The sequence below is a fragment of the Candoia aspera genome, chromosome 1, assembly GCF_035149785.1.
Source record: "Candoia aspera isolate rCanAsp1 chromosome 1, rCanAsp1.hap2, whole genome shotgun sequence".
Taxonomy (NCBI): domain Eukaryota; kingdom Metazoa; phylum Chordata; class Lepidosauria; order Squamata; family Boidae; genus Candoia; species Candoia aspera.
This window is the reverse complement of record NC_086153.1, coordinates 112,155,377-112,227,465: the sequence shown is the minus strand read 5'-3', so window position 1 is coordinate 112,227,465 and position 72,089 is coordinate 112,155,377. Positions and strand designations below refer to the sequence as shown.

Sequence of the window (72,089 nt, the reverse complement as noted above, 5' to 3'; positions counted from 1 at the left end):
AGTCTTGCTAGTACTCTACAATCAAGTACTTCAGTATTGTGTTGGTTATGTAAGAGAAAATAGTCTTCAAAAACTGCATAACTTAATACGCAAATTTTCTGGCAAGAACTCAATATGCTCTGGAGTTGCTACCAGAATTTAATCTGAATTTAAAATAGCAACAGATTATTTATTATTTATTTAATTTTTATCCCACCTTTATTATTTTATAAATAACTCAAGGTGGCCAACATACCTAATACTCCTTCCTCCTCCTATTTTCCCCACAACAACCACCCTGTGAGGCGAGTTGGGCTGAGAGAGAGGGACTGGCCCAAGGTCACCCGGCCGGCTTTCATGCCTCAGGCAGGACTAGAACTCTCAGTCTCCTGGTTTCTAGCCCATTGCCTTAACCACTAGACCAGACTGGCTCTCCAGATTAAGTATTTCTGTACGGATTAGGGTATTTCTAAATGTTCTGCTTTCATCACAAGATTTTAGTGATGCCTAATAAAACCTGAAGATAAGCACATTTGCCCAATCAGGCATTAAACAATAAATACCCATGGGTGTTCCACTGTGGATTGTGGCTGTAGTTTCTCTCCATCTCTTCTCCTTCAAGATGAGAAGGTGCCAATGGAAGCATTCAGAAGCAGTGAGTAAGTCTTTGTGCTCCTTTTTGGTTTGAATTTCTCAACATTAGGATATGGCTTATGTTTGCAGCAGTCAGTAGTGTCTGAAGATATTTCCTTAAACCAGGTTTGTGCACATACTCAACTAAACTGAGTAGAGATCACCTGCCAAGATGTGTGGGCTGTCACTGCTTACTTGATAACACATCTGTTTTTCACTCAGACAGAAAAAAATATAGGAAGCTTGTAAAGATATTTTAATACATGATTTATGGCAAATGGGCTGCTTTTAGCTTGTTGAGTCCCATGGGCAGATCTATTTTTATATGTCATGAAGATTTCACCAAGTTTCTGGGGACTGAAATATCTGTTATGACATCCTTAACATTATGCTTGAAATTTAAAAGTGTGGGATGGTTTTGAGATGTCCTTCTGCTATACCACATTACTGATAATGATAATGTTCCCAATAAACACATGGTTCAGTTTGCACAGGATAATAACACCTCCAAATACAAATTCAAAGTGGATTTTTTAATGATTCTTCATATCACACATCTCTGTGGAATAAGCACAATAAGGTCGTTTCTTAACTGATGTGATAAATTCACACAGAATAAAATTTTGAGATTGGAGAACACATCTGTATTTCTGGCAAAACACCATCCAGGCGGTATCTCTTGCCAACTATGAATATTTTAATCACTTTATGATCCTGGGAGAAGCATTTGATTCAAGGAGTCACAGAGAGGTGCTACATAACTCACATGTGCTGTAAAGCACCTTGGCTCTTCAAATCCAAATGCGTAGCCTGTTATGCTTGGTACCTCACAACAAACATAGAAATAAAAATGAACCACATTTACTGTTGTCTGCTGTCCAGAGTCATCTGGAGTTGGGCAGCCTTATAAATATGATTTATAAATAAATACAATAATAAACGCAAACCAGATACCCATTCTGGTATCTTTTACTACCACATTCTAGGCTTGCATTAAGAGTAGGAAGCCACCAGGCTGCATACACCTCTGGTCTACTATTCCCATGACAATTTCCTAAGAGGTACAACTGATAACTCTAATAGGTAATTCTGAATCAGGGTAATGTGGAACCCTTTAGATTTGTTGACCTCTAGCCTAGCCAGTATTGCCAAAGATGTGGGGTTGTGGGAATTACAATCCAGCAAATTTTTCCAATCCTGGTTTAAAGAAGAAGAAGAGGAGTTGACTGCATGTTGACTGAGCATTTTCAGAAACCCAGGATATAACTGCCCCTTAGATTTGTTGGGTTTGGTGATACCATCTCAGCCCAGCTACTTTGGCACCTTCTTTTAAAGAGCCTCAAGCAAAATGTTGCACCGAATGAGAGGGGAGTACAGAGGTTATAGTTATTTAATATTTATAGTACAAAGTGCTACTGTTTAATTGTTTGGAGTGGGCTTTTAAAACTGAATTGTTTTTTTCCCCCTCCCTCTGTCCTTTTTCAGAACAATATGCACTGACAACCGGCGAAATAAGTTTATTAAACAAAGACAGTTTTCCAGTCTGATGACAATTATTTTTTTTAGAACAACATGCATTATTTATGAGGGAAATCTTTTTCCCATATAAGTGATGGCTGCTGAATGACCTCCACAGATTTTGCTATCTAAAATTACATAGCTATGTCAAAATATATTTGAATGATAAATGAAAGAAGTCAAAGTGCAATTTTCCTTGCACTGGTCTCATGCAACAACTCTTATCATCCTAAACTATGGTCTGATGGGAAAAGTAACTCAAAGTATTTAAGGAGAAATCCATTAAATGCCCTATAAGCAAGGAAGGAAGGAAGGAAGGAAAGACAGATGCGCGCATGCACACACACACACACACACACACGTGTCTTTTTCCCTCAGAGAAACCCCCACTGAACTCAGCAGGGCTTTCTTCTAAGTAGATTTGCATGGGACTATGCCTGAATGCAAAGAAATGATTACAAACATAATACAATCCAGTTTATAGTTCAGAGATTTCCATGTGCTTAGGCAATTGCTCCAGGCCTGTTTTATTGTTTTAGATAAGATTGTTGAAATATGGGGGCTTCTCACAGATGATGGTTTCCAGCTTTCTCTGGAGGACAGAAATCAATATGAAATCAGCCTGAGTCAAAGCGTTAAGCTTTGTTACCAAGGGATGCACTCCATTTTATTCACTGGGGCCTGCTTCTGATATAAACTTGTAGGGTGCTAGGAAGAAAAAAAAAATCTGCAGCCATGGCATAATTTATTCCCAGAGATCACTAGTTTTCTTGTTCATCCCTCTCTGTTTTTAATTTTATTTCAGGGGTGTGAGATCACTAAGATTTTTTGGGATGGTAAGGGGACAGAATTTTTCTAAATCACAGGGATCACTTAGATCCAAAACATGAAGCATACAATATTCCTTTAAATCAAGGACAGTTGTTGCACATACAGATTGAGTAACCTTGAGGTTGAAGACCCCAGTTGGTAGCTTAAGGGCTCAGGCTTAGCTCCCTGGTTAGACAAGGCTATTATATGAATATTTCAGTTGCCCCCAAGACTACAAACACCTCACCAAATAGCTGTGATACCATTTTGAAAATACTCCATCTTAATTAGAGTAATCTGCAGGCCTCTTTTTCTGTGATAAACAGAACAAGTATTCATTCATTCATTCATTCATTCATTCATTCATTCAACAAGTGGCAACACTTCAGGAAGATATTAGATCAGCATAGTACCAACCTACAGCAATTAACACATAATAGAAAATAAAAACAGTAATGAATTTTGTAACACTTAAAAAACAGGACATCTTATTATGAAATAAGTTTATTTAGAGAATCAGCAGAGTTAGAACAAAAACTCAAACTTCAGCAAAACAGGTAACTTTTCACCTGATGCCTCATTCTGATGTCTGGAGAATGTTCTGTTTGACAGCTCTTGACCTATCTGGATCAAGCTGCACACAGATAGCTCATATTACATGTAGTACTTTAAAAGTGGTGTCACTACGGTAGTGCCTTCTAAAATGGTATTTATTGGTTTATCTACCCTGCCTGGTTGCCCTGTTGCCAGAATGGGCCAGGAACCATTTTGGAAGGCAGGAATGAACTCCGTGGCCAACCTGCTCGCATTACAAATGCACCCTCTGTGTGTATGGTCCTCTTGGGGTTTAAAACTATTCTTTTTCTCCATATGTCACCTCAAACATTCTTTTCTTACAGGCTCACCTCAGCAATCCCTTGGCTACTTCAGAGAGGCAAAACTACCCCCTCAGCTGCCTCAGTCATGTCTCTAATGTCTTCTGGAGTTATCTCCACCTATAATGCTACAATAGGACAATGATCTTGCAATGGCACTTGCATTGTAAATAGAAGATTACTGGTTTCACATGTGGCAGATTTTTTTTTAAGTTATATTTCCCCTTCCTTAATCTATCTACTTTTCTCTATTTTTCTTTTAAACATTAAGTCTAGCAATGCACTATTTCATCATCTCTCAAGTCATTTGAGTCTCCAGTCCCTTAAGGTAAAAGGGTTTCATCCTTTTACCTCAAGCGACTGCAGAAAACATGAAACAATACACCGTTGGACTTTGTTTTTTTTAAGCCCAAAGAAAAGTAGGTAGCACACAGAAAGAAAAACTTGTGTTTCTATGTGTGTGGAGAGAGAAAGAGAGAAAGAGTGAGTCAGGTTTTAAAACAGCAACCTCCTATTTGCAAGGCAAGTATTATATCCATTGAGCTACTGTAGCCTTACTGATAAATGTGAGTAGAACGGGGGTTCTTAACCTTGGGTCCATGGAGAGATTTTGGGGAGAAAAAACAAAAAGAAGGGAGCCTACTTAACCAAAAACAAAGTGAAATAACAACAAGGTCAAGTAAATATAAATACGGTGGGCCACAAGTTAAAATATACAATATGCAGACTGTATTGGACTCAACCAATGCACTTACTTGAATCTTGATTATCTTGGTATTAACTTGTCCATAACTACATTCAGTCTGTTAGTTATGCTTTTGACTACTGATGAAGGCTAATAAGCCAAAACGCATATAGTCAGCATTATATCTGTTAGTGAGCATTCCAGTTTAAATATTTGTGTCCGTTTATTGGTCTATACATGTTGGCTGTTGTGGGCTTTTTTATTGTTTTTGTTGTATTTTATATATACTTTTATTATTCCATACAAAATATTAGGAAATAGCATTGTATATTTTAACTTGTGGCCCACCATATTTATATTTACTAGATTTTGGGAAGTTCATAAACTTGGATGAGAAAAAAACCACTACAACTTTATTTTCACTAACCTCTGATTGAAATTTAGCTTGATTTGCTATTGATTTAGTGGATTAAAGCAGCACATATGTTACTAGAGTATATAACATTTTTGTTAGTTTATAATATTTTGATACCTGAATTTAAGCATAATTGGTTTCCTTTGTAATGCAATCTCTGTATGTAATTTACTTTAAACATTTAAATACATTTCTCTGAGAAGGAATCTGTAAGTGTCACCAGACTCTCAAAGGGATCCATGGTACAAAAAGGTTAAGAACCACCGCTCCAGAAAGTATTAGAGACAAAGAGGGCAGTTAGAAAGGTATTTTTATTTTAAAAGGGGTTGTTTTACCTCTATGTGTGTACATTTTAATGCTCTTAAATCTTAAATATACACTCTGTGTGTATGTGTGTGTATATTTAACTGCATATTAAATCACACACACACATTATCCAGTAAGGAACTGGCAATTGCTTCCCTGAATAGAAATATGGGTCAGCACCACAATATGGGAATCATCCAATGGGAGGATGAGGTAAACCACTATCTAGACAGGAATTTCTTAAACCAGCATAGAGTCATCAGCACAGGGCAGGGGCAATTTAAGGGTGTCATGCAGATATGGCCTATGTCTCAATATCCTCACTGAGAATGCCTCAAATGATGTTTAAAGTATGAAATGCTTTACAGTTATATCTGCAAAGTTCATAGATACGGTTTTTATTTATCAAGATTGCTTATTCTTTTCACCCCATAGAAAGGATTCAGAATCCTTTATCTTGCTACTGCATGTCTCAGCAAAACAAATTGTGCCTTAGCAAGTAAGTTAAAGAAACCCTGTCCCCCTGCTGAATATCTTTCTCCCATATATTATTTGCTGTATCCCCACTTACAGTAAAAAATAGTGAATTTTATTATTACATCATAAGTTAAGTTCAAGAATTTATAATAGATTGTCTCCTATAAATTGGAATCTCTGTTCTCCTCCTTTCTGTTTTCTCTGTATATCTGTATATGTATGAAAGGGGTACATGCTTAAGTCTTCAGGAGTGCTCCCCTTATACCGATGTGCATAAATCCACCTCATTTGATGAACATTAGCCTCCTGCCTTACGTGATTAATTTTATTTTTTTAGGGAAAAAAAGGAAGCTAATATACTGCAAAGCAAAGCAGCAGCCTCAAGTTTAATCTGTTTTTTCCAACAATGTCTATGCCCCATGTAGACTGCAGACATTCTCAGAAATTTAAACTGTGGGTGAGTACAGCTCAGAGGTTTGCTTGGAGGTGTGGCTTGCAAAAACATGAAGTGACATGACAGACTGCAATGGATAGTAAGAAGCAACCAAATCCATTTTTCGGTTGATAAAAATGTGGCCTAGCCCAATATGGCATCTATTTTGTGAGGGTGCCCATAACCAGCCATTACATCAATTACAATGGGTGCATTGTCTTGCACCGGCATTTTCTTCCCCAGTTATATAACTCTGGTCTCAAGATGAAGTCACTTTGTGTAATGGTATGTGGGAATGACCTTGGGAGATGGCGGGAGAAGAGTTGCTGCCTAGGGAACGATCAGATGAAAGCGGGGGAGAGCCTGCAGCTGCATAACAGGCAGAGAGAGGAACTCAGACAGGCATCTCCCTAACTTATCAGGCTGTAAAAAGACACAGTGGAAGATTTGTACTTACAGACTTGCAAGATTCTGATAATGTAGCCTTACAACAAAGTAGAATTAGCTCATCTGGTCATGTTTCCTGTCTGGTCTACCTGGGAAGGCTGACATCAATCTTGCAAGTCTGAAAGTACAAATCTCCTGCCACATCTTTTTACAGCCTGATAAATTAGGGAGCATCCTTTCTGAATTTCCTTCTCTGTCCATTATGCAGCTGTGGACTCCCCGCCCCCTTAACTGAACATTCCCTAGGCAGCATCTCTTCCCCCTCTCTCCCAAGGTCTTTCCCACATACTATTACACTTTTGTAAGTGCTGCTTTTATGGAAAGAAGGAAAGGCATCCCAGTAGAAGGGGCCTTTAAGCAATGACTGGTAGGGCATCATCACTGACTACTCCATGCCTCTCCAAACGGCAAAAGTTTAGGTTGGTAGTGCAAAGGATAGAGCTGCTCTTGTAAGTGTTCCCTCTGGACTATGGGCAAATCTTACACTCCCCACTAGTAGCAAGAGTTGTGATTGAAGAAGATAAAGGCCATGCTTGGGTGGCAGGTTGGATTAGACTCATGAGTCAGAAGATTCCCATTTCTCATATGGATGCTTCACAATATAATATACATCTACATGTTATATCCTGGCAAGGAACTGTACGTTGTACCAGATCAGGAGTCCAAAGACAGAGTCCATCATGTTCTGCTGCACTAGATAGGAAGACGTCCCATTCAGTTCTAAGGTTACTAGAAGTCACTTCTGCCTAAACTCAGCAAAGCAACTGCAACTGTCATTGTTCCCTTGATCTAAATTCCATTTCTTATGCATATCCACATGCATTTTTCTAAGAGATCATGGACTGCTGTTATATAACAAATTGAATACACCATCTTGCATCCTGGTACCTTGGTTTTGGAAGCCTCAGGTACTTTATGCAGCAGCACAATATTAATGTTAATATAATAAGTGTGGGGGGTTGCATGTGTGTGTATATATGCATACGTTTGTATATAGGATATAGTCTTTGTGAGATAGCTTACAAATTCAAACCTAACATATAAATTACAAAAGCAGATTCATTTTAAACAAATTTAAAACTAGCCATAAAATAAAAGACAGTAGCAAGTCTTTAACAAAAAACAAAACACATTTTCAGTTGAAAAGCCAGAAAGACCAAATATGTTTTCAAAGTCTTCTTAAAAGCAGTCACAGATGGAATAAGTTATAGAGAGAGATAGCAGCAAGAAATGTTAGGTGGTAATGCTATTGCTAAGGATGCCATCTCTCTGATCCCTGTTACGTTTCCTAATCCCCTAATTAACACAAGGTATGCATTAGATAGGGCAGTTCCATTTAGATGCATATCTAGTGGTCCACTTAGTAGGGGTATGAGCAGTTATGGTGTACCTCAGCATGCCCATGTAACACCTCTGCCACACAAGTCAGAGAATCCTAGATCATGCCACACAAAACATCAGGAGATACTGTACTATAAAACATCCTTCTTAACCTGATATTCTCTAGGTATTTTGAACAACATCCCCCCAAATTTCTGACCTCTGACGCTTTGCCCAGCTCTAACACCTCCAGAGCTCCAGTATGAAGAAAGCAACTATAAAATATATAAAACAACATGTTTCCCATTCAGTTTGGAGAGATCCCTAGTAAAACCCATAGCAGTAATAAAAACAGAAAGGTTAGATCAGGCTTTCAAAAATTACCAAACTCTCTGTGCTAGAGTATCGTTGCTCACATAACTCAGGTTCTCTTTTATATAGTCTGTCAAACTTGGCCATCAAGATCAAAGACCTTGGCAGCTCACTGCCATATGCTATGAAGTGACAGAAAAGTTCAGGGTGAAAATATTGGATTCCCTTCTCAGATGCAAAAGAGTACAGTGTTCTGTAATACCAGTACTATACCCCAGTCTTCTCCTTTCACATAGTCTTCTGGTGCCTCAAATGAAACTTCAAGAAAAGGAAGTAGTGTAATCCCCAATGAGTACAGCTACTGACACCTGATAATCTCACTGTCTCAAGAAAAAAATTGGCAAAAGTGGGAGAGAATTAACTCCATGACAAATCTGGGATTTGTGCCAACAGTTAAATATTTTTCATCTCCTTTTTTGCATAGCAGGCTTACAAAACTGGTGAAAGCCAACTACATCAATGTTTTGTTGATGCCTAACTGGAATCTTAGCTGATAGCTCTTGAGAAGCTGTTTTTGTTGAACTGCATTTAGGTAGGAAAAATCAGATGTACAGGTCCAAGATAGGTAGTATCTGGCTGAGCAGTAGATCTCATGAGAAGGATTTGGATGTCCTGGTAGACCACAAATTAAGTATGAGTGAGCAATATGCAATATGCTGCAGCTGCCAAAACAGCCAATGCAATCTTGGGTCACATCAACAGAGATATAATGTTGAGATCCCAGGAAGTGATAACTCTGCCTATGCTGCACTGATCAAACCACATCTGGAATACAGTATCTGGTTTTGGTCACCACAATACAACAAGAATTCTGAGGGACTGAAAAGAATACAGAGAAGAGAAACAAAGATAGTGCGGGGCTTGGAGGCTAAATCCTATGAAGAACATTTTACAAAACTGGGTTATGTTTAGTCTAAAAAAGAGATGGCTAACAGAGGCATAACAAAAGCCTTCCATTACTTGAAGGGGTGTCACAGGGAAGAGGGTGTGGATTCATTCTCCATCATGCCCAAGGGTAGGACAAGAACCGATGAATGAAAGCTTTGCAGGGAGAAATCCAAACCAAAATGAGGAATTTCCTGATCATGAGAGCTACTAAGCAGTGGAACAAGCTGCCTCTTAAGAGTCATGGGTGCTGTATCACTGGAGATTTTCAAACAAAAATTGGACAGCCATTTGTCTGGGATGGTCCAGACAGGGGATTGGACTAGAAAACCTCCAAGGTCCCTTCCAAGCTTATGATTCTAAGGCACATAAAGTATATGGTTCCAAAGTATACTCATATGTTGCAAAAGAAAAAAGGACCAAGCTGAACTGCAGAGTGATTGTTGGATACTCATAATACTGCAAGAGCCACAGAATCTTAGATCATGCCACACAAAACATTAAGAATGCAGCATTACTTATGTTCCTCATGTTCAGATAAGGAGTGAGCAGAAGAATGTCTTCATTTCATATTTGGAACTTAAGTGCATGGAAGAACCAGAAGAGGAACATGAGGAACCTCCACTCAGAAGTCCAAGAGGCTCACTGTAGAAGCTGTCCCACAGCATTATGGGTCACTCAATCCTGCTTTGCAGAACATTGAGACAAGGATGTTCAGGCTCAATGAGCAATCTCACTTTTAAAAAAAAGGTTGTTCATGCTCAGGAGCCACTTTCTACATGCAAAATGAAGGTCTGCTCTGCTGCTTTGAAGTGACAAAGGGCACATTGCTTTGAGGTTTTGCTCCTGTTGAGTGCTTCATTTGAAGCTTCATCAAAACAAAGCATCTGTTCCAACCACAACATGTTCCTATAAATAGTCTCGTTATATTCTCTTCAGTGTGATGGATAAAATGGGAACATGCACCCTGAATAAAGTAAATCAGGACATGTAAGCTTGACTTTAAAGCTTTTAGGGACAGATGAAATTGAACTCTAGCCCTGTTCAGAAATAGTTCAGAATGTTAATAGTATAGCTAAGCTTTTGTCACTTTTTGCCTCTCAGATTAGTGATAATGAATAAATAAAATAAATCTGCAGTGAGATGAAATAATTAATTGTTATAATTTGCAATACACTGTAAGAAACACACAAGGAGTGGGACTTCATGAAGATCAGATTTCAAAGAGCAAATTCAGATTTATCCACAGGTAAGTAATCCCACTTTGCTTCACAACTCAGGCTTCAATCAAATCCAGTGGGCATTATCTATCTTCTGAGAATTGACCTTCCCTATTGAAACTTTTTTTTTTGCTAAAGAATGTAAAATGCCTTAAGTAAATCATAAATAAATGTCCCAGTCCCAAACTTTCTTCTCTTTATTTGTAAAATAGATGTTTAAGGAAACACTGTGAATTGAGATTATCTATAATAAAGATTATATAGTTAATGGTGATCTTTTCTTTTAGACAGAATGACCCAGTAGGTTCACATCAAATGCAAAACTCTATTTGGCATCCTGGTTACAGTTTTGTTTATCTGTCAGATCTTATTCTCCAGCTACTCTTCCCACAAATCAGCTTACTGTTGCTTTGATGGTCAGCTTTCATCAGAATAATCATAATGGAATATATTAAAACAATTAAGTGCATTATTAGTACAACTTACAAGTCAGTTACATATGCATATCAGACCCAATCATTTTGACATGATGCTGGTTTTCATTCCATAAAGTTTAATCAAATTCTAGCAGCCAAATGTTCATATGAAATCCAGAATATATATAAGAAGCATGTGTTTACCACTTCACAAAATATTTGAGATGCTTAATTATGATGGACAGCCATATTTACTTCAATTTAGAAGTTAATATTCTATTGTCACACTTCATCTTCCTTCTTCACACACAAAGAACAATCTTCTATCACTTCAGTTGTCATATTTTATATTCCAGACACTCAAAGTACTATACAGTCCTTCTTTATAACAACCTTCATAAACAAAACATGCTATTAAATAAACAAGAGTGTGGAATTACTTATTTATTTGAAGTTTGTGGATTTATTGATCTTTTCAGATTCCATTTTTTTCCATGAGATCTCTATGTCAACTGCCTTAAGAGCACATTTCAAACTGAGAATGAGAAGAAGACAAACATTGCTATCCAACCAGATGTCCACACAAGTTGTTCTTCCACTTCTGAAGTTATAGACACAGCAGTGGTGTTGGAGAAAAAAGAAACTATTGCAGTTATTCCTGTTCCAGCTACTAAAGGAACCAGAAGCTGCAATTACCAGTTAGGGTTTGGTGGTTTAAAATCTCATGATGTTGAGTGGATATATCAGAGAGGGGGGTTTATTTCTTACAATTTGCCACTTGTATTCATAACTGCCCAGTTCTGTCTAGTGTCAACTCTTTGCACATCAGGGATTTCAGCAGTCACTTCTGAAACTTGCCCCCTTAATCATTCACTTATTATTTCCCAATTCTCAAGGTCTGGTCTACTTTCCTTCATACCAACTCTCACCTGGAGGATCTTACTGATCTCTAAGGGTGATCTGCATGACCAGGCTGTCCCAGCATGAAACAGGGCACTGACTATTTCTCAAAGGCAGGAACATCTATTATCCTCTATGTGCATCCTACCCACAAGGAAGACAACCTCTGCCTGTTTTTTTCCTGCTATGCACCACAAGTATGCCAGCACAAGTGGTGCCGTCCTGTTTGCCTGCTGCACTTCATCTTACTGTAGGCAAGCATCTCTGGTCCAACTGGCTACAGTGGCACAAATGCCCCTTCCCTACTGTCAATGGTTGCTGGCCTCCATGGCCTGCTAGGCTACCTTCTGAAGGGGGCTTTCCATATTGATTGGTAACTTCTGGTTAGTTTTTTTTCCCCCCCCTTCACTTCACTGGTGGGTTGATAAAACAGTCAATGATTGATTATTTCTTTGCATATTTGCATGGGAAAGGAACAGAATAGAGCATTAACAGTTGCAGTGGGCTGTATCTCTCTCTCTCCTTCCTTCCTTCCTTCCTTCCTCAGATTTAGCAGCAGAACTGTGAAACATTCCACCATTTTTTAAAAACAAAGTGTAATTGCCAGAGTCCTGCCCATTTCCCCTTCTAGACTAACTGACAGGAAGAAATGGACCTCTGTGGTGTTTTGTTTTTCACCCATCCAAGTAGGAAAGGGAATCGTCGGAGGAACTTCTTAATTTTTATTTTTTTAAAAAATAGTACATCAGTGAAGCAGTGAAGTGGTGAAACAGCCACCTTTTCTCAAATATACACTCTCTCTGTCTCTCTCACACACAGACACAAACATTTAAGGAATAAAACAAATGACTACTTAAAAGAAGAAAGTGAAAAAGGATATGGTGGATGGAAAATAAAACATCAATAAACGAGAATTTACAATTGTCATAAAAAATAAAATTCATTATTTCATCATTTTATTGATTAAATAATTAATTGAATATATAAAGCTAGATTCATTATATTATCTTAAGAAATAATTGAAAATCACTACAAAACTCTAAACATTAACATTTGTATTGATGTCACAACTATTTATCATTATTCCTAAAATAAATGCACATGATCTTGTAAAAGAAAAGAAAAAGAAAAACATAAAAAAAATGAAAAAGAAAGAAAAGAAAACCAGAAAGAAACACACAGAATTATGCAAACATTTTAAAAAGAAAGCTTGAATTGTAACCTCAGTTTTTTTCTACCAGAAATCTTTCCACAACAAATGAAAAAAAAATCACAATTTATTAAGATATATGCTAACAGGTACAAAGACAAATTTGGCCCAACATTGGAAAAGAGATATTTTGCCAATAATATCAGACTGGGAAACCAAAGCTGGGGAATATGCAGCAATGGAAAAATTAACAGCATACATCCAGAATAGAAGTCTGACTAAATTTAAGCAAGAATGGCTTATCTGTACTGTGTATCACATGTCACACAAGAAGGCAAACTCAGATACTTAGAGTATGGTTTTTAAGGGGAAAATAATGGATAAAGATAGTAACCAGGAGCCATTTTAATATTTGTAAATATTTTGAGGCAATCAAAAGTTGGGTACATTGGGATGGGATTTAGAAATTTAGAACTTTAATTTCTCTATTTCACTGCTAGACAGGTGGCCCACTGTATGTGTATTTCCCTGCCCACTGGCCCACATGTAAACTGATGTGGTTTTTATCAGAGGGGCAAACAGAAGCTGTTGTCCCTCTCATTTCACTGCTCCTGGATTTACTTTGTGAGCATGACAGGAAAAACATATATGCACATGCACTTACTATGCAAATAGTAAGAATAACTTGACATGTGTTCAGCAAAAGGGAGTCAGCAACCTGGGATTCATACACATGCTCTGTGCTAACTAGAAGTGCCAAGCACAGCCTGGACAGACCACCACACCATCACCGTAGCCTAAGCAGAGGAAGCGGCTGAAATCCTGAACAGAATTTGTTAACCAGGCTTCATTTCAAGCTAGTTTATACACAAGTGTCAAGCAGTTTAAGTCAGCAGTGTTGCAAGAGCCAATCTGATCTAGTGGTTAAGGTGGTGGACTAGAATCCAGGAGACTGAGAGTTCTAGTCCCGCCTTAGGCATGAAAGCCGGCTGGGTGACCTTGGGCCAGTCCCTCTCTCTCAGCCCAGCTCACCTCACAGGGTTGCTGTTGTGGGAAAATAGGAGGAGGAAGGAGTGTTAGGTATGTTCGTCGCCTTGAGTTATTTATAAAAATAATAAAGGTGGGATAGTAAATAAATAAATAAATCCCCTAAGACCCCAGTTGGTCTAAAGGAAGCCCTCTGTAGCTTGATTATTTATTTTATTTATTTATTAGTTAAAATTATATAGCTGCCCATCTCTGGGAAATGACTCTGGGCAGCATACAAAAACTACATGATTAGTTTAGGATGAGAAGAAAATCAAAAGGCTTGGCTCTCACATAATCATAACATTGTAGCAGCTAACCCCCCCCCCCACATTTTCCAATTTCTTCCTTCAATATAGCCATTAAAGGGATCTACATTAGTTGAGCATCTTAATTGTACTGTATAAATAAGGTCACACACAAAAGAAAATGTATAGCTCCTATCAGACATCATCTAAAATAGGGCAAGGTTTCAAATCTCTGTCTATACACCTTGTGAAATAACTTTCCTTTGTATTTCCATTGTTTTCCTTATTATACTTTCTTCTTTAGGGCCTGGTTACTTGAGGGACTGCCTGTCTCCCATATTATCTGTCCTACTGGTTCAATCTGGCAGGGTCGGTGCACTCTGGATTCCATCGATTAAACAATGCCACCTAACGGGACCCAGGAATTGCACCTTCTCTGTAGCAGTGCCTGCCCTCTGCAATGAGGTTCCCCCCAAAATTCGAACAGCTTCCACCCTACTGGAATTTCGAAGGGCCTTAAATACCTGGCTCTTCACCCAGGCCTTTGGAGAGGACGATTGATGCCCCTTTCTTCCTTTCTGTTCCTTTCTGCCATCGATGTCCCTTTGTTCTGTTCTGTTTTTATAGTTTCTGTATTGTAAAAGGAACAATGAAAAGGATAACACTGCCATAATCAGAAACATCTCAGAAACTACTAACAGACTGTTACAACCTCACGGCATCACCATAGCACATAAACCAACTAAAACTCTTCAAAACATCTTAAGTAACCCAAAAGATCCAGTAGCCCAAGAAGAAAAAAACAGGTGTTATCTACAAATACAGTGTAAGGACTGTAGCAGCCACTATGTAGGACAGACAGGCAGAAGACTAGCAGAGCACATCCACGAACACCAACTAGCAATCAGAAGACACAATGAGAACTGCTTAATCTCACAACACATGGACAGACTCAACCATAGTTTCAACTGGGAAACTATGAGCATCCTAAATCAAGCCAAATCCAAAAACGCCAGAGAATTCCTGGAAGCACTCAGACAAAGCAGCCATCAACAGACACAGAGAGGTAAACCACATTTACATACCATTCAAAAGAGACAACAGAAAAACCAAAAGGCCAGAACACCTCCTTGCCAGCAGTCAACACCCAGATATGCAAAGATTAGCACCAGGATTAACACCAGATGAACCATTGTATGAACCAATGCACCCTAATCAAGGAACTATTAACTCAATCAATCAACCAAGCAGCAAACAACAGCCCAATCAAGGAACTACCAAGAAGAGAACAACACACCCACCAACACAAGCTGGACAAACCGCAGTATATAAAGAGAGAGCAAGGCCCTCTCCCTCTTCACACTGAAGATGTTGCCTAGTCTGGCAATGAAAGGTCTGCAAGAAAACAACAAGGCTCAGAGAGTACCAAGGACTCCACAGTTCAACCCTGAGCTACAAATATTTGCTTTGATTGGTTTCTGTATTATTATTATTATTTTAAATGTGTTAAGAATTGAAAACCACCCAGAGTTACTGGGAGTCAGGCGGCATAATAAATTTAATTTATTATTATTATTATTATTATTATTATTATTATTATTATTATTATTATTATTATGTCTGTGCAAAGATAGACATTTTTCAGTGGGTATATGCACTTCCTATTCTCAGAACTATGAGGTCAGGATTTTTTTTTTTAAAACACTGACTTTTACTGAATATCCCTGCAAGCACCAACACTTGCAATATGTTATGTAAATGTGTAGATGGCATGAGCTGACATCAGCTGACAACTTTGAATGAAAACGAAGGAAGAAATAAAAGAAGAATCTCCATTTTGAGAAGATAAGCCTAAGATGGAAGAGGAAGAAAGGGGAAGAGGGAAAGAATGGAGAAGTCTACACAAAACCTGCTTCATTAGTGGGTATAAGATCCAGTAGGAAAGTGCAAGGTGAAGGCTAGTGGTCAGTATTAAGGACATCATGAACATATTTTCTTAAATTACATTTCATTCCAAGAATTATCTCTTACACGAATTGCAATCATTCTATGAAGAGACCCCAAAGCAGAATAAAAAGGCAATATACAGAAAACAGAAGATGATTTGGCATTATCTTTGGACATTCAGCTGGCCTCTTTGGCTCAATGCCATTTGGAGGCTGGTATATGAGCTCCAACCACTTAGAACAGAGAAAGCCTGTTCATGGATCTGCCTCTGAAGATCATTTAGAACCCACAGTTAATACAAAATACAATGTCATTTAACAACTCAGGTAAGGTGGTTAATATGTAAACTATCCTGGGAGTGGTAGAGGAAAGATAGAGGGAGGGAGGGTGTGAAAAATCTATAAACTGTTGATTAAATGCAAACTGCTGCAGTTCTTAATGTTATTTCCAATAGAAAATTTTGGCACAAGGCTCCTTGACAAAAACTTGTGAAATCATTCCTGAACCATAAAAGTAGCACGTCTGTCACTAGCAAAAGGCGGCTTTTTTTTTTTCCTGTTCTTTTCCTTGGAATACATCAGTGCAAATGCTGAAAGGTAAGAAAAGCCCATCCTTCATAGCATGCCTTTGTTCTCAATAAAGATGGGGGAGAAATCTACTTGGTTTAAGGTAAAGACTCAAATGCATAAAACGGCTTTCTTAAGGGGAAATAATTTTGCAAAAATGCATATATTGGGGTGAAGCCTATTTATAATGTGCTGATTAGGAGAAAAGTGCAGGAAAATGCAAATGAATTTCTCTGCAAAGCCCCCCTCCCACTTTTAAGGCACACATTGATGTGGAAATAGGATGGGCTGAACTGGAAAAATGAAAACTGACAGATATCAAAATAGACAGATTTTTCCACCCTCAGCTCCAGAGTTTCCATTTTCTTTAGCATTCCATGAATACCTGCAAGAATAAATTAAAGATAATTTGCCTGAGGGGAAAAATTACATGAAGCATTTTAAATCCATATTTATTCAACCTAGACACTTTAGAACAATGTAAATAATGTCAGATAGTATAATGAAGTCATAGCCCCATGAGGACTTCCATATTTTCCCGTAGCAGAAAATATATACCTATGCCACAATAAGACTTGTTTGATTTTTTTTTTAAGTCCTGGCATTATTCCTTAAGCTAATGGCCTTCAGTATAAAAGTACAGCTCAGATTCTCACTTCTTTAGGCACTTTGCTGATTTATATAATGCTGAAGCTGTGAAAAAGAGTGCATAATAATCCAGGTCTTAATTCAATTCAAACAAAATGGCTAGTGCTGTTTGATTTGGCCTGTGATATGGCAATAATGGAAGCACTGGTTTTGCTTCTGGAAGGAACTTTGGACACCCACGCCCACAACTGTTTTTGGAAGAAAACTATACACTTGCTAGGAAAAATCAAAAATTGGCCACATCATAATTCAAGTACGGTGTGCACCTTTATGTATTTTAAAAATATGGCTGCAATTGGAATTCTGTGTACATCTCAGAGTGATTCAACAGGATGCTTAGTGTGGTGCCCACTGTGTTTTTCTCTTCATTTGATATCTCAGCTCATGGATGAGTCATCCGTGGAAGCTTCTGGGGGCTATTCTGAAAAAAAAAATTAAAGGTTGGGAAGCTTTGTAATTTAGAGGATTAAAATGTCTGACTAATAAATATATATTAATAATTAATACATATGATGTAGTAAAATGGAGCAAGAGGTATTGTTTTGCCTCTTCAGAATTCAGAGTTATAAAATTAAATTGATGGATAGTGGATTTAATACCAGTTGGAAAAAATAGCATTTCTTCCTATAATGCATGATTCACTTCAATGAAACTGGTGATGATCAGTAGCTGAATTCAAGAAGGATGGTTCTACCAGATCTCTTGATAGTTTTAGCCAGGGCAATGTATGAAACCTCTGGATTTAGGAAAAAAAATATAGGGGGCAATGGAGCAGGATGAGTTAGTATCTTCAAATTCTTTTTGGAGGCTTTTCATAGGTACCTGTTTAGTCACTTATTTAAAAAGCATGCTGAGGTATGGCTGCCTATATGGTCATTTAGTTCATAATACTGTACATGGCATCACTCTTTTTGGCTTGATGGATCTTATATAAGGCAAATCCAGCAAGTTCTACCTCAACCCACACGTATTCTGCATATAAAGTGGTGGTATTAGATGTATTTTGCTTTTCAGCACACAACACGATAGTGTTAATGAGCCAATCCCAGACATTTCTGATCTGTGTGCAGTACATCTAGACAATAATAATTTTATATTAAGAAATGGAATTTGACTATTTTTCAAGTTGTACAGAGTACTGTATGAAATAGAGTTAAGCATGTTAAATGTAAGCAAACAGTAGGCTTCTATTGAAGGATCTGTTTCGGACAACGGACAATGAACTGGATGCTTTTTTCTCTCCCCGCTCACCTCAAAATCTGTTCAAGGAGTTCCAGCAGCTCTCTAGAAGAGGTTTTGAGGAGAAGAAGTCACATTGTAAAAGTGAATGTCCACTTATTATATATAGCCAAATTATTAATGGGAGATGAACTCAAGGGCTCTGACCTTGAAAAACTGATTTATCTTCTTGAAGATGTGTTTCCAGCTGTTAGCAACCAAGTTGCTACTTTTTCTCTGCTTTTGTTTAAACTTAGGACGAAATACTTAAGTTCTTAGTTGTAGCTTTGGCTTTATTTTGTTGTAGCCTTATTTCTAATGTTTCGTTTATTACTTTCTTTTATCATTTCATTATTTTATTGTTCTATTGTCTTTTTACTGTATTTTATTGCATGCCTATGTTATGACCTGTGGTTATGCCATAAACTTATTAATGGCTGTAAATCCTTTTTGCAAATAGGTACACACGTTACTTATACTGCATGTTACTTAATGGCACTCATAAAATATTGGATTTCATCATTTCCAGGTTTATGCTGATCATTTCCTTAAGCATTTGTCCTGAAAATGAAGATTTTAACATTTTCGCCTTGACAGTGTTAAATGCAAATGAATTGTTTTACAAGACAGGTGAGAAATAATGTACAGCGCATACAATTCGTTTTATCCTACTGCACTTTTCTGGATCAAAATCTATCTCAGTACAAACAAAAACAACCACTATAGTTAATTTATATAAATAAATTCAAGATGAAATAAACCCTCAATCATCTTAATACTAATAATAAAAAGAGCGTGATGCAAAATGTGCGTAAAGATACTGATGATGTTTCGAGGCCACATAATGAGAAGATGATAAATCGTCTCCATGATACAATAATTTCACATATGGATAAAACTTTACAGTATTTATTCCCCATCAATGAGAATCAAGCATGACAGAGATAAAAGAGATGAAAAGGGTATTTGCAGAATGCAGTGGGAAGCAGATTATAGATGTGAGTTGAAACACAGAGAACAGAAATACTGACAAAAATGCCATGGTTCTTTGGACAGATAGCCAAAAAAAAAAAAAAAGGCATTACTTGAGACAATTTGTCCTTCTTTGCTTCTAAAGTAATTACAATCCATGTTGTTCCTAGGACATATTGTTCAGTAACAGTCTAGTCCTTATATGGAAGTTATTGTAATGTAATAACTGATCTTTGTTTGTTTCTTTCAAGAAAAGGTGTTGAAGTGCAAAGCAATACACAAGCAGTGCTACTCACATTCCTAGGGTCCTTCTTTATGCCAAATGCCCCCAGCATGTTTTCCTCCAGATGTGCTAGACTACAGCTTTAATAATCCTCAGCCATCCAAGCCAATGATGTACAAACTGGCTAAGTGACTATGATACAACATAGTCACACCCAACTGTATGGTGACAGACTGGAGAGGGTAGCTACCATCCAACTAGGAGAAGATCTGTTTACTGCCACTTAAAAATTCCAGATCAAACAATAGGACTGAAATATTGTCTTGGTCAGACAGTGACCAAGTTCCCTAACCAGGAAAACTGATTTACAGCAGCAATATTATTTGTTGCTTTTTAAACAATTGGCTTAAAACAGATTTTTAAAATTATTTCAGCATTTAATCCAATGCTGAGTAACTGAATGTTGGGTTCCTAACAGTCAGCCATATTGTGGAACTGCAGTTTGCCAGGTAGAAAACACCTACATTGCCATCCCCTCTGCCTTCATATAGAAATCTTTGTTGGATGGGTTCAAATATAGACCATTATATGGTTTGTTTTATTTTGGTTTAGAGTGGTTCATCAACCCAATCACTAAGTGAGGACTGACCCACCCAACTACATTGTCTCAGTATGAGTACAGACCACTGTGTCATCCTCTACTTACATCAGACTGCCCTACCTAGTAAACTGTGCCCACCTTTTCTGGCTATGCTTCAAAAGGAGTCTGTCTGCTGCACTTCATTTCATTGTAGGCAAATGGCTCCACTATAATTGTCTACTGTGTACTGTGGGAAGAATCCCCATTCTCTGCTAGTCATTGCTTGCAGCCCTCCAAGACTATTTCATCATTGCCATCTTCACTGAGTAGCTGTTATACTGATTATTTTCTTTTTCCTTCCTTTTATTGATTTGAATATATTTAAGGAAGCCTTTGGTTGTTATTATTAGCATCCTTCATTAACCACAGCCCTTGAGTTTTCACCAGTTCTGTGATTCACCAGTTCTGTGGTTCCAGGCTGTGTGTCCTCTTCCTTTGTGACCTGGCCTTCTTCCCTTTGTTATATTGTCCCTTTTTTCCTTCTTATTGTCACTAATCTCTTTGTGTAGCCACTTTGGCTTCTTTTGATGTCCTCCATTGCTTCATTGGAATTATTTGCAATTGTGTTTAAGCATCTTCTTTAGGAATTCCTACCTTATATGTTCATTTTCCCATTAGCTTCTCCTGCTATGGGAGCCTGCTTATTGTGGCTCTAGTTTCCTTACAATCTGCTTTTTTGAGTCCAAGATATGTGTTTGATTATGCTCACTTTTAGTTTCCCTTGAAACTCCATGCAATTTCACTTTCTAATGTGATTTTTGGGAATTTATTTATTTGTAATTTTGATTTATAAGGCCACCCCAATTCAAAATCAATTTTGGGAGGGTGGCTTATAATATTGAATGAGATCACAGAATTTTTCAACAACTTTGTGCAAGAACTCTGTAGAAGAATACCAAATATGCCAGAATCTCATGGAATTTCAGTAACGTCCCATAAAATCTCACCAGATCTCAGGGTAAGATTTCTTTTGTTGGGGAAGTACTGGCACCACTTGGGATGGCATATGATACCTACGTCCTGACAAAGCTGACATGCCTAAATGAACAAGGACAATCTAAGATGACTTCATATGCACATATAATATTGCTTATTAAATACCCATCTCTGTGGAACTGTTTGACCGAATGTTCTACTCCACACAGCTACAGATCAGACAAGATATTTCTTATCAATGCACACAGAAAAGGCAAAAGATCTTCTACATTTTATGAACTATTTGGTGATATATATAAATAGATCTGCCTCTTATCAACCAAGGACTGAATAACAAACCTTCTGACTGAGGAGATAATGTTAACTGAGAGGTATGGCCGAGTAACTAAAAATCCCAAAGCCCTGTGTCGTTTTGTTTGAGGGAAGGTTATAACTTTGAGAAGCTGAGTGTAGTTCTGAAAACTGGACACCCTGACAATGGGGACCTATTTGACAAGAATACAAAAGGCAGATCCCCCCCGATCAAAGGTTTTACAAAACCCCTTATCGGAGCATCTACCATCATTTCCTTCTCCATGGAATAGACTCCATGTCGCCAGATGGGAGGGGTGTGAAGTTGGAGTGTGGTTTATTATGGCTATGGAGGACACAGGGTTGAGATATGCCAGGAATACCATCTGGATGGGAGGGGGGGTGACATGGTTTCATGGGAAAGGGGACTAACTAAGGGAATTTAGTTTTTAAAGTTAGATTTGAGCAGGAACTCTTTATTTGCAGCTTGCCTTCTGTACCATTCATTAAGCTTCATTAAAACAGTTAAAGGAATCCCAGCCTCCTGACTGTGATTGCGTGAATGCTCGAATGATCAGGTGCTGACACTGCCAGAGACTGTCATTTTTATATTTCTAATGAAAGCCATTATTTGTTTTTCACTGGATTCCATGTTTTGAGATCACCAGAGGTTATCAAAGCAACATTTATGTAAACTGAATTTTACAGCTTTACGATCTTTCCCAAATGTGTCTCCTTTACACCCAAACATTTATTTTTCCAGTAGCAAGTAAATAGGTGGGTAGGGAAGCAGGTGTTGAATGGATGGATTAGATAGATGATAGACAGACAGACAAGATATGCAGACAGACATATACAGTAAATATGATAGACAGGCACATATCTTCATAGTTTTCTAATATATTTACAATTAAAACAGATTAATCAGCATATTTTCATCATGATTTCTTATTCTTTCCTAGCCTGACTTCCTAGAATAACAAACTACTGTGTTTCAGGTTCAAAAACATACATGTACATTGCTTTATAAAACAAAAGTTGAAGATAAATGTTGACATTCAATTTTCTGTGACAATTCATCCCTCTCTCCACCATCATGGCAAAGCTCATATCTCATTACATAACTATCCTGAGTCCTTACAAGCAGCAACACACATCCCTTACTGTCATTTGTTTATTCACTTCCTGACCTCAGGGCTAATGGTTGGAGGTTAGAGCAAGATTGAGTAAGTTAAAGGAAATAAAGGGTGGCGAAATCATGTAAAAGGTGACTTGATGTGTTGTCTGGACTTGCATATATTGACAGACAAAAATAACATTCTTTCAGGGCTGTTTCTGTCATTGGTATTCTAATGCGACCTTCTCTAGTAATGGAACTTATTCTCTTCCCCCCCAAAAAAAGTTTGTTTATGCATATAACTTGAGTGATAATTGAAAATGTTTGATGACTCTTGGAAATGTGATGAAGCAGTGTTCTCTTAATTCTCTTTGATGTTATTCAATCAGTTATAAAATGATTATGTGGTATTGAAATGCCATAAAAGTAAATTGATGCATCATTAAAACATACATATACGCTAATAGAATTTAGGCAAGTGTGGTCATTTCTTCTCCCCACCCCACCCCTAACCCCCATTTTTTCTATTTTATTTTGTTTTGTTTTTTTGGTGCAGGAATGTATTTTTTTCTCAGTATTGCATATTTTATCTGTTGGCTTTTAAAAAAAAAATCAAGTTACAGCAGAAGCAGGGTATCTCTAATTCTTGTATGCCTCATAGAAAGCAATAGCTTTGAATAACTAACTCGGATATTGATGCTAACAAAGTCATTGACAAGCATTATTCTAGGGCAGTGTTTTTCAAACTTGGCAACTTCAAGATAGATGGACTTCAACCCTCAAAATTCCCCAGCCAGCTTGGTAGTTGAAGTTCATACATCTTGAAGTTGCCAAGTTTGAAAAACACTGCTCTAGAGTATTGCCAACTTTATAGAAGTATACAGAACTAAAGCATAAAATCTGGTAGGTATGTATCTACTGTATGTATCTCTCTATCAAAGTAAAGGGATATCTGAATAGCCAACAAATTTCCAAAAGCATCCATTTTGGGGTACAGGGAAGGTGTACAAGGGGTACTGTCAAATATTTAGTCTAATCTGAAAGCATGATCTTTCTGTCTAGAGCAGTAAGGGAAGGAAGATGCAATACACAGTTGCTCAAAGTTGAGAAAGTCAGGACGTGAGGAAAGCTGGCTGAGACACTTTGAAGAATAGAACTGGATACTAATAATTTTTAGGAGGAAGCTGTAACTCTCCCCCCAGCAAAATGGCAGGCAGTTCTGTAGGTCAGCTGAGGAGGAGAGATTTCCAACACTCCCTGCCAGCTTCCCACAAGCAAAGTTAATGGGAAAACAAGCAGGAAGATGGAAGTCTCTCCCACTCCCGCTGCTTTTTTGCCCATCCATGATCATTCTGTTTCTGTTTAACTAAGGAAATATCTCTGAAAGGATGACCTAACAGGTTATCTGGTAGCAACTAATTCCATATTATTTTTTAAAAAGCTCTTAAAACCTGGCTCTTGGGCTAATATGAACGATGTCCTTTATGAATGCCGCTATGGAAGTAAGTGTGATTTTTCTGCCACTTACCACCTTTTTTTGTTAATTGTTTTCATCTGTTTTAATACTGTATGCTGTCCAGAGTCATGTTGAATTAGGCAGACTTCTACATTAAATAAATTAAGTTTCTAAATTTGAATTTGCATTTTACAACTGGGAGTTCTGATCTGACCAGTGTGAAGATGTGAACTGATCTCCCACCACCACAATTTCTACTTTCTGAGGCCACTGGGATGACGGAAGAACAGGCAGTAACGGAAGCAACATCGTTTGCGAGAAGGTGAACGCTGCAGCTGAACTAGACCATTTATTTCTAATGGGAGACATAAAATATAGCCAGCAGCACCTAATTCTGAAAAAGCAAGCTCTTCAGCAAGAAATTAAAGCTATTGGAGATAAACTAAATGATTCAGCAACCATGGCTGAGTAAGTAATGATGCTGAGAATAACATTCTGGGAGGAAGTGAGATGACATAAAAATGAAATTGATTTGGGCCATAAAATTGTGGATCTGGAAAGCAGACAGAGATACAACAGTTCAAGGTTTTACTGAAAAACGTGCTAGACTTAATGTAGAATCATTTATTATCAGCTGGCCAACTCAGGTGTTAAAAGTAGATGGTAGCATTGCACCAATGGTAGAAATAGCATATAAAATTGCCCCATCAAATAAATCATAGTGAATCCTTTAGATACATTTTAAAATTTTGTACAAGAGTAAAGTTTCTTCATGACAAGATCCAGAAAGCAGACAGAAATATAACTTGCTGGCTGGAGAATAACAGAGGTAAAAACTACAATGATAATTTAACACATGTAAAGATAAATGCAAATATTTTGCAAAGTAAAAGGTGATAAAAATAGGTGATAGAACTGGAATGTAGTAAGTTGCCTGGTGGTGGGAAAGCATGAATTTTCAAAGTCCCACTTTCAAATGTTATATAAGATCATCTTGTTGTAATAGATTTTTTCCTGAAGTCATTCAAAACGCAAACTTGTTAATCATTAAAGGAACACAAACAAATCTTTATTATGGTCAAAGACATATACAGAGGGTGGGGATACAGTCAGTTAAAAGTATACAAAATACATTAGAGTCTAAAAAGATATATATGAAAAACTAGAAGATATATTAAAACAGAAAATATACATTAAAATTGAATCTAAAAAGATGATCTGTCTGTCTATCACAAAGGTCTAAAAGAAAAGGGGGGAAAATAAATCAAAAAGGAGGGGAAGGAGCATTAGATGGGTGTAGGAGAGCATAAAGATTAGCATATCTATCAGTACAGTATTCTAGTGTCATTAAAGCTAGTTTGTGGCACCCGTCATCACCTGACAAATTTTCAGTGCTGCAGCACAGAACCTGGCAACATTGTATGTTGCAGCAGGGTTGGAATCTGACAGCAGCAGGGAGGTGTAAAATTGTCCTGAGCACTCTGGGTATTTATACAGTAGTGGTAAGATGGAGCTAATAAGAATATCTTTATAATACAGGCACTGGAGGAGTGCATGCTCTGTTGTTTCTTTGTGACCAGAGTCACAGGGGCATTCTCTCTCTGGGTAAGGAATCTTCCTGTACTGGCCCTCAAGGACAGCTGAGGGGAGGGTGTGACATTGGGCCAGAGTAAAGGCCCTCCAATGGTTATGTGCCTTGAGTTTATTTAAGTATGTCATAGGGGAGGCAGAATACCTATGGGATTCACTGGCAATAAAGGTTGGGGACCTGGCTAAATCCAACTGGCGCTCTGTGTCTGCTACACGCTGTTTAATGAGTGCTTTGGCCTGATCATATCCCATGCTAAGTAGAAGACCTGAGGAGAAGCCCAAGGATGAGATTTTAGTTGCCACTGCCTGTTTCCATATGGACTGGAAGTTATCCCTCATAGTTAACAAGGCAAGGCCAAGGGGAAAAAGGGATAATCTGAGCCAATAGTTGAGTATGACCATTAGCCTCCACTTTCATGAGGCCTGTCTCTAGTCTCAGGGTGGCATTAGAGACATACGTATTTGGGAACTTGAAGGGCTGATCTTAGAAGTTTGGATTGCACAAGTTCCAGTGGTGCAAAATTGGAGAAGGGAGCCAAACTGAGCGCCATAAAGGAGTTGTGCTATTGGCTTGGCTTCAAATAATTTTAGTGCAGTATATAGTGGCCACCTCTTGACTTGAGGTATTTAAGAATGGCAGATGGGCTTTCCTACTGCTGGCACAATGAAGGACTATTCCCAAGTATTTGAAACACAAGACCTGCTCAATCTTGTGGCCATCAGTGCCCCAGGAGTGGCTTTTGGGCCTTTTGGCAAATGCTATGATTTTAGTTTTCTGATAATTGAGTTCTAGCTGGTCTTCCTTGCAGTACTGTGTTAGTGCTCTCAGTGCTCTTTTAAGGCCAATAGGTGTTCTTGAAAGTATTGCTGCATCATCTGCATAGAGTAGAACAGAGATGTATCTTCCAGCAAGTTTTGGGGACTGAAGGTTCGCGTTGTGGACATGGTCTACCATGGAGTTGATATAGAAATTGAATAGGAGACAGGCCAGTATGCAGCCTTGCTTCACACCTTTCTCAGTTCCAATGGCACTGGTGAGATGGCCCTGGGGGTTACATCTTACTTTGAGTGAGGTCCCTTCATGAAACATACGTATTAAGGAAAGTAAACATCAGTCAACTGAGGAGGCCTCCAGTTTTTCCCTTAGTTTAGCTTGGGATATGGAATCAAAAGCTGCTTTGAAGTCTATGAAGGCGGCATAAAGGGAGGTTGTGTTATGGCAGGAGTATTTTTCAATGAGGTCTTAGAGTACTAGGCACTGATCAATGGTGGATCGGCCTTCCCTAAAGCTAGCTTGCTCCTTTGCAAGTATGTTTTCTTGTTTCAGCCAGTCCTGGAATTTCCATGTAGATGTCTTGGGCAGCTGATCGGTCTGTAATTTGCAGGATCATCCTTTTTCCCTTTTCTTAATATATAGGGACAATGATCACAAGCCCCCAATCCTTGGAGACTCAGCCATAAGTGTCAATGCAGGTAAAGTGTGAGGCCAAGGTGGGGGTCCAGAAGTCCAAATTGTTTTTAATGGCCTCTGGAGGGATTAGGTCTTCTCTAGGGGCCTTCCCTAGTCTTAACTGAGCAACAAGATTCTTGATCACTGTCACTGTCACTGGTGCCCACGTTGGCCGATTTTCTATAGTTTGGCTAGGGCATCCATTTCCAACATAGGTATCCATGTAGAGCTCCTGAAAGTATGCCTCCCAGGTTCCTGGGAGGATGTGACAGTCGACCACTGATGGGCCATTACTTTGGGGGCTTGATGTGATATGCCAGAAAGTGGCTGAGTCATTGGATTTGACTGCTTGAATAAGCTGTGTCCAATTGTTTTTCATGGCTTCCTTTTTCTTGCATGCCAGCAGCTGTTTGTAGTATCTCTTCTGCTGGAGGAGGTCCTGTACAGCTGTTGGTGTAGTGTTGGATACATAAGGCTGGAAAGTGGTAGCAAGTGATTTTTTGGTATTAACACAGTCCTTGTCAAACTATAGCTTGGAATGATGCTGTTGTTGCTTCAAGGGTGCAGTGTTACTATGGGTTAGATGCTGGTGGAGCTCTTGGGTAAGGGTGTTATAGTTCTCCATGAGTGCATCAGGAGACTCAGCTGATGTCAGGGCAGACTGAAGGCTCTGTAGGTGATCTGAGGCCAGTAGCTCAGTTATCATTTGATTTAGATGGTGGGTCCACTTGGCTCGGCAGTAAGATCTTCCTGCTGGCATTAGAAAGGGTTGGTAACAGTCCTCAGTGTGTGTTTCTTGAGTGAAGGCATTTAATTGGAGCAGGACTGGGAAATGATCGCTGTCTAATTTAGGCATAACTTCTAGGGCTTTGGCATAAGGGAGAAGGTCCCCTAGAGGCAATTATATGGTCAATAGCGCTCATCAGATGGGGAGGAAGACCCAAAGAGAAACTATTGTGCTCTATGTTAAGGGACTGAAAGTAATTCCAGAAGCCAAACTTTCCATATTTTCCTATCATCATCATCATCTTGCAATCTTTTGGTACTCCAAACTCAGTTAAACCTGAGATACTCAAATCATGGGCTGCTCACACTTTTGTGTGTGCTTTATTCATTTTCTGCTTCAATGTATTTGCAGATCTGTGTGTCTCACAGCCCATCACAATCTACTCTTCTTATTTCATCACAAGGCATCAAATATATTGCAACAGAGAGTGCATTTGCCCTAATTTGTGATTTAAACTTTAATTCAGGGAGGGTTCTCACAAATACATTTTTGCTACAACATACTATCCTCTTGGTTAATCTTCTCATGTAAGACATACATATTATAGTCCCTTTTTGGGGGGAGATGGGCGGTAATTAAATTTGAATAGTAAATAAATAAAATAAATAAATATTAACACTCAAATTGTATTTTGAGAAGAGGATACTGTGGAGTCCTTGATGCTCAGGAGGTTTCACTACCCAATCAGCTAGCTCTGAGGATGTTACCTAGTCAGGTAATGAAACGTCTCCAAGCAAACAGCCAAGCTCAGAGAGCAGTAAGGACTCCACAGCTCAACCCTGAGCTATGGATATTCTCTTCTATTCAGAGGATACTATATACCATAGCCAAATACAGCAAGTAGGATAATGCAGATCTACAGTCCATCAGACAAGATCTAACTATCATTCTTTCTGTCGACTATCCTAAGAATTAGGTTTATTTTTCTGGTTCTTATTTACTGTGCTTCGATTGTTTCAGAAAAAGCCCATTCAGTAATGTGTTCTGCAGAGATAGTCTTAAAACAAAATTTTAGTTATTCCTCCCCCCCTAACGTGATGCCTTCCAGATTTCAGCTCCATTGGTCCCCAGCCAAAAGGCCGAGAATGGAGTTAAAAGTCCAACACCCATGGAGACCATCACGAATCGGAAACCCGCATAGGAGTAAGTACACGGAGTGTCACGGCTTGCGGCTTTTTTCTCTGCAAGCATGGATAAAGATGGGCTGTGAAGCTGACATCTTATGCGTTTCCATGGAGGTCAAATCCCATAGTACACTTCTGAGGATGCCTGGGCACTTTATCAAGATGCCCGTGAGCGGGCGCTGATCGAGAAAATTAACTAGCGCGCTGGCGAACTCACCCCCATCCCATGACTTCCCGAGAAGAAAAAGGCTGAAGATAGTTCGGTTGTGCCACAGAAAGGGAGACGTGAACAGAGCAACTTTACTGCTTTCCTACAGTTAAGGGCAACGTGCCTTCTCCCTTGGCAACTGCGCATGCTCCGACAGAGAGGGCAACCGCAAACTAGGGGGAGCCAACTCTGAAAAGAGGCTGGTTACCCTGAGCCCGTCTTTCTCCCGACCGGTCCATTTTATGTTCCCCCCTCCTCCGCCTTCGCTCCCCGCCCCCTCTTTCGAATCCTTGAACTTTTCAGTCCTGTTCTGCAGACGGGTGAGTAGCAAGGCGAAAGGCGCGTTGTTCCCGGCGCTGCGGATGCTTTTTCCTCCTCCCTTCCCCCTCCTCCTGCTGTCTTCCCGTTAGCTCAGGGACAAAACGGAGGGACGGGGGAGTCCTCAGGGGAGGATGGCCCCTCTGCCCATCCGTTGCGGGGAAGGAGCGCCCCAGCCTCTGCCTGCGTAGCCCCTGCGGGCATCTCGGGTGAAGGGCTCCTCGGTCAGGTGCAGAGCTATTAAAAGCAGTAAACAGGCGCCGTTGGGCTGGCTACGCAAAGAAAAAATTAGGCCAAGTATCGGTTGGCCAGCTTGGCTGTTTATCTGAATAACTGGTGTGTGTGTGTCCGGGGGGCAGAGTTAGCTGGAGAGCGGAGGTCAAGTCTTGCAAATGCAGCTGACCCTTAGTGACTTCATGAACTTCTCCATAAAAAAGCCTTTGCCTTCTTCCTAGATATTCTTCTGGACTTCCTCTTCTGCCCTATAACCTGGGATTTCTTAGTGGTTTCCCTTTCACCTATTAAGGACCAACCATCTTACTGTTTCCAAAGTCAGCTGATGAGGTGCTTTTCAAGATCAGCCAAGGTCAATTTCCCAACCAAAATGTGTGGTTCATTCAGGGAATGAATGATTATGTCTAGCCTTGTATCTAAAGATCTCCTGGCCCTCTGAAGACTTGATACATGTCTATTATGGCATAAGCTTTTAGAGACTACAGTTATCTCATCAAGAAGCTTATGCCTTAACAAATTTATGCTTTTTTGTTATTTTTAGTGCATCATGTGAATATGGCTATTCCTCTGGAAACTGCTTCACAGGATTGTTGTAATTAAGGAGAAGGAAAACATGAACATGAGAAAAATATGGTAGAGATTAAGGCCATGCAACATTTCAGATTTGAAGACAAAAAGGTGCTTCGGAAAATACAGGGACACTCACATAGGACCAGTCTAAAGGAGTCTAATAGCACCTTCTCCGTCTAACAGATTTTGTATAAAGGTGTAAGACTCCTGATTTTTTGCCACCACTGGCTCTTCTGCTACAATAGCACCAGTCTGCACATCCTCATATCAGACATATTTTCATGGAATTGCGTGGCAGCTGCAGCCCCCTAATCCCAGCACAAGACACAACTGCTTTAAGGAGTTATAGAGAACACCCCTCTGAGCTTCAAAGCACTATTTTGCTTTGAATCCAACATGCTGCATGATTCTAATAAAGATTATCATTTTAATTAATTAATTACACCAATAAATAAAATATAGGCATTTTCCCAGCACTCTGTAAAGACTTTATCCCTTTAACCTAACAGCAAGGCTGTTAAATCTTGGGATCTTATATTCATTCTGTAGTAGTCAAGATTTCAACATTGTCCAGATTCCAGAATAACCACTTGGCTAGACATTTGTAGGCCAAGCTCAGGGACTGGAGGAAGCTGGGAAGCTTTTAGTTGATTCTATTTCTTGCAGTTGCCATGCCAGCTAAGAGCAATATGTGATTTTTGTTGACCGTTTTTAGAGGTTTTCATTATGCTAGGTATTATTACACTGTATTATAACATGTTACAGAAAATCATCAAAGTATAGGATCTTAAATGAGTTTAATATATTGCTAATAAGCATATTTGATAAAATAACATTTTGTATGGTATGTCCAAAAAACCTTCTTGAATTTATATCATTTCATAAGGTTATACTTCCAGTATTTTTCTTCTGCAAATATTGAGGATTCCCTCAATCCTCTGAAGCAGAAGAATCTTTCCCTTTCATTTTCTGCTGATAAAAGCCATGCTGTTAATAGAAGATCTCAACTGGAGTTCACGTTGTGTTTCTACATATTCAAATTATCATCCAGACTAGTTTTATGTGTGTGTGTGTGCTCTACATATATGTTGCATCCACTCCCTTAATTAACACTTTTGCTGATTATGTTGGCTGGGAATTGTGAGAGCTGTAATAATCTAGTTACTAAGTCACTATGGTGAGAGTTGTAACCTAGAGTACTGGACTGGCAAAGCCTGTTTTGCATGAATGTTAACACTAAATACCATCTATGTGATGAATGCAGAAGCCCTAAATATTCTCTTAGTGAGGCCCATCATTATCTTCAGTTTTGTCAATGTGACTACTACATACTTTTGGAACAGACTAGTAAAGCACAAGTTCAGGGTGGATTTGCTAACGTCTAGCCTTCCTGAAACTGAATAGTAGATCACTAGGGACTGATAATTAAGTGTTTATGTTTTGAACACCCATAACAACTTTCTCCATCCATCCTCTTGTGTTTTTACTAGCTTGGAACGTACACATGGAAAACATTCAGCTTTATCTAACCTGATTTCTCCTGGCTTTTAGCAGACAATAGGTAAATTTGTCAAAGATAAATTACTTATGTCCTGCCTTTCTTTGTGCATTATGTATCTTTGTGACAAGATATCTCATGTTCTCCATGATAATAGACTATTTTTAGATGTAAATCTAACATCAGTGATGTCTCTTATTCTGTGTAGAGGATAAGCTGTTCTCTTTTATCTCAACATTCGGTCCATCATGTTTCATATTTTTCCACACTATTTATTACAGCATTTAAAATAACAGAACCATCAAAAGAATTCATAAAACAGTGGATCCCAGTGAAATACTAATTTGAAAAAAAAAGGATAAACTGCAGTTTTGTTTGTTTACTTGTTTGTAACTCATTGTTAGCCATCCGAGTTGCAATTGCTAGTTGGGTGGCCATATAAATTGGATGGATGGACAGACAGACCAAAACTTTTCATCCTTTGCATCTTGTCTCCATGTTACTATCCAGACAGTAAAGTAGATATGTCCCAGAATGAAGAAGTTTTGTTCCTTCTCCTACTGACTTGAACATACTAATCCTTTGAGACTAGTAGAGGGGACAGGCTAAGGGTATATGCTTGTATCTCAGTGTTACTTGTTGTCTGACAAATTACATACATAAATGGTTTCTGACTTTTCCCATCCTCTTCAATCCCCAAAGTATTAATAGTGGGAAAAGCAGAACTGTGCTCAGCATCAAGGTAAACATTCAAGTAGCATGAGCTTGAAAGAGAAGATATACTCCTAAACCATTATTTGCAAGTTGTGGGGAGGGGGAATTTCTAATCTTTCCCCAATGCACATTTTAATATATCACTAAAGCCAAATGTGAGATTTGTTTTCTTACTTGAAAATAGTTTAACAGGATCAAATATTTAAAGAACAATCTCTTACCTGTCAATTTTCATTAACGGGATAACAGAATAAAAGATGTGAAAAGGTGTCTTGTGAAAAATGCAGCCTTTGTTTGATAACAAGTCTTAGCATCATGTTTCTTTTGAATAAATGCATTGTTTTGTCAAGATATTCATATCTATCTATATCTCTATATCTGAATGAGATACTTAAGGTGATAGAACTGAAGAGAGGTCTGTCAGCCAGGAGATCAAGGAAAACAATAATCTCTACTTCCTATTGAGAGCACGGCAAAGAGAAGACCAATGCTTCTTCCATTAACCAATGAAGGAAAAACTATGTCTATTTTTATTTTGTGTTCTTTTTTCATTTCCTTTTCTTTTTGTTTCAACCTGTCAGACATTCCTTCCTTCTGTCCATCCATCTATCCATCCATCCATCCATGCAGCAAAGGGGAAAAGGGATGGAGACTGATAAAGCAAGGAAGAGCTTTCCTCCTCTGTACCCGTGGTGCTGTCTGAACATCACTTCCCTCACTCTTTCTTTCTATCTGCAACCCAGAGCTCCCACTGTGTTTTTTCCCATATCGGCTTCTTTGCAAACAACAGCTGGAAGCACTGCTTCTCTTCTTGCTTTCCATGCCTGATGCTTTTTGCAAAACAGCAAATATCTCACTAAATCAGCTCCTTTCAGCTTCTCCTTTTTGCATTGCCTTTCCACTGCTAATGGAATTATTATTTTAGTTTGTGTTTTAAAGTCATAGCAGTAATATTATTCCACACGGTAATGCAGTTTCTTAATATCCTGAAATCATAAAAACACAGGGTTGGGATATTTAGATAATTAAGTTCAACATCCTGCTCAGTGTCTGTAATAGTGATGTCCTCCTTAAGAAATGTGTCATTTTTGTTTCTATCTTGGGGGTTGGGGGAGACTCAGATTCTTTGGTAGAATGATTGATGGAACTTAACATGAAAAAGTGGGAACCACTGGCCTAAAGAACTGGAGTGCCTCAATCAGAACTAATAGTATTGTGCTAGATGACATGATAGTCAGGCTCAGCATAAGTCAGTTTAATGTGTTCCTAGGTGAAGATGTGTTCAGGCTAGGAATTTGTAGGTACTGTGTAAATGTTAAATAATAATTTTATAATATTTGTGTTAATTTGTTTTAATTAATCGCAAGATTTAAAACTCTACGGTCATGTTTTTCTCTTGTTCATAGGCAGCTAGACGCTTCCTACCTGTGCCCTGAACTACCATGATATCATGGCAAGATTTCGCAGGAGAACATGCATCATTTTGCTGCTTTTTATTTTATTTATTTGCTCTATAATGATGGCACTGAAAACTCTGAGGCCAGAAAGTGCTGGGTTTGGCGATCCCTTTGGCCTTGGCCTGTTCCCAGATTTTCAGCGACAGACAACACATTTAAAAAAGAAGTTCAATCTGCATAATGGAGCAAAAGAAGATAGCTTCACACGAACCAAAAGTGTTCACCCTCTGCCGATGAATCTCAAAATGCCTACAATTTCTGTAAGAAAAATGGAAGACCTACCTCCTCCAAATTATAACTTTCATGTATTTTACTATAGCTGGTATGGAACTCCACAGTTTGATGGAAAATATATTCACTGGAACCATCCATTACTGACACACTGGGATCCTAAAATTGCAAGTGGTTATCCAAAAGGCAAACACAATCCTCCAGAAGATATTGGATCAAGCTTCTACCCAGAACTTGGACCATATAGCTCTAAAGACTCCTCTGTCATAGAAGCTCACATGAAGCAAATCAGATCAGCTTCCATTGGTAAGTATTCAGTCTCTTGCCCACCCCTCAAGCTCATTTCTCTATTCTACATCCTGTTGCTGCCTCTTCCTTGCTTCCCCTTACAGCCTTCCAATCTTCAGCTTATCCTTTATTCACCTTCTGACCAAGGCTGCAACTTTTTTCATTTCCCTTCCTCATTCTCAGAAAACTCCCCTAAAACAAACTGGTTGCTTGCTTGCTTGCTTGCTTGCTTGCTTGCTTGCTTGCTTGCTTGCTTGCTTTATTCATTCATTCATTCATTCATTCATTCATTCATTCATTCATTCATTCATTCATTCATTCAAATCTTGTTACTGCCCATTTCCCGCAAAAGAGGGACTCTGGGCAGTTTACAGTAAAATTAATACTATAATAATAAACAGTTGAAATCCTATAAAAATAAGAACAAGTTACAGATATAAAATACAATATAAATACATATAAAATCCAAGAGGCTGTAAAAATTCCAATCTGGTGGGAGGGGCTCTAAGGCGCGAGCCACCCCCAAGAATGGCTACCCACCTTCCCGCCCCAAGCGAGACGGCAGAACCAAGTCTTCAGGGCCTTCCGGAAGGTCAGGGGTGAAGGGGCCTGCCTCACCTCTGGGGACAAAATGTTCCAAAGGGCGAGGGCCACTGCAGAGAAGGCCCGCTTCCTTTATGCAGTGGTGTGGACTATAATAGGTATACCTCACTATGCCCTTGTAACATCTCTGCTTTGCAAGCTGCGTGGGTTACCGTTCGCTTCCAGTGCGATTCAAGGCACTGGTCATTTCCTATAAAGCCCTACGTGGCATAGAGCCTGGTTACTTGAGGGACTGCCTGTCTCCCATAGTATCTGCCATGCTGGTTTGATCTGGCAGGATGGGTGTGCTCCAGGCACCTTCGATTAAACAATGCCATCTATCAGGACCCAGGAAGCATGCTTTCTCTGTAGCAGCACCTGCCCTCTGGAATGAGGTTCCCCCCAAGATCCGGAGGACCCCCACCAGGCTGGTGTTTTTAAGGGCCTTGAAAACCTGGCTCTTCATCTAGGTTTTTGGCAATAAGAGTGAAACTCTTTTGCTTCATTCCTGTCCAATTTATATATTTATTTTATTCAAATTTCTATCACCATCCCCCCCTGAAAAGGGTGGTTTACAATAAAATTAACCATTTAAAACCATCCATATATAAATTACCAAACAAAGAACCAAGTAATAAAATAATAAATATAAAATCCAAGTGGCCGAGATTACATTTGATAGGGAGAACTCTACGACACCAGCCACCCCCAGGAAGAGCTGTTGCCCTTCCTGTCCCAGGCGAGGTGGCAGAACCAGGTCTTCAAACTCTTCCGGAAGGTCGGGAGTGAAGGGGCCTGCCTCACCTCTGGGGACAGAATGTTCTAAAGGGTGCGTGCCACTGCAGAGAAGTCTCGCCTCCTGGACCCTGCCAAGCAGAACTCCCTTGCCGACGGGATCAGTAGCATGCCCCCTCTGCATGACCAGGTGGGACGGGCCAATGTTATGGGAATGAGACAGTCCCTCAGGTAGCCTGGCCCCATGCCATGTAGGGCTTTAAAGGTGATAACCAACACCTTGAATTGGACCCGGAAGCAAACTGGCACCTAGTGCAGCTCGCGCAGCAGTGGTGTCACATGTGCTGATCTTGGAGCACTCATAACTGCCCACATGGCTGCATTCTGGATACTCTTCAAGGCTAATCCCATGTAGAGTGCATTGCAGTAGTCTATGCAGGAGATGACTAGGGCATGAGTCACTGTCCGGAGGGCATCTCAATCCAGAGAGGCCGCACAGGCGCAATCCTGTCCAAGGCCCCGGCCGCTTCCCTGTTCCAGGCTGCAGCCAGGACCTCCGCTGGACCGTACAGCAGATCCTCGGGTATAACCCCCAGCTCCCTCTGAAACCCTACCGGGTCCATTAGTCACCAGGGGTGGACCAATTGAATGGGTCCCGCCTCCCTGCAGAGTGGGGTGGCACAAGAGCATCTCAAGGCCACCAAGGCGTGGTCTGTCCATGACAGTGGGGACAGATCTAACTCTTCTCTCAGATCACATTGCCACTGCTCCGACAAGAAAACCAAGTCCGGAGTGAGGCCACTGTCTCGAGTCTGGTCCTGAATAATCTGGGACAGGCCCATGGCTGCCATGGTAGCCATGAACTCCCAAGCTGCCTCAGGGATGGCAGATTGAAGTCCCCCAAAACCATAAGCCTGGGGAACTCCACCGCCAGCCCTGAGATGGCCTCTAGCAGCTCAGGCAGGGAGGTTGCCATGCAGCAGGGAGGCTGGTACAGCAGCAACACTCCCAACTGTTCTCGGGAACCCAACTTGAAAAACAGGGTCTCACAACTGACCACTTGTGGAGCAGCTCCCCTGAAGGCCACTAGAGACTCTCAGATGGCAACCGCCACCCCTTCTCCCCTGCCCCGGTGTCACGGCTGATGCCCCACCTGAAACCCGGCTGGGCACATTTCAAAAAGGGCTACCGCCCCTTCTGGGCCCAGCCAGGTCTCAGTGATACACACCAAGTCTGCTCCCTCCTCTGTGATCAAATCACATATGAGGGGGGCCTTCTGACTGATCTGGTGTTAAGAAGCAGCAGCCGGAGACCAGGGCCATCAAGGATCTGCTGTCCAGGGCCTGGGTATGAAACCGGAAGGCCGGAACATGACACTGGCAACAAACACCAGGGGTGTCTTCCCTGAAGATGGCCTGCCTTCCGGTTCCTGTCATAACATCACCACCTCAATGGGGTAACCCGCCCTGCGGCCCCCAGAGTTTCCAGGCCCTGTTGCCTCCATTCCCAGGCCTTGGGTGATGGCAGGCCCCCGAGTGCACCAGCTCCTGCTCTTGGTGCTGTTAGGGCCTAGCTCCCATCCACTCACTCACTGTCCCCACCCTCCACCTCTCTCACTGGTCACAGGGGGGCACCCCATCCAATCCTACCCACTTTCTGTCTCTCACTCAGGGGTGGGTACTCTTACAACCATCCATGCAATCCTGGGCTCCCTCCGCATCTCTCACACATGGAGGGAAGCCCCACATTCACCTCAAGGGGCCCCCAATAACTCTTTGCCACCTTTAACTAAATTGGGGGGAGGGCTGACCAGTCCTCCATTCCAAAATTCCCTTCTCCCTACTGCTGTGGCCTGCCCATCTGCATCCTCTGGGTCCCCTGTGCAGACAAGATCCATACACCATCAAACTGACACCCCCCCCAGCCCTACCAAAGTCCACTGCGTCTCCAAACCCCACTCCGCAGCGCCTGGACTTGCCGCTGCTCCAAGGCCAGAGTTCCACGTGGGGGCTCACCATCTCCCCAGGCCTCCAACACTAGGCCCAGAAAACCCCCAACAGCCCCCAGGGTCCACTGAGGCCGGCAGGGGATCCACCAGAGTCCACCGCTGCCACAAAGTCCACCACTCCGCTTCTCCAAGGCCTGTCGTGCTCCGCCACCTTGTCGAGGCTGCCAAGGTCCACCAGGGGTCCACTGGGAGTCTGAAGGGTCTTCCGGGTCTGCAGGGGTCCAGAGGGGTCCATGGAGTCTGCCGCTACCCCAAAGGCAGCCGCACCCCACTGCTCAATTCAAGGGGGCTCTGCCCAAAGGGCATACCACACTCCATCAGGGCTGCCAGGGTCCACCAGGTCTGCCAGAGGTCCCCCAATGTCTTGTTCTCGCCATCTTTATATTTGTTGGTTTGTTTTACTGTTTATTATTGTATTTCCCTTGTGTTAGTTGTTGTGAGCTGCCCAGAGTTGTTGGGAGTCAGGTGGCATAAAAAAACTGATAAATAACTTGAGGGAAATAAAGATACTGGAAAAAGTCTTAGAACCCTAGCTCTGTCTACTTATAAAAAAAATCTGTACTGGTAGTCCTTAGTTAACGATAGTAATTGGCAACGGAATTTCCAGTGCTAAATGATGCAGTCGTAAAGCACAATATCATTTGACTGTGCTGCTTAGCAGTGGCAGTTCCAACAGTCCCCAGTTACCATCGTTAAGCAAATCACTGCAGGTTGTAAACTAAGGACCACTACTTCCAACCTCCTGCCAGCTTCCCCATTACATTTTCTTGTGGGAAGCTGGCAGCGGGGTTGCAAATCATGACTACAGGACACTGCAATAGTCAGAACTTCGAAGACCGGTCGTAAGTACCACTCATTCAGGGCCATCATAAGTTTGAATGGCCAGTGAACAAGTGGTCATTAAGCCAGGACCATCTGTTAAAAAAAAAAAAAAAGTGGAAGAAGCAAGGTGTTTCCATCTATTCTAAACACAGCTGTGTAGTTGTTGTTTTCCATTGGTAAATGGGATATGACCCACAAAAATTTCTGCCCTAATGCCCTCTACTGATGAGAAAGCCATAGCTTTTTTGAGAGGTGATTTTGTTATTGTAAAATTACATTAAAAAGTTAATTGGTCCAGCCTGTTTTTGGAATGTGGCTCTCAACGTGCCATACAAACCTAATGTGGTTTTTGAGCTGATGGAAAATGTGTACCCAAGATCTATTTGATATGATAATTTAGTAAATTGCATAGGTCCTTTCCTCAGTGACTGAGTAAAAAGTCATTAAGCTCAATAGTATAGAATGTAACTTGATAAATTGGCCTGTAATTTCAGACATGAGCCCTTTTTTTTAGCCTTTTCTTTATATGTCAAAATTTATCCTGTCTCATTACTTATGGTTCCTTTTGTCACTTATTTATTGGTAAATCAAATTTATAGGCCACCCAATTCATTGTGACTCTTGGCTGTATACAGTATAAAAACAATCTAATACAGTGCAAACAAAAGAAAGCAATAGCCCAGAGATTAACATACCAAACTCAGCAGTACACATTTCCTAGCCAAGGACTAGGAAAAAAGCCAGGTCTTCAAAAGCAATTTAAAGGATGGCAAGGTCAGGGCAGCTTGAATTTCTGGGTAATACTATTCAAGGAGGCAGACATCACAACAGAGGAGCCATGCCACTAAGTCCCATCAGATGACCCTGTTTTAAAGATGGGACCTGGAGCATGCCCACTCTTTCAGGTCTTACAGGACAGGCAGAAACAGTGAGAAGAAGGCAGTCACCCAGATGGTTGGACTTTGTGGGTCACAAACAGCAGCATAAATTGCACCTAGAAGCTTTCTGGTAACCTGTGCAGCTCACACAACAGAGTTATTAGAACACCCATCACTGCCTGCACCACTGCACCAGCTGTAGCTTCCAAGTGGTCTTCAAGGGCAGCCTTGCAAACTAGTTCTGTGTAGGGGAATGCTACCCAATTCCAAATTAAAAATGGAAAGTCCTTGTTGCTGGAGACTTTGACAGCATCCTTTGGTCAGCCTGTGGTCGAAATGTGCAGCTGATGTCATCAGCATATTGTTGATACCTGACCCTGTCTCAACAGATGATTTCACCCAAAGTCCAAAGACTTCATGTAGATGCTAAACAGGAGGGGTGACAGCATTGCGCCTTGTGGCACTCCACATGTCAGCGGGCTATTTTAATTGTAGTGGCTCGTAGGAAGTTTTAAATAAAAACTTCAAAATGTGGTTATTAGCTGCTTGTGATTTAAAAAAAAAACATTCTGGGCGGTCTTCTTGTTTTTGTTTTTGTTTTGTCTTAGGCGCCAACTTCAAATTTATGATAAAAAGGTACATATTTTGTTCCTTAGGGGTATTGGCGCTTTCCTGGTACCCACCTGCTATGGCTGATGAAAATGGAGAACCCACTGATGGCCTTGTACCTACAATTTTGGATATTGCTCATAAGTATAAATTAAAGGTATAGTATTAGAAGTTTCAGATTTGTGGAAACTAGGTGCTGTGGGTTGACTAAAGTAGACAGTCTGCATTGTTATAGCAACAATATTTGTTAATATTTTATATCCATTTCTCTCCAATTAAATTCCATTGAACTCAATTGGACTCTTTCTGAGTAGTCATATTTATAATTGTATTATTAAATATGAATAATTTATTCCAGTAAAGGAGTATTATTGGCAAAATGCTATGTTTCATCTTCGTAAGTCAGATATATTCAGATTGACTGTGAGGCAGTCCTGTTTTTTAAGTGAATTTCATGAGCACAGTTTTTTCCACTCCAGTTAGAAAGCAACTTGCAGCAGTAATAGTGTCATGTTCTTCGAAGCAGCCCCCCTCCCTTAATTCAAAGCAAATGTTCCCAGATAAATATAGAAGGGCATCTATTAACCCTTTAAGATGCCCAGAGTTATACAGATTGGGGTGTCCTGTAAATTTAATAAATAAATAATATAGACACAGGATTGCAGTGCTAATATGCTACAAACAGAACACACCATCTCTCTGTGCCTTGTTTGTTAGGTAAAAGGCTAGTTTATACTTTCTATCTTTATTTAAAAATACTCTGTTGTAATTTTCTATTAAAATTGGGCTGGTGATACATGTTTTGAATCAAACATTCCCAGCATATCCTGATGATTTGCTGCCATTCACCATAGAGAGTATTGAGTTAGCTAAGCCAATGACCTGACTTGATGTAAGACAGATTTCTATTTTCCTAATACATATAATAAAATAATTAAAATACACAAACGTATTCTATCCCAGTTGTTGTTGTTTATTCGTTTAGTCGCTTCCGACTCTTCGTGACTTCATGGACCAGCCCACGCCAGAGCTTCCTGTCAGTCGTCAACACCCCCAGCTCCCCCAGGGACGAGTCCGTCACCTCTAGAATATCATCCATCCATCTTGCCCTTGGTCGGCCCCTCTTCCTTTTGCCTTCCACTCTCCCCAGCATCAGCATCTTCTCCAGGGTGTCCTGTCTTCTCATTATGTGGCCAAAGTATTTCAGTTTTGCCTTTAATATCATTCCCTCAAGTGAGCAGTCTGGCTTTATTTCCTGGAGGATGGACTGGTTTGATCTTCTTGCAGTCCAAGGCACTCTCAGAATTTTCCTCCAACACCACAGTTCAAAAGCATCGATCTTCCTTCGCTCAGCCTTCCTTATGGTCCAGCTCTCGCAGCCATATGCTACTACAGGGAACACCATTGCTTTAACTATGCGGGCCTTTGTTGTCAGTGTGATGTCTCTGCTCTTAACTATTTTATCAAGATTTGTCATTGCTCTTCTCCCAAGGATTAAGCGTCTTCTGATTTCCTGACTGCAGTCAGCATCTGCAGTAATCTTTGCACCTAGGAATACAAAGTCTTTCACTGCTTCTACATTTTCTCCCTCTATTTGCCAGTTATCAATCAAGCTGGTTGCCATAATCTTGGTTTTTTTGAGGTTTAGCTGCAAGCCAGCTTTTGCACTTTCTTCTTTCACCTTCATCATAAGGCTCCTCAGTTCCTCTTCACTTTCAGCCATCAAAGTGGTATCATCTGCATATCTGAGATTGTTAATGTTTCTTCCAGAGATTTTAACTCCAGCCTTGGATTCCTCAAGGCCAGCTTGTCGCATGATGTGTTCTGCATACAAGTTGAATAGGTAGGGTGAGAGGATACAGCCCTGCCGTACTCCTTTCCCAATCTTAAACCAGTCTGTTGTTCCGTGGTCTGTTCTTACTGTTGCTACTTGGTCGTTATACAGATTCTTCATGAGGCATACAAGATGACTTGGTATCCCCATACCGCTAAGAACTTGCCACAATTTATTATGGTCCACACAGTCAAAGGCTTTAGAATAGTCAATAAAACAGAAATAGATGTTTTTCTGAAACTCCCTGGCTTTTTCCATTATCCAGCGGATATTGGCAATTTGGTCTCTAGTTCCTCTGCCTTTTCTAAACCCAGATTGTACATCTGGCAATTCTCGCTCCATGAATTGCTGAAGTCTACCTTGCAGGATCTTGAGCATTACCTTACTGGCATGTGAAATGAGTGCCACTGTTCGATAGTTTGAACATTCTTTAGTGTTTCCCTTTTTTGGTATGGGGATATAAATTGATTTTTTCCAATCTGATGGCCATTCTTGTGTTTTCCAAATTTGCTGGCATATAGCATGCATTACCTTGACAGCATCATCTTGCAAGATTTTGAACAGTTCAGCTGGGATGCCGTCGTCTCCTGCTGCCTTGTTATTAGCAATGCTTCTTAAGGCCCATTCAACCTCACTCTTCAGGATGTCTGGCTCTAGCTCACTGACCACGCCGTCAAAGCTATCCCCGATATTGTTATCCTTCCTATACAGGTCTACTGTATATTCTTGCCACCTTTTCTTGATCTCTTCTTCTTCTGTTAGGTCCTTGCCATCTTTGTTTTTGATCATACCCATTTTGGCCTGGAATTTACCTCCAATGTTTCTAATTTTCTGGAAGAGGTCTCTTGTCCTTCCTATTCTATTGTCTTCTTCCACTTCCGCGCATTGCTTGTTTAAAAATAATTCCTTATCTCTTCTGGCTAATCTCTGGAATTTTGCATTTAATTGGGCATATCTCCCCCTATCACTGTTGCCTTTTGCTTTCCTTCTTTCTTGGGCTACTTCTAGTGTCTCAGCAGACAGCCATTTTGCCTTCTTGGTTTTCTCTTTCTTTGGGATGTATTTTGTTGCCGCCTCCTGAACAATGCTGCCAACTTCTGTCCAGAGTTCTTCTGGGACCCTATCTACTATGTCCAGTCCCTTAAATCGATTCCTCACCTCCACTGCATATTCGTTAGGAATATTAGTGAGCTCATATCTAGCTGATCTGTGGGTCTTCCGTAATCTCTTTAGTCTGATCCTAAATTGTGCAAGAAGAAGTTCGTGATCTGAACTACAGTCAGCTCCAGGCCTTGTTTTTACCGACTGTACAGATGTCCGCCACCTTTGGCTGCAAAGGATGTAATCAATCTGATTTCAGTGTTGTCCATCTGGTGAAGTCCATGTATAAAGCCGTCTCTTAGGTTGTTGGAAGAGAGTGTTTGTTATGCAGGGTGAGTTGTCTTGGCAAAATTCTATCAGCCTATGTCCTGCTTCATTTTGTTCTCCCAGGCCATGCTTACCTGTAATTCGAGGTGTCATTTGACTGCCCACCTTAGCATTCCAGTCTCCTGTGATGAAAATAACATCTCTTTTAGGCGTGTTGTCCAGTAGGTGCTGCAGATCCTCATAGAACTGCTCTACTTCAGCTTCTTCAGCATTTGTGGTTGGGGCGTATATTTGGATCACTGTGATGTTAGATGGCTTGCCCTGAATTCGAATTGAGATCATTCTGTCGTTTTTTGGGTTGTATCCAAGCACTGCTTTAGCCACTTTACTATTAATTATGAAGGCTACTCCATTTCTTCTGTGATCCTCTTGTCCACAGTAGTAGATCTGGTGGTCATTTGATGTGAAGTGGCCCATTCCAGTCCATTTCAGTTCACTGACACCCAGGATGTCTATCTTTAATCTTGACATCTCACCAATAACCACATCCAATTTGCCCTGGCTCATAGATCTTACATTCCAGGTTCCAATGGTGTGTTGATCCTTAGAACATCGGATTCGCCGTTCACCACCAGCACCGTCGGCCGCTAGCCGTCCTTTCGGCTTTGAGCTAGCTGCGTCATCACGTCTGGGGCTAGTTGAGCTCATCCTCTGTTCCTCCCCAGTAGCATTTTGACCATCTTCCGACCTGGGGGTCTCATCTTCCGATGGTATACCGACATATCTCTGGTTGTACTGATCCATTTAGTTTTCACGGCAAGAATACTGGGGTGGGTTGCCATTACCTTCCCCAGGGATCGCATTTGGTCTGACCTCTCTGTCATGACCTTCCCGTCTTGGGTGGCCCTTCACGGTTTAGCTCATGGCATCATTGAGGTGCTCAAGCTCCAGCACCACGACAAGGTAACGATCCTTTGCTGAAGATTCTATCCCAGTATCTAGCCTTATTGACAATGCCTTCTAATTCCTTTGGAAATGCAAGAATTGTCCTTAGTCAAAACTGAGATAGTGGCTGCCTTAAAAAAATGCAAATTTTAAATAGAATTTAAAGAAATATTTGGCATGTGTTTGAGAACCCAAGGTACAGATTCCTTAAATCTAATCGTTATTAGATTATTAAAACATTTTATTAAAATATTATTGTAAGTATTATTTAAGTATTTTCTTCTAACCCAGAATTGGAGGTGAAAATATTCTGTCCCAAATTCTGAAAAACAGATAACTTACATGTATGCTGGCTAGAAATTGTGCAAAGAAATGGCCAGCATAGCCTCTTTAGTAGTGAGTTGTCATTTTTGTCACTTATCTCCTCCTTTCAAAGGGTAAGGTTGATTAGAGAGGCAGGGAAGATGAGTTAGAGAAAGTTGTTTGCTAATAAGGTAAATCCAATTATGTATTCAGGTATAAATTGCTGAACTGGAAAATTTAATAATTTGAACTGCCCAAACTCTAAAATGGATTCAAACACTAATTAAAACTGAACATTTAATAATTTAAACATTTCTTGCCAATCAATACATAATTTTTTTCCTGGTGACATTAATTTCTTAAATTTCCATTTCTCCAATAAAAGGATCATCTAGTGAATTTAATGTTAAGTGACTCAGTGCCTCCACAGTTTTGCACAAGGCTTTGGAACTATTGGTCAGAAATGCCTCAGGAATGAATCGTAAATGGCAAAGATACTGAGACTCTTGATCACTTGACATTCCAGCCACATTTCTCTTTCCACTGTCAGCACATTTAAATTTGCTCTTCAGATTGGAATAGGCAACATGCTTATATTTCCTTTTTCTATGGGCAAATTTGAAACATCGTGGCCTTGTCTTTGGGTGATTCTTCAGCAGCGGGAAACGTAGTTTTAGTACTAAACTTTCCGCTAGATGTCATCTCCCAGCTCTTTTGTTCTGGTTTAGTTAATAATGCAAAAAATTAAGTGACACTGCAGCATAGCGTATTCTTGTTCTGTGTTCCTATCAGATAGCTGTGCTTTCCATTTTGTAACCAATAATCTGTGTTGTGTGACAAGAGAACAAACTCCATTCCCATTTGATGGAATGTGAGTTTCTCTCCCTTTAGGTTTCTTCCCTTCTTTTCCCCAAAGCCTTCTTTTCCTACTGCATGCAAATATCAAATACAATTTCTGTTCTTCAGAAATAGAGGGAATGATATAGGCTACTGACTTCAAGTTTTTCTCTGGTCTTTTGAGACATTCCATTTTTTTAAAAAAAAATCCTTTGTATTATTTTCATGTTTCAGGTCACTTTCCATATTGAGCCATATAAAGACAGAGATGATCGGAGCATGTACAACAATGTCAAGTACATTATAGACAAGTAAGAATTTGGTGCAATATTTGAATATCAACACAATAATTTCATTCTGCCTCATCTGACTTTGTTATCTACTGTATGTGCATCATGCCTATTTATCAATTAAAAATTGACTCCTTGTAAATAGATACAGCTCTTATTAAAATAACCTGAACTGCCATTCTTTGTTCAAGTTCACAATACTTAATGTCATTGTTGTCATTTTTGCTACTGTATCATGGAGCAACAAATATGGGGTTAAAAGCAGAGCAATTTAGTAATTTTATCTTCCTAATAAGACTACTTTTATTAAATTTGTTTTACCGAGTTGCAGTTATTGTGTGTAAATACCTATCTAACGCTAGTTAGGACATTTCAGAGGCAATACAGTTGAGAGAGAGGCAGGAGTTAGAAGAGTAGCTTTTAAGATTTATTAGAAATATATGTGGAATATTCACTTTGTTTGTTTGCTTCTTTGCTTTATAGATATGGAGGCCATCCAGCTTTTTACAGACATAAAGTCAGCACAGGTAGAACCCTTCCCATGTTCTATGTTTATGATTCTTACATAACAATCCCAGAAATGTGGGCAAATCTGCTCACTGTGTCAGGATCTCAAAGTATACGTAATACACCCTATGATAGCTTGTTCATTGCCCTTCTGGTAGAAGAAAAACATAAACATGAAATTCATCGAAGTGGCTTTGATGGAATTTACACGTATTTTGCCACAAATGGCTTCTCTTATGGCTCAAGCCATCATAATTGGCCAAGTTTGAAAGCTTTCTGTGACATAAAAAACCTAATGTTTATTCCAAGTGTGGGCCCAGGCTACATAGATACCAGCATCCGACCATGGAACAATCACAACACACGCAATCGTGTCAACGGGAAATACTATGAGACTGCATTCAGTGCTGCACTTCTGGTACGACCTGAAATCATTTCCATCACCTCTTTCAATGAATGGCACGAAGGGACTCAGATTGAAAAAGCTATTCCTAAAAAGACTGGTGCGACAACTTATCTGGATTATCAGCCACATAAACCAAATATTTATCTCGAGCTCACTCACAAGTGGTCTGAAAAATACAGCAAAGAAAAAGAACAGTGGCTTACATGAGTTGCTATTGTGGTTGGGAATTCTACAATGAACCTGTCCCTGATAGATTGAGAACATGTTAAGTTGTGAGGAAATGGTCTGTGCTCTTGCTGCAGCTTTGTTATAGAATGTTTTCACTTTAAGGAACAGAGGTAACAACAAGCAATACTATCCCTTCAGTTGTGTTATTATATGAAGACTATGTTGACCATGCTTAATATTGTATATATTACAAGTACTGTTTCCAGAGTATTTGAGTGGTTGTCCAAGTAGAATGCTATTCAGAGCTAATTTCAAATCTGGCTGCAATCAAAATAGTTACATAAGATACCTGCATGCAGCTGATCTTTTTTTCCATTTTTAGGGGGGAAAAAACCTGTCTCAAAGCAAAGCAAGATTAGAACCAATTTCAGATATAATTTGAAAAGCTGTAGTTGAGAAATGAAATCAAGCAAAGATGGTGCTCATATCCAGTACTTCCTCAGCAAATCTCTTGGATTAGAAGCTTGGAACAATTGTGTACAAAGATACTTATCCAAGTTTGTTGAAGATTAATGTGTAAATGATGCATGACACTGTAAAGGGAGGAATTCACTAGGAACTTTTCAGTTCAAGAACCACTTAAAATTAATTAGTGCTATGTAAGAGCACAGTGTTAGGGTCCTGTACAGTTCTTAGTAATCTCCATGTGAATAGCTGGAATTGGTGATAAATGGCCTGTTGTTATATTTAGTGTGCTTTTCAGAACATTAAAAAAAACGTTTATTTGCATTTATTTTATTAAAATTAGGGAGGGATGTGAAATTGTCATAATATTCCTAGGCAGTAATTGTTTCAGTTCAGTTTTTTCTAAAAAGTGGTAAATTGCGACCCACCTTTTATGTGAATCACTGCAAGTAGAATTAGGAAGCAACATCAAACTCTCCCCTCCCCCCCAAAAAAAGATGAGGGAAGGATGGGTTAAAGCAATAACTAAAATTAAAACACTGGGAAATTTAAAGTGTTATTCACTTCATTCATAGGATAGTCTGACCTGGAAAGAGGACTTTAATGGGAAGAGCTGTCCTTAATAGCTTAAAAGCCATAATAAGCTTAAAAGCCACCTTTAGTTATATCTCAACCATTGGAATGGTTTTCAAAGAGAAGACGTCTAGCAAAACATTTTACTTCTCAGAACAGGCTCCAAATATGTTTTCATGAATATTCATTGTTAGCCTTTCGAGAATGTTTTAGAAGCTAAAACAAGTTTGTTTAAAATTATTGGTCTTTTTCTAAATCTTAATTAATATCCATTCCCAGATTAAGATGAAGATACCAAATTTGATGGTGTGAATGGAAGGAAGCTCTAATATTAAAAAAAATCACTGATACTGTTTGTTGTTACAGTCTTATGAAAGTCACTTTTATACTAGCTCTTTGTTCTGTTTCCTTTTTACAGAGATGCAGTTTAAGGGTTCTTTGCAAGAAAGCACCCCGTTATTACCGCTCAAAGTGGTTTACATTATTTAAAAAAAATCAGAAATATAGAAACTAATCGGTAACTTAAAACATATTTGCTCCATTGAAAGTAAACTTTATGTAAAAAGCAAAACTTCTTTTGTGGAGCCATTTCAAATACAATAATCTTCATTTGCAAGCTAAGATTCAAAGACTATCCACAAGGACTCTTGTAATGTGAATGTTATTCCATAATAGGCTATAGGATGTTGTGATATGGGGGAAAGAGTTGGGGCTTTTCTGTTTCCGCTAATGATGGGCAGACTCTTCAACTGGGCCTGAGAAAATTGTTTTATTCATAAAAAATAATATCTTGCTTTATTTTGCATCTTGCTCTAAACCCAATTTGCAGTCTGTTCAGCATCTAAGCAGGATGGGCCCAGACATTCTTCTGCTGCAGTGTTCTACTGCTGCTCCTTTTTCACTTGTGTGTTTTCCTGGCCACAAAAATGTCTACTGCAATGAAAGCTATTTCTGCTGAGAAACATTTTTTTTTTCCTATATGTCTGAGACCTTTGCATAGAAATGACTAGACCAAGCGACGTAGCCTTTAGTTTTAGAGGGAGAAGGATGTATGTGCCATTAAGGCATTTCTTGAAATCCCATCATTAGTATTGCCATCTGTTGCCAAGTGGGCAAAAGAAGGGCAAAGGGAAGCCATCTCCTCCATTTCTTCCACTACTTCTCTCCTCTGCTTTTTAGCAATTGGTAAATGTTTGGGGAGTCGAGGCTGATGAAATTTAGGTTTTCTAGCCATGCTAATAATTGAAGTATAATCACATTCTATGATAACTTTTTCCCACAAAGGATCCAGCGTTAGTCACTTATCACAGGAAGTAATACAAGGACTTTCTAAAAAGACATGCGATTTAAAGTAATTATCTGGGATAAAAGACATTGTTCATTGCCATTTTTGTAACTATTTCTGCAAAAGTAAATGGGTCATTGCATTCTAGTATGTATCTGTTTCGTAGCAGATACTCAATGCAGAGGCTCCAGTGGATATCCGTGCACTAAAGAACGGTATAAATATAAAGTGAAAAGTATTTAAATGCAGCTCTCCATTTATCCAGTTTGCAAAGGTGTCTGATGGGATAGCAAGGCAAATAGTGAGCTGAATATTATCTTTCCTACCTAATCATAGATTATAGCTGATGCATACAGACTGTACTATACACCTGTGGATAATAATGCTAAGCTTTAAATTTGTTATACCACTCAACTTTCATAGACACCATGAAACAGCTTTATTAATGCTACTTTCTTGCCAGCAGGAAACTAAGTAGTTATTATTTATTTATTATATCACTTATTAATTACTGTGTACGTTTTATGAATTGTCCCTTTAAAGTAGGGGTGGGCAATCTGCCGATGGCATGGAGCCTTGCGGCACAAGGAGCATGCCAAGATTGTACAGCTGAAGTTTAGTTGTCTTTGCGTGCCCCTTTGTTGCTTAGGGGCAGTTTTAAGGGTGGGAATGCAAACACTTAGCTTCTGTGTGGCAGCATGCTTACATTTCTACCTTTTAATCCCCTGAACAGTCCAGAGTGAAAAATATACTGAAATATTTCATCCCCTTTCAGTGACATCAGAACATGTTTTGCAGCCTGCTGACTGATCAAAACTTATTACTGAGTAAGCATGCTTGGAGTTGCATTATTGATATCTTCAGATTTCTCAGAAAATTTGACACCTTTATTTAGAGCATTTATAGTATTCTTAAAATAACTAATACTTCAAACAAGGCCAGATGTCATATTGACAGAATGAAGAATCTGTCTCAAGAAACATACTTTGGATATCATGAAGGAGAACCAGATTCTTAGTTACTTTATTGGTCTACTTTTACTGCCAGGGAAAGGGAAAGGCCTTTGTCAGGGGGAGTTACCCTCCATGTGATTATGCATTTTTACTTGACTTGTCATACTCAATCCATAGATAAGAATTTAGGAATAATCAAGCTCTGAAAACCATGTAGCTAATTCTATAGGCACTTTGAATAATCAAATCAGTAAGCTAAGATTCTGTATCATTTACTTCTCACTTTCATTTGTTCACTTGAAACTACTATGATCTGCCATAGATATGTGGATGGAAAGAGGAACCACATATGTAGTTGGAGCTTCTAGACACTCAAATGGCCAGCCTGTTTTTCAGCAGAGTTGACAGCTGCAGCTGAGATTTCAAACAATCTGCCAGCTAAATAATAGGCCTTTCTCCATCCCCTCTTCATCATAGAATATTGCTGGATCCACTTCATTGGATAGCTAGAGTTGGAAGAGTTATGCACAATTGTTCTGTCAGCTAGAATAATGTATAGCAGTGTTGTTCCTTTAGATGTCTGAAATCTTGAAGGAAAGCAGTTTTGCAATATTATGGGGGAGGGATTGTGCCATAGTCTTCTAGTGTTATTGTTGCTGCTTATGTATTGCATTGACTGTTCAGATCCAATTTTAATAAGATTCCTTCATTTAATAAGACAAGTGGCTTCATCCATGTATCCATGGGTTTGGGTGCATTTTGGGTATTATGCATGCACAACATGGCTTTTGCACATGCATAAAGTACATTTCTTCAGTCTCATTAGCATGATCTGGTTATCTGCCATTGTTTGACTGAAAATGAACCCCACAAATAACAATAAAAAGTACACCAATGTTCTAAGCACAAAGCATACCCATAATTTGGAGAATCGAATCTAAATCCAGTCTGAATTCAGACCTTCTTCCTTTCACTTAATGTGCAGTTTGGGCACATAGAATGTTTAAGCAGCAGGCCAGGAACATCAGGTAGCAAAACATAACACTGTCTTATAGGGTTTGTAGAATGTCAAGTGGGAACTAACACTTCATACTGCCATGATATATTTGGTTCTGTAGGATTCATAGAACCTATAAAATTCATGGTGAAATGCCGCTTCACTGAAAAGACATACTGAATATCTTAGTAAACAGATGACCCCTTCATTTTATGAAATGTTTACTAGTACTGTTATTACAATAAGTTTTTGAAATCATTTTATTATTTGGATAATATTTTGAACTCAAGCTGGACTGTCGAAAGCTGTCTAAAGATATTTTAGTCCATGGCTAAAAATTTCAGTGAAGTATGTGACTTGTTTTTCTCTTATTTGTATAAAAAATGGGTAGATATAATAGCTAAAGCAACTTGCTGTTTCTTCTTGGAGAAATGAAATAGAAGTCTGTGAAAACAGTTTGTAAATAAATGTACATTTGGTTAATCTTGCTCTTAACTAAGTGCGTTGAGATTTTTGTAATCTCAAAAAATTTGCTAAAGCTAATCAGGCAGCACATAGTCCATTCCTTTGATTAATTTAGGCAATTTATTCCCATTCAAGAGAGCAAAATTTATAAGGAAGAAATCATTTTATGACTACAATTTGCTCCAAAGCCAAATACTACATGTTGATGCACCCAGACAATTTTTTTTCCCAACATATTCAGAATGAAAAACAAAATGATAAATCCAATAGAGAAAAGGAAGCACATATCATTGTTTACCAGGTTTAAATGAACAATGCGGTATACATAATTTGTGAGGTTTGGTATTTTTCTATTTGCTTTGATACTCAGTGAAAGTGCACTTCAGAACTAAGGTCCATATGAATATATGGTTAAGGAGAAGGCTTTAAACATTTTTCTTCATATGATGATGCATCAAAAATGTCATTTTCAAGAAAACTACAAAAAGGTACCTGATAAGGATGGCAACCTCCAAATGTTTAATCTCTCACAATGATCTTGAGCAAAAGATTAGTAGATTTCTTTGATAGATTTCTTTCAATATTGTGCTCATTCATTCTTATTCAGAATCTATATACAAATGTTATTTTGCCCTTTTGTTCATGTTAGACTTAATCAGTTAGACTATAACAAAAATGGTCAGTTAGGCATTGATCTCTGGTTTCAGAATTTTTCTTGTTACATACCTATCTTATCTACAGTAGAAGACAAATTACCATTGGACAACTTGAATATACATTTTCATATACTTCTCGAAGTTAAAACATGTTTTTTGTAGAATTGATAGATACTAAACCTCCATGGGATCATTAAGTAGTTTGAATTTTGTGAAATATTATGTTAGAAGGCAATAAAACTGGATGACATTGATAATTCCTTCTTTTAATGGCAACAAAAACTGATATCTGTCAGCTGTGTTTCCTATCTTGTCAGTTGGGCTGAAGTCTACCATATGCAAGAGTGTGCTGAATATCCCAGATAAGATGCAAATTATTTCATGCTTAGCTGATAATTCTTTTTTATGGCACTCTTTATTACCATTTATTTACTTGTTTATATTTATTGTTGTGATTTGAGTCTGCATCTAAATCACTGAATTGCAAAGCTGATGACAAAATTTCTAAGTCAGAGGAAGTCAATATGTTGATTTGTATGTTCAAAAAATATTCACTATGATGGTTGAAGAAGACAGCTAATCAAGGTATTGCTAGATCAGTCAAAAAATTACAATTAGTTATTTTATTGGTGTTCTAGCTAAAGATCCAAGGAAAACTTGGACATTTAGTTTGAATAGTTAGTGTGGTAATACATTCAGATTTGGTTTAAAACCAGCAATCTCCAGTGGTGAAATTCAACCACAGAACTTTTGCATGGAGCTGCTTAACATGGGATTTCTCTCTTGGATACGCAAGTAATTTGAATCACTATTAATACTTTGAATAAGTTAGCCTTTAAAAAATAGCACTTTGTTTAAAATAGGCTCTCCAGTAGAGCTCATCTTTTCTCCATTTTTACTAAATATTGACCCTGTGTGATGCTAATTATTGCTTACTTTTTCTGGAAACTAATATGCTTAGTTACATACCTTGGTACATACAATCCAATGAAATGCTCTAATTCCCCTACCATAAAAGCTAGAGAACAATTGGGCTCTTGCTTCTGTTTGTAATTGATGTGGCAGGTTTATATTTTTCATTTGGATGCCCATACCTGAATATTAAAAGCATGATAAGCAGCAGCACTGGGTTTTAATCATCTATGTCAGGGTTTCTCAACCTTGGCAACTCTAAGCTGTGCAGACTTCAACTCCCAGCATTCCCCAGCCTTGGCAACTCTAAGCTGTGCAGACTTCAACTCCCAGAATTCCCCAGCCAGCAGAAGCTGGCTCAGGAATGCTGGGAGGTGAAGTCCGCACAGCTTAGAGTTGCCAAGGTTGCGGAACCCTGATCTATGTCATCTGCTCTGTTGACTTGCTCAATAGTCAATATTTATATTAAAATTCTTTTAACATGTTTTTATTCAATTAAAGGGTTAGTTGAAAATTCATTCATGTATACATTTCTGAAAAGCCACTAGAAAATAATGTATTTTACTGTAGTATATATTACATGTAATGTATATAAAGACTTTAGTTCTGAAATGTTAATATTTTACTCCGGTATACTAAAACAATTCCCCAGTGCTTTTCCCAAGATGTAAGAAAAAGTTTGCTATCAGAGGCAGGTGTTATGCATTGGACAGTGACACTGGGACACTGTTAAAATAAGAGATGCTGTGATTTGTGAAAAATCACTTGTTTGTTTGGCTGTCGAAAAAAACTTTTGTTTGAAATAAAATAGAATTAGTGAAGTCATGAAAAATGGAAGTATCCATTTCAGACTGAAGACTTCTAATTTCTGCAGGAAACCGGAGGGCTCTGCAAATCCTTTAGAAGAGTCACTTCAAACACACAGGAGCAAGAGTTGTGTAGTATACACTCCTCTGCATTGTGAAGCATCTCTTCTAAAGGATTTGCACGGGAAGTTCTAAAAACTGTGAAGCTGTGGCTGAGTTTAGGAGTAGAATATAAACCTTAACAGGATGCTGTTACAACCATTCCAAAGAAATTATTTCAAGGTATCTTGTTATACTCTGCCCAGCATAGAAGCACTGCAGAGCTGTGGATCACTTAGCAAAATATACATAAATGTAACCAAAACATAGGCACATGCATGAATATTACAACTGATGGGTTTTTTATGTAGAAACAGTTTCAGTGTAAGAAGTATTTGAAATACCTGTATTGGTGTTTCAATGTGTTTAAAATTTTACAAGTATATTGGGATATTTGGCCCACAGTGCAGTCTGGAAGTTGCCTTATTTCTTCGTGAGCTTTTGAGAAGGTTTGAAGGAAACTTAATTTATCAAGCACTGTTTTTAGTTATGAAGCTTTATAGGTTCCTATAATAGTCCTGTTTCATGAGCTAGTGAAATAAACAACAATTTTCCTCTTTCCCTCCCTGCTCCCGTTCCGCAACACATACATTCAGTCTGGTTCTACGCAGCTGAGACTTCCCATAGCAAATTTTGAAGTTTCATGTGGCGCTAAGGTGATCACCACATCAATATATAGAAACAAATCCATTAGATTCTTAAGTGTCTCTTGGATATTTTTAATACATCTGGTATGAACACTGTCCAAACTCATCTGAAATCCAGCAGGATGGTGGGAGGAACTATTTGAAACCATTTTAGAATAAACATTATTTAAAATAATATTAATTTACAAATACTGTATACTTTATTTTAATGACATGTTGCATGATAATGTATTTTAATGTACAATACCTCATTTTTTGCACCTTTAAATATATCTACCACTGAAGTTGCATAATGTTTTGATGTATCTAATTTGTGTTTAATATGAAGAAAATCTGAAATACACTGTAGCTCTCAGGAAGTAGAATTTTCAAAAAATGCACTTCAAAAATCATAAAATCCAGCTAAATATTTTGCAGTATAATTAACACTTGAACTAAGGACTGCAAAACATCAACAGTTATGTTTAATAAATAAAATTTGTTTCTGTTATTTCTTTTATCGTATGTATTCTTACAATATTCAGCCAAAATGGGGGCAGGGGCATTATGATTATATTTACTGGAGAACTGCTTTAAATGGCGTCAATTTAAAACACAGGTAAGAGTAAATATTTAGTAGCTGAATCTTAGTTATTTTAGAAAGAATCAGAGTTTTAAATATTTTCAGTGTCCTGCCTCTAACGTTCAATCTCCAGATTATTTCCTTCTTGCCTTTTCCCAGCACTTGACCCATTTTATACTGAACATTCCTTGTACTAGCAGTTGAAATTCTGTCCATTACAACTGCACTATCTTCTGTGCAGCTTCCCTTCCCTGTTTGGGAGATCTAGCATCAAAATCTCTCCCTCTCTCCCTCCAATCAAAAGCTTTATTCCAGCCATCTGTGATGGAAACAATGATTTTTTAAAATACAGTTTCTGAAGCTGATGGAATTTTAATCTCAAAATTTTCATCTAAATTTATATCATTTGTTAGCTGTCATTTCCTGTCTCTTTATCTCTGAAAAGCTAAACTGTACCCACAACTTAAGTATTAACACAATTAAGACTCCAGTGTACATTCCTTTAGGAGCAAATCAGATTAAAGTTAGAAATCAGTTTTGAGTTCACATGTATAAGATTTTATTATAAAAATGCTTCCAAGTTTTCTTCACTTCTCCCTCTAAAAGTAATACTAAACCACTCCATGCAGATATCAAAAGCCACTTCAGGATTGTTGAATAACAATTATTCCAGGGTGGCGATTGCAGAAGAACTCAATTTTATTGTAGCCTTCCACACCTCCCAAATGTGTTGGGATCCTAATCCCACCTAAACATATCTTGCTATATTAAGTACGATCATTTGCCCAGCACTAGTTATGCACTCCATTTGTTCTACCTAGACAGGTTTCATTTCCCAGCCAGCTTGATAAATGGGGAAAAGCTCTTCCTGTTCCAGCTCTTTCCTGAAGGAAAAAGGTGCAGGATGACTTGAGCACAACTGCCCCAGCCGCTATTCCACATGGAGCCCTAGTAACTATAGATCAGGGATAGGAAGGGGCTTTATAGGAAGCCCCACAGGCTGGGAGAGCCACCTTGGTGTGTTGTCCTAGAAGACTTGACATCAAGTCTTCCAGAAGCTGAAAACAATATACATCACCTGACCATTCCAGTCCTCAGCTATTCCCCAAATGTTAGTAGCCCAAACATAGTTGCATGTAGCATTTGAAATTAGCAGAAATATTGTGGTAGGTCTTGATTCATTCATTTCATTCATTATCTTTCATGTTTTCACTAATCTTGCCATTTTGTTGCCAGATTATGGCATTGTGATCTTGGAATGCAGGCTGAGTTGCAGGGTAACTCATTCCTGTAGTTAAAGGTGAATTTTAACTACAGCAAATATATATATATATATTAATTTTATTAGGTATTGAGTGTCTGTCTTTAGTGGACCAGCAAATGTCATTACATTCTGACTAAAAGCCAAAATTTATAGAATCATACTTCCAAATTCCTGCATGTATTTACAAAACCTGAGCAGCCTTCTTTTTCTCATAATCCTCTACAAATTCATCCTATTATGTCAATTTAAAAAAAAAAAATGTTCTTTGAATTTCTTCTGTTCTGGCTTATGGGAGGCTTCAATCTTGCCTTGAATTAGACATCCATCCAAATTGGGCAACCTCTAATTCGATCCAATTCAAACAGTCTTCCAGCCAGTACATACCTACGATTTATGCATTTTTAAAAATATAAAGTGTATTGATTGATTATGTGCCATCGAGTCAGTGTCGACTCTTAGTGACCACATAGATAGATTTTGTCCATTACAAATAAATGGTATAGCTTATTGCATAAATTACATGAAAATAATTATAAATAAATGGCAATTCTGAATATCACAAATTATATATTTTTTTAAAAAATACTATTTATTAAAAAAATCCTTTGAAGATACTGAAAAGACGATTAGTGGGTTTCTTGACATGGAATGCAAGCACAGTTCTTGATTATTTATGTAAGTTGTTGAATTATTTAAGTGAAGTAGTTGACTGGTACAGCAGCTGAGTTCATTACTGGAAAATAATGAAGGCTAGAGCAACTAAATAGCTAGAAGTTGCAAGTTAACATAATAAGGGTATTTGAGTTTAAATATGTATGGGTAATGTTGGCCTGCACATGCCTAAATACATTAAAATGACAATGGATTGTTGAACAACAGTAAATAGCATATTTTAGTCTAATAAATAAAAGGAAAATTTCTGAAATGTCAGGCAGTTTCCAGAGAGGTAACACTGTTCTTACACAAAATAATTTCCCATGAGATAAGGTTCCAGTCTGAAATCTTAAAGTTAAATGAAATTAAAAGGGAAGAGGAGAGAACTGCTTTGGCATACTAAACAGAAAACACTGTGATTTTTAGATTCAATGGTATTGACAACAGTTTGCTGCATCCATTGATTCCACTGTATTGATCAGAAGTAAACAATTTGTGGTATGAAAATTCTCCAATAACTGGTTGAGAGAACCCTTAACCTAGGTTACTGAGTCTTTTCTTTTTTACTCTATTTATGACATACAATTTTTATTAATGATTGCAAAAGATATTTTTAGAAGGGCTTAGGATGTTAGACTAGGCTAGAAGAGTCCCTCAGCTATACCCAACTGAGTTGACACATTACACAAAACTACCATAGATGTCAATAGGAGGGGCAGGAGGAGGCAAATCCCTAGTTTGCATCATGATATCACCATGTACATGTCATCCTTTTAATGCAAAATCAGCTTACTACAGGCATATATTTAAACTATTGTTTGTTTTTATCACAATTTAAGATATTATGGATTAGTTGTTAGTGGCCTAATTTATACAAGAGCTAAATGATAATATGCTTCATTTGCTTTTGGTTTATAGTTTGGTATATTGGGCAAATCCAACCAATTGTGGTTTAATTGCAAGCCATGGTTAATCTTTAAGATAAGGAAAGAATCACCACCATCTCTCAGCTTAACCTCTCATAAGAATATGTGAGACTAAGGCTGTGCGTGCTTGTTTTGTTTAGACTATGAGATGACTAGGAAGTAAAATGGAATTCTTTATTTACAATAGAACTATTTACAATCAATAATTGTCCTTAAATAAATAATTCAATTCAAGCCCAACCGGGCAATGGCAGACAGCTTGGCAAGATAGCGAAGTCAGGTTCAGCTGGAGAGCAAGGCGATGTGGCTGAACGGAACTTGACTCGGACCCACGGCAAAGCAGCTAAGCAGGACTCGACTGGAGGCTGAGGCAAGGAGGTGCAACTGGATTCAGCAGGGACTGGCAGCGAGGCAACTGAACCAGCCTGGGCTGGAAAACACGGCAAGTCTGCAAGGCAAAACTCAGCTATGGATCACAAGGCAACAAGTCTGGGCTTGACTGGATTCCGTGGAGAGGCAACCAGACTACTTGGCAGGACCTCATGACAGGGTGGCAAGGCAAGACTCGACTGCGCTTTGAGGCAAGGCGGCAGGACTCGACTCGACTGAGCTTCTTGGCAGAACAGCAAGGCATGACTCGACTGGGCTTTGAGGCAAAACGGCAAGGCAAGGCTCGGCTCGGCTGGATTGTGCGGCAAGGCAAGATTCGGCTGAGCTTGAGGCAAAATGGCAAGGAGAGACTCGGCTGGGTTGCGTGGCGAGGCAACAAGGCAAGACTCAGCTGGATTGTGAGGCGGCAAGGCAAGACTCGGCTGGATTGTGTGGTGAGGCAGCAAGGCAAGACAGCTGGATTGCACAGAGGTAGCAAGACAAGATTCGGCTGGATGGCGCCGCAAGGCGGCAAGGCAAGACTCGGCTGGATGGCATGGCGAGATGGCAAGGCAAGGTACGGAGGACTGGGAAGGCTCTGATTCCATAGCGGCTACAGGGCAGGGCTCGGGGATCAGTTCTGGCTTTTCTTCTAAGGAAGCTGTTAGCTCAGTGGAACATTTGTCTCCGGCAACCCGGTCCTTGTGCTGACTCCTTTTTATTTTGTTTCCTTTGCACCATTTTTCCTCTGGAACCAATTGAGCTTCCTTTTGTTTGGTGCACTTTTCGGCTCGCCTCTCCCTTGCGCTGATTGGCGGTTTTGAATCCAGCTCTTGGTTCTGTCCAATTGGCTGCTCAGGACTTTCCCACTCTGATGAGTCACTTCAAGTTTCGATTTCCCCAAATTGTCTAGCATAAGTTTCAATTTCCCCTTCCTCAGCCTCAGAATCAGACTTGATCCTTACAGTGCTTAAAAAAAATATTTAGAATAAATTCTTCAGATTTTGCACAAGCTCAGCACCTCTCTGCTGTCCTTTAAAGCAGGGGTCCCCAACCACTGGGCCATGGACCAGTACCAGTCTGTGGGCTGTTAGGAACTGGGACGCACAGCAGGAGGTGTGTGGTGGGTGAGCAAGCAAATTTACAGCCTGAGTTTTTACAGCAGCTCCCCATCACTTGCATTACCACCTGAGCTCCACCTGCTGTCAGAAAAAGCAAGCCCATTGGCTGCTATCTCCAAACGGTGCAAAAAAAAAAAAAAGAATAAAAGGTCAGGAAAAAGAGAAAGCGCTTGAACCATCCTGAAACCATCCCCCTCCTCCTGGTCCATAGAAAAATTGTCTTCCACGAAACTGGTCCCTGGTGCCAAAAAAGTTGGGAACTGCTGCTTTAAAGCAAACCATATTCTTTCTTCTGCAGAAATCTGGAAAAGGGGTATGACTATTTTAATGAGATGTTATAGCTGAAATGAGATGAGAGTTTATTTCCAGGACATTTCCCCCTGACCTTGCAAACATGACAGTGACCAGGTTCAGTTCCCCACTTTAGATAATCCTTTCAGATCCAAAGGAACTATTCCTGCCCCTCAGCAAAGCTGAAAAGAAAGTAGCATTGCTCACCATTAACAAAGGCAGAATGAAATTGACTAGAGGCAGGAAAGATCCAGCTCTGTGCAATTGACTAAGGCAGAAATTGCAATGAAGTAACTGGGTGATATGGCTTAATCCCATTAATGTTGCCCTGCTGGCTAACAAGAGACAGTGGCTATTTCCTGCACTCCTTACAATCTAAGTTATCTGGTTTTCCCTATATGGTCCCAAGGTCCTAAAAGCAGATCAGAGCCCTAGAATTTCCCACCCCAGAATTCAAAACCCTTATAAAAGATCTTCCTTTCTATTGTTCTCTGTTCCTCCTCCTTTGTAAGTTGGAACCCAATGATAGTTCTTTCAATAAAGTGTGATCTTCCTCCTCAGAGGTGTGCTGCATTTTTTCCATCTTAAAGCAGCCAAGTTTTTTTTTTTTTTTTAGTTTTGCACTGAAACCTTTAAAAAAAGGCATGGCTGCTTTAATTAGTAGCAGAAAATGCTGTGGTTTTAATGGGCTTCTCTGATTCTGAAGCTGAACAGGAGAATTGGGCAGACACTTGAGGGTAGGGCGGGTTGGAGGGTCAGTCAGCAGGCTGTCAGCCTCCTGAGAGTAATGACTAAGTCTTAACACAGGTGGTCACTGACTCAGATAATAGTTGGATCCTGTCCCTGAGAGACAGCCAAGCCCTAAAACATTTTACCACCTAAGAAAGGTTTGAGCAGAAGAAATCTGCACAACTCCTAGAGAGATGAAGGCATCTACTCTTATAATTATGCAAGGTCAGAACTGTGGCTATATAAGAGTGTTATCCAAAGCCCCTCCCCTTCTTGGAAACAACTCTTCCTGACCTGCATTCTTTTAGCTTCTCATTCTTAGTTTCTCCTGACACTTGCTCTGCAAACAGATCTTTAGCTTATGACCCTTGGACTAAACATTGTGGACTACATTGGCTCTGAATTACTAAAATGCACTCGAACAGTAGCCTTACTCTTCTTGGCTGTTTTCAACTATCAGCTACAAACTACAGATAAGAGACTCTATAGGACCCATCAGTCTGAGCTTATCTCTATCATCTGGGTTAACTGATTTATGTTCAAGCTAATAAAACAGTTAGAAACCTGCTAGTTACCTGTGTGTTTGCTGCTCCACCTAGTACGAGACATCTGCTCATGTCAACATAAGTTCTGAACCACTTCTTCCCAGCCATTTTTGAAGCATATACAGTATTACGTTAAACTATATGGCAAGTACGATGGAGCCATCTAGCCCAGCTTTGTCTACTTTAACTCTGAGCAGAATTCCAAATTCAGTGGTCTCTCCTAGTTTTTCAGCTGGAGATTGAGGATGGAATCTAAACAACCAGCTTCTTGGAGCTCCATGGTAAATGAATGTAATACCATCATGGATTATTACACTGTAGTAATAAAGGGACATCCCTTCACATCCCAATGAATACATGAGTTACATTGTTAGGACAGTACATTCCCCCAAAGGACATCTATGACATACACAAGGCTAAATTTGATCCACTGGAGAAAGAAATGGTAACCTACTCTAATATTTTGGTAAGAAAAACTAACCTTCACAACCAAGACAATCCCAACATACAGAAACATGAGGACCCTCACTGTCACTACACTAGAAGGTACAAGTAGTATTGATACACATGATGTGGCTGGATGGAAACTGAACGGAAATCTTTATTGCTGCTGATTTGGCCAGATGCAAAAGGAAAGTCATATGCACAATATATAATGACAAATTGTCCTAACAGTCAGGAACCACGCTGAGACAAGGAATAGGTCTCTAGTGTTTTATTACTGCTACATTAGACTGAAAATCCTAACAAACTGAAGAAGCGTGGGAAAAACCCAGACAGATAAACCCCAAAAGTTAAGGCGAGTCTGATCTGTGTCCCTTTGAATGGCTGCTTAATTCCTCAGTACTACACATGCGTTTTCCCCCCTGGATAGGGGCCCCCTCCTGCTCACCATCAGTACTCATGATATCAGTGCTGAACTAGAAGGAATTGAAATTAAAATTACTCATTAAGATATCAGCCTGCTTCCATGAAGCAAGGAAGACTTAAGGAATCCCTTAGTGAATGTGAAAGAATACAAAAGTTGATCTGTTACTCAGTATTTTTAAAAACTAGGATTAAATAAACAGGCAATGCAAACCCAGTGCAAACAGGTAGAGGAGAAGCTGACATAGTAACAGACTATCTTCCTAGGCTCACAGATTCAGAGAAGATGATTGCTGACTGGAGGAAGTCTATGATATTCTAGGCAACACACTGAAGTGCAAAGACATCACACTGGTAACAAAGGTGCATATTGTCAAGATCGAGGGAGGGAGGAATAAGAATTTGCTCCTTACATACACCCCAATTTTCCCAAAATATTTGGCCACCTACTTTGTGGGGTGGGTTCTGGGTATCAATGCTACTTGGCCATACCTTATGTACTCCTGTTTTGCATACTGATAATGGCATTCAGCACTTCAGGGCTACTGAATGTCAAGTCCAAATTTGGTTTCAACATTTTGTCTAAATAAATAAGTGAATCATCACATGATCCAATCCAGATATGGCAGCATTCACATGTGAAAAAGGCCTCCATATGCAAGATGAAAAAGTGCATCCCTAAATGGATACTATTTCAACAGAGCCAGATGTGGGTATTCCCAAGTGGCAATAAGTGATGTCACATGCACCATGACATCATAATGCAATTCATGTCATGTGTTTGATGATGTCATGATGCAAATGTGGCTTCTAATTGGTGTTTGTGTAGCCAGAGTGTGCATAAGCCCCTCAGGAAAGTGATGATACTGCATATCAGCTACACCTTCCGGTCAGTCTAATAATGCAGAAATGAGCTGTAGGTCTATTCTAATCTTGACAAACTTCCTTTTTTTTTATAGAAAACTTTATTAAAGCATTTTCAAAATATGCATAAAAACTAAAAACATTGAAACAACGCCTACAAAGAAAAAGAAACAGAACTAAAAAAGTGTGAAAAAACACAAAACAAACTACGAAGTAGATATACTGTACATAAATCGGTATCAATCTCTTACTCCATATTATAGTAAACATTTCTATAAAGCATTTAAATTCTCATTATTGCATTCCCTTCTAAAACAAAATTACCCTCCCAATTAAAAAAAAACATATAAAACCCTTCAAACATAATCTGGAACCTAATATAGTAACAAACACTACCCTTCGTCACTATAATTTGCTCCTGTCTGCCAACTAAACTAACATTAACCAAAAATATAAACATTATCCAAACAGCATAACCATTTATCTAAACCCTTAAAAAACCATCCTGATAACCATGTTTAAACAATAACCTAGGCATTTACCAAAATGTAAGAATTTGCAAAACAGCATAACCATTTATCCAAACCTTTAAGAAACCAACCTGATAAACACATTTAGACAATTATCCCACTTCAGAGCAAACTAAGGCATTTACATATCTCAATATTATGTACAGAGCTTTCTTCTTCTCAACTTCAAATTCTACAACCTGCTTTAAAAAACCCAAATATTTGTCCAAAATCTTCCAGCCTCTAGCGTTTAATTCTCTTTCTTGATCATGGTGTGGTGGCAACACTGTCTTCTTATCTTGAACTTTCGACAACTCAATTTTCCTTTGACTATTTAAACGTAAATCACCAATTCTCATCTTTTTCTTTGGAGAAACCACTTTACTCTTAAGGTAGTTTTCAGCCTTATCAGTTTCTCTCGATTCTTGTGACAATTTGGATTCCATAGATTCTGAGAAATGCTCCAAGACTTGAATAACAGCATTGTAGAGATCTTGAAATATCAAATCAATTTCCTCCATATTTCTTAACAGTAAGATAGATTATGGCGCTCTCTAGTGCCTCAGGAAGGTTAGTTAGTTAGTTAGTTAGTTAGTTAGTTAGTTAGTTATTAAATTTCTCTGCTGCTCATCTCGTACACAATTACTCTGGGCGGCTTACAGATAATAAAATAACAGTCAGTAAAAACAGTACAATATAAAATCAACACAATATAAATGTACATAAATACCAATAAAAATATAAAAATACCAGATATAAAATATGAAATTCAGGATGGCAATAGGGTTTTGTACTTGGCCCTATCACAGTACCAGGCACCCCCAAGAATGGCTATCCCCCGTCCCATCCCAAGCAAGGTGGCATAGCCATGTTTTCACCCCCTTCCGGAAGGCCGGGAGAGTGGGGGCCTGTCTTACCTCCGGGGGTAAGCTGTTCCACAGGTTGGGTGCCATGGCAGAGAAGGCTCGCCTCCTGGACCCCACCAATCAGCAATCCCTCATTGACAGGGTCCGTAGCATGCCCCCTCTGCCTGACTGGGTGGGACGGGTCGATGTGATGGGGGTAAGGCGGTTCTTCAGGTAACCTGGCCCCATGCCATGTAGGGCTTTAAAGGTGATAACCAACACCTTGAATTGGACCCAGAAGCAAACTGGCACCCAGTGCAGCTTGCGCAGTAAAGGTGTTATATGAGCCCTCCTTGGGGCTCCCAAGACTGCCCGTGCAGCTGCATTCTGGACCAGCTGCAGCTTCTGGATACTCTTCAAGGGTAGCCCCATGTAGAGCACATTACAGTAGTCTATGCGGGAGGTGACCAAAGCATGAGTGACCATTTGGAGGGACTCCCAATCCAGGAAGGGCAGAGCTGGTGCACAACACGAAGTTGTGCAAAGTCTCCCCTGGCCACAGCAGCCACCTACTCTTTGAGCAGGAGCCGTGAGTCCAGGAGAACCCCCAGGTTCCACACCAGGTCTGTCTGGGGCAGTGCAACCCCATCCAGAACCAAAGATGGTAAGTTCCCAGATACCCGGGAGCCCCTGACCCACAGCCACTCCGTCTTGCCAGGGTTCAGCTGAAGCCTATTGTTCCCAATCCAGACTCCCACAGACTCCAGGCACTGAGAGAGGGTGGCCACAGCCTCACATCACCCAGGATGGAGATGTATAATTGAGTATCATCAGCGTATTGATGATACCTCATCCCATGGTGATGGATGATCTCACCCAGCGGTTTCACGTAGATGTTAAAAAGGAGCCAAGAGAGCACCAAACCCTATGGCACCCTACAGAGGAGGGGCCGCGGGCCAGATCTCTCGCTCCCTATCAACACCGATTGAGACTAGCCCTGGAGGATTAACCATCTGCAGTAACCATTAACTGAACACTCTCTCCAGCCTTTTTATCTCTGGTGTGGCCAATCAGGAAAATAAAAAGTAATAACAAACAGCATTCCCATGAGAAAGTGAAAGCAAATAGATCAGAACTCCAATCTGCAGATTCAATGAAGAAAAGAAAGTTTTATATTCCTCAAAATCACTTTAATAAAAAAGCAATAAAAAACAAAATTCTTTAAATCTCAATTTAGCAAATCATATATAAAAAGCCAAATTACCAAGTTAATAATTTTCAAAAATAATGAGAATCACCAAGAGATTCCACATTTCTTTGTTGTAGAAAGCCTCTCTTTGGTGAAATTCAAACAAAAAAACCCTTAGTGCTGTAGAAATGGGGTGGGCAGCTTTAAGGTCTGTTTTGGCTTCAGAGGGGCTTGGGAAGAAGATGTCAGCCCCACCTCCCAGCTGATCGCTTACCAGTGGATCTTGAAATGCCATTTTGCTGTCTTTTGGCTTTGACCAGCCATCTGTAGAACACATGGGGTGATTCCTGGGGTTCTTCTTAATCCAGAGAACACTTCTGGGCTCCAAGGAAGCCTGCCTGAGCCCAAGAAAAAAAGCCACTCTGACAGGCCAGTCTGCAGACAGTGGAAAAAACCAGCTCAATCTGCCATTTTCCCCACCGGAAGTCTCCTGACAAACTTTCTAATTACTTTTGCCTAGTACATTCAAAATGAATCTGCTCCTTTTAGGAATGGGGTAGAATTAAATGTTTCAGACCCACTTCTATACATCACATGTTTTTTGAGAGCTTTGTTGTGGAATACATTTTTGTTTTGATACACATCTATATGGAAATGTGTGCTGTGTGGCTGAGTAGGAGGTGGCTTTCAGAGCCATGCTGCAGACTCAAGCCATTGCTATGGAAACACAGCATGGTAGCTAAAATCTCTGGTTGCTTCATACAGGGGGAGATGATTCAGAAAATAAAATTAACAAGCAAACAATCAAGGCATACTTACTCCAGGGGAAATTGGGAGAGAAATTAAAACACTGTCCTATTGTGAGCATTAATAGGTCTCAGCTGGGGAAGTCCAAATGGAAGATTTGATTCTAATATAATAGCAAAGTCAGGGAGTTCTCATTTTTTCCTATATTCAGAAGCTTGGTTTCTGAATATAGACCTGTTGATGCAGGCATAGCCAGGCTGCCATCAGCAATATTTCAGAAAGCAAACACTCTGACTGTCTGAATAAATGTAGGATTTATGAAGCTCCTGGTTTCACAGGCATGCCTGTCCCTCAGGATTAAGGGAGCAAGTGACCTCCTGCGGGTTTCAGAAATCCAGTTCAACTTACTGAATGCAAAAAGATATAATAATGGCTACAGATTACTTTCAGTGATCATCAGCCTCCCATAACTTGCTGTCTTCCAGATTAACTGGGACCACCTGCTGACTGGAAATCCTGAGGAGGCCTGGTGAATCAACTGCAGAAGTATCTGCAAGGGAGCCAAGGAAGGAGAGACAAATGACAAAACAAGCATGGCGCCACTGTGTTGCAAGCTATGTTTCTTTTGTGTGCGCATCATGGCATCGCAAGTACACCCAAAAGGCAGGGCTTGCATTGCACTGGTGCCATGCTTGTTCCGTCATTTTGACCAAAGCATTGCAACCTGCAGGCACCCCTGACTACTTGAGATCCCTTTGGCCACTTTGTTACCTAACTCTTCCTTATAATGATCTGACATGCATGCTACTTTGTAACTAATAGGAGAATTTGGATCTTTGCTATGATCAAAATCAGTTCTCTTATAAGTAGGCTTTCTAGTAACTTGGAGGAGACACTGGTTTTCTGGCTATATATAGCTTTTCTTTCCCTCAAGGGCTCTTCAGAAGCTTGCCATTCTACTTTCTATGGTTTCAGTAGAGCTGATAAATTTTCACAGAAAAATAGGCTAAACCATTGAAGCATATATGCATAATATGTATTCTATCAGCTAGGGGAAAAAAAAAATCAGAGTACCAACTTAACAATTGCCTATTAAAATTTAGGCCTCCCTGTTCACATTGGATATTTCAGTGAATCCTTGTGTGAACAGCTGACCAAACGTCTCCATATTAAAAGTTAAACACAACATCGTTCTGCAAATGTGAATGCATTCTATAAATAAACCAGTGTTTATTTGGTCAATAAATAAATAACTATTCAAATATTCCGCTTTCTTTCCTGTGATCACTTCATGGTTGATTTGGAGGAGTGTTTTGGATCACTTCTGATTGTGGGACTGTTTTCTGAGATATGTTACTCCATTTCTTCCTTCTACTTCCACTGTCACTGGCTGCTGCAGAACTGCAAAACATGAATGATCCAAAACAGTTGTCACAATTTATAAAAGAGATGCTGTTCATAAAAGGCTTGATATAGACACACATAAAAAGGGGTGGATGGGTGGTATCTGGTATAGACTGCAAACATGACTACTGCAGAGAGAGCAGAGTTACCATTTTTTGTTTTTCATGGCTGCCATCTAATGGTGGTCCAGATTTTTGCACCTGGATCAGGTCACTCTAAAATAAAGATAAGATGCCAGTTCTTGTACAAGAACAAATCACAAATCAGAATTTATAAAACAAAAGTAGCATGCCTTTTTATACATTTATTGTAAACTGCCCAGAGTCCCTCTTCTTGGGGCAGATGGGTGGTGGCAAAATTTGAAAAATAAATAAATATTTGAATGTAAGCTCCAGGTGCTTCTCCTACTTGCTACAGATTCCCTCCCTAGTATGCTGAGATAGAGACAGAGACAAAGACAGAGACCTTGGGCACAGCTTGATCATCCACTGAGGTTAAATGTGGGCTTCCCCCCACTCCTATTCTGTAAGAAGCCTTTCCCCCCCTACATTTGGAATATTTATGTAGATTCAGATCCCAGTAGTTTCTCTATTATTCAAAGACAAACTATCCTGCAAAGAACCTTGTTGCCATTTCTTCACTGAGGGAACCCTAGAATAAAGTTTCCTTAGGAGATGTGTGATTTTCCAGAACACAGTCCAGAAACTACTGCCATGGGATCCTAAAATGTATTTATTTTATTACACTCAGATTCAGGAAAAGAAGTCATACAATAAAGAAATAATAAGAGACAATCATTTCTAAGCATCCAGAGGAAAAACACAAATGAGTACACTACTGCAGATTATTAAATGTGGAAGGAGGGGGAAAGTCTTCCCAAAATTACCATATACAGCATTATGGTTTCTGGAATGTATTATTAAAGTGTCATTTAGTTCTGTGAGATTGAACTGAAATTGACCCAATCAGTTGCAGGAAAACCGTGTAGTTACCCATGCATGACACACTCCCCTTCTTTTTCCTATTACATGCCTCGTTTGCATAACCGTTGGACTGTTAGACCTCAGAACAATCTCTAAGAACTTTCATTTGGCTCTCTTCTATTCTTGGAATATTAAGGCGTTCTCTAAACTTTCAGAAAGCATAAAAGGTAGATGAGAAGAAGAAAACACACCATCTTGAAAGAGAATCAAAGTGAATGAAAGAAGTGAATCAGCAACATTCACTTAAGAAGAAAAGTCCTTCACCTTTCTTTAAAAAACATGGTTTCAACTACCCATTATAGTCCAGCTAAATTGCAGGACTGGCTCAGAATCATGACAGAAGTTTATGGTTAATGCTGCATTACAGAAACAGATTTTTTTTTTTAACTATGTAAGCCTTTGGGCAATTGTTTGACCAAAGGATCTGATACTATTTTAAATAAATAAAAGGTATGCTGATGATCAAGTTTAGGACCTCGACAGGTAGTAAGGTGAGATTAGACTGAGAGTGCCAAAAATATAGCTGTATAAGCTCGGTGTAACCTACCAGCACCATTCTTTCAGTTTAAAGTGCCCACCTTGCCTCTACCTTTTTCATCTGGAAAGACCTGGGGATTAAGTAGCAGAATGGGTGCCTTAGTTATAGGAAAAGTTTAAGAAAATCATTGGACCCTCTAAGTCCCCCTCCAAATCTGGTTGAGAACATTTTGGCCCTCCATATGCCATGCAAAGTCAAACATGGCCCTCAAGCTGTCAGGAGTTGTATACCTTGGATTAAACCATTACTGTCCAACTTTAACTCAGTTAAGATTTTATAGTAAATGTCATGAAACGTAATCATAGAACATTAATTTCCTGTGATCATCAAATATTTTGCCCATTGAATATTTGTCACATTAAAAAATTGGTATATTTGGTATAAACTTTTGGAGGTCTCTGAACTTTTGAAGGCTTTGCAGAGGCACCTCCAGCTTAATATATGCATCTCTAGGCTCAACTCTTTTTCCCTGCCACCATGTCAATGTCCACCATGTTGGACTTGGAGGGAAAATTTCAACGGGACCTTTCTTGAATAGCAATGAAAGATTTTGAAAAACAGATTTCCATGACACCAAATGTAACCCTGTGTAGAGATGGAGGTATCTTTCATTTGTCCACTTTTTCAGATGCATAAAGGTCATTCTGAGTTGTGTGTGTGTGTGTTCCTTTGAGTCATTGTTGACTCCTGATGACTGCCTGGACTAGACGTTGCAGATTTTTTGGCAGGATTTCAGAAGTGGTTTGCCATTGCCTTCTTCCTAGAGCTGAAAGAGAGTGACTGGCCCAAGGTCATCCGATTGACTTCGTGCCTAAGGCAGGACTAGAATTCATGGTCTCCTGGTTTCTTGCCTGGTGCCTTAATCACTACACCACACTGGCTCTCTTCTGAGTCATAGCTATGTGTAAACTCATGGCAAGAGAAGAGAAGAAGAAGGAATTATAAAGAGTAAGGTTTGAGAAAAAAGAAATGCAGAAATGAAATTTCATGTATTTTATACTTTTCTGCAACTATCAGAATTTACAGGCTTGTAATTTAGGATGATATTCCATGCCTCTGAATAAGTTGAGTGTTGCCATGAAAACTTAATGCCACTTTCATTACAAAAGGTTAACAGAGCTAGTCCTCTAATTTTTTTTGAAGTATGTGGTTTTTGAAAGCAATTTCTTTTATTGTTACTACTTAAGATGCTGTTCAAAATATAACTATTATATAGTTAACATATTGTGAAAGACCATAACAGCCATTTCTTCTTACATTCACAATGTTCACTTGAAATTGCAGGGTTTTTTTGAAGACAGGTAATATTGCTCTACTAATCATCACATCCAAATCATCCCAAGCCCCCAGATGATTACATTTGTGTTCAGTTGACCTGAAACTTGGTTTCTGAAGGTCACTTTGTACAGTAGCTTGCAAATATTTATTAGTTCCCCATCAACTGCAGATTTTTCATTTCTATTGATCATTCTGTCAGCAATAAAAGCTGAAAAGAAAGCTGTTGAATTTGAAGTCGTTCCATTTCTGGAACAGCAGCATGCTGTTTAATTGTCTCATTTCAGCAGATTATATTTGCCTTTCCAGGTTTCTCTAAAATAGATATAGAAATCAAGCTGTTGCACAATAACATATGGTGAGGTTTATTTCTATGATACTTCAACTCTGCAGCCTTGTCTGACACATCCATGTGAGAAATCCAGCATATTATGGAGATAGAAGAATTCTGACTGAAATGTGTGTCTAAATACAGTAGCCTTAATACAGTGGCTCTGAGAGAAGAATCAACTCTCTTACTTCAGTAGGACTCACTTCATTATAGGTTGTTGTTACTCTTCACTTCAAGCATATAAATCGCAATCTCAATCACAACCATAGAGTGAGGGGGTATAAAGTTCCTTCTCCAGTTGTCTCCACCAATGCCAACTCTCACAAGAGGCTTCCATTGGGTGCCAGAGGAAATCTATTTTCAAACTCTTTAAATATCCATGCATGAGAAACAAATGATGAAGAGAAAGGTTTAAATCTGAGTTTTTCTCACTCAGAGACCCACTCCAGATCAAGTTTGTATATGCTTACCCCAGAAGAATTGAGGATTTTTAAAAAAAAATGTGACATGAAATTTGACTTTAAATTATAAAAAGCATGAATGATATAAATCTCCCTGAATGAAAAAGATAAACAGGAATTTGGATACCAAACTTCAGACACAACATAACCTGAATACAAATTTGTCTTAAATCAGCTAAAAATAGTCTTTCTTTACAAAGTACAGCAGATGAAAAGGTCAGATGTGCCACATTCAACTGCATCGTGTACAGACATTCATCTTAGTGCCCTTTCTCATTTATAAATAGGTGCCTCACTTATAAAGAGGCTCTCTATATTTTCTCTTTGGTCCATTTGTTAAATTAAGTGGGCAATTTTGCCACCGCTGTTTAATTACGATTCAAATATTAGTTGTGTTTACTAAATAACGTGCAAAACCTAACCTACATTGGCTCGACAGTTCACATGGGTCTTTAAACATAACTCAGCCATAAAGCAAGATAAATCACAAACTTAGAGAATTTTCCCAGATTCACATACACTATCTGAATTTCCTTCAGTCATAAGGTTAGTTTCCTTTACCAATAGCTATTATATTACTGTATTTATTTCAACATAGAAAATACAGAAGATACAAAATATAACAGTCAATTAAAATTAGTACATATGAATTCCCATATGAAAAAACATGAACATTCATAAAGGGTATAAGTGTATTAATAATTATAGGAAATACATTGATGGTACACATATTTTCTACTGCCCCCCCCCCAACAAGAAGCTTCAGGAAGAAAATAAGAAAGTTTGGTCCTGTGACCTGATCCACAGAAAATAAAGAGTAAATATAAATGTTCCTATTCCAGAATGACACTCCTGCTTTTAGAATGA

General features: G+C 39.3%; 1 protein-coding gene across 3 annotated transcripts; it reads left to right on the top strand.

Annotated features, from left to right (window-relative positions):
* The first annotated feature begins 29,310 nt into the window (after positions 1-29,310).
* MANEA (mannosidase endo-alpha) lies at positions 29,311-53,474 on the top strand. 3 transcript variants are annotated; one of them, XM_063311990.1, is made up of 5 exons: positions 29,311-29,608; positions 34,029-34,616; positions 40,280-40,389; positions 45,754-45,830; positions 46,293-53,474. In XM_063311990.1, exons 2-5 carry the CDS (start codon positions 34,073-34,075, stop codon positions 46,927-46,929), a joined length of 1,368 nt encoding a protein of 455 aa, XP_063168060.1. In that variant the 5' UTR covers positions 29,311-29,608; positions 34,029-34,072; the 3' UTR covers positions 46,930-53,474. The 3 variants fall into 3 exon arrangements, with proteins under 3 accessions (XP_063168060.1, XP_063168075.1, XP_063168069.1); XM_063312005.1 differs by lacking the exon at positions 29,311-29,608 and adding an exon at positions 30,036-30,192; XM_063311999.1 differs by lacking the exon at positions 29,311-29,608 and adding an exon at positions 31,766-31,971.
* Positions 53,475-72,089: the final 18,615 nt, after the last annotated feature.

Bases quoted from the DNA above. Each gene is read 5' to 3' on its own strand.
- MANEA (XM_063311990.1), top strand. From the start codon at position 34,073: ATGGCAAGATTTCGCAGGAGAACATGCATCATTTTGCTGCTTTTTATT. The intron at 34,617-40,279 runs GTAAGTATTCAG...TTTGTTCCTTAG, and splicing joins AATCAGATCAGCTTCCATTG to GGGTATTGGCGCTTTCCTGG. The intron at 40,390-45,753 runs GTATAGTATTAG...TTCATGTTTCAG, and splicing joins CTCATAAGTATAAATTAAAG to GTCACTTTCCATATTGAGCC.